The sequence below is a fragment of the Pollicipes pollicipes genome, unplaced genomic scaffold (genome assembly GCF_011947565.3).
Source record: "Pollicipes pollicipes isolate AB1234 unplaced genomic scaffold, Ppol_2.1 Scaffold_4219;HRSCAF=4965_pilon_pilon_pilon, whole genome shotgun sequence".
Taxonomy (NCBI): Eukaryota; Metazoa; Arthropoda; class Thecostraca; order Pollicipedomorpha; family Pollicipedidae; genus Pollicipes; species Pollicipes pollicipes.
The window spans coordinates 14,309,033-14,369,980 of record NW_023596448.1 but is presented as its reverse complement, the minus strand read 5'-3'; the positions used below and the strand labels follow the sequence as shown (position 1 = coordinate 14,369,980).

The following is a 60,948-nucleotide window of genomic DNA, read 5'->3' as shown; positions in this document are numbered from 1 at the left end:
GAACTATGCATGTTGTTCTTCGAGCTGGCCAATGCCTGACTTGGTGGTGATATAGACACCATACCTCGAGGGGTTACGATCCGGCCATATATCCACCTGTGGTCCTGCTAGCTGATCGCTTTTTTGCGTTCTAATTTTAGAAGTGATCCGCGACCGAGTGAACATCATTACACAAAACTGAATCAGCTCCTTGGCATTGCTGGGATTCGAACCCGGGTCCGCCAGACGCCGCGCCGTCGCGGGCCGCGCCGGCAGACGAGCGTTAACAATCCACTACCACGTGACAGTCCGCCACAGCCTCTGGCCGGCACAAACCGACTGTCGGTACCTGCCACAGATCATCAGGGCTGTTGCCGTGCTGAGGCCCGCGGTCAGGGCCGGTGGAACGCTCGTCCCTTCCCTAGACCGTATGATCCTGTCAACCGCTACGATACATATGGACCTAAGCTGTTTATGCGGCGGCGCGCTGAAGTTATAGCAATGGGTCACGGGTTTCCCAGTGGCCAAGTTTGGTTGCTAACTAGCGATTCATGGAGATTCAGCGCGTGAAGTTTATGCAACGTTGGCAGGCGTTGATTGGGTGTAAACTAAGCGAGATGCTTTCTCATTGGTTGGGAACGATCGGCTTCAGCAGTCATACCGGCCATTCAAACGCCGTTTAAAGTAGCAATTTAGTACGTCAATGTTTTGGTTAGTTTGCTTTTTGTTCATAAGTGCCGCTGGCAGAACGAACACGAGGACTAATGAAAGGTAGGCAAAGTGGAAAACTAAAAATGCAAAGAATGGCAACTCACATGGAAGTGTATACCTCCTGCGATGAAGCTAAGGGCGGTTTCAAGGAAACGGGCCGCTTTTCAATGGGCTGCTCCACATTTGTGTCGGGTAGCTGAGATGCGCATTTTCAAGACGTAGTTCATAATAATGTCCTTGTAATAATGTAATAATGTCCTCCAACATCAAATACTTCCGTTTCTGAGCTAGTCGCACGCGAACATGCGCGGACTTTTCTTGCCGCTTATGTTGAAGCCGCAAGAGATACATGACGCCAAAGAAACGGGACTCAGATTATACCTCTTCAATAGCCGAAAGACCGAGAAAGATGTAACCATGGACGTCTTCGTCCCTGGAATACGTCAGTTCGAATGGTCGCATCAACAGACAGCAGTCGACTTTCAACACACTTAAATACAAGTTTCGAACACGAACCGCGTTTTGTGACACATCATACAGGCATTTTACCAGCTATATTGGCTATGCCAGAAATGAGGCTGGGAATCGAATAACTTCAGAAAAGCGCCGTAACCGAATGCAAATACATAGACCGCCTTCACGGACAATATACAAAAACACCATAACAAAGGACTAAAACACGCGCACATGACAATTATGAGTTAAGTTCACACGCATGAATTGCTAAGCTACTTTGCGGCGAGTTAAAGCGATAAAACTTAGTCCTTCCGCTGCAGTGGCAATTCTAACACGACCAGTCTGGCAAAGACCCTCGCGTCATAAAACTGTACTATGATGTTTTACTGAAAAGTGAGATTGTATTGTCTAGACAAGTCTTTTGCCTTCGGGAGCTGACCAACAGTTACAAGTGAGCCTTTCCAACATATTTGATGAATGTCCCAGTATCTTCAAATGCGTGACAGAATCTTTTAAGGGAATCGTTGAGGGTGGGTATGGTCGCGAACAGCTTTTTGAGTACAAAAACTGCCAATCCCATCTCAAAACCCCACACATACGTGAAGCATTTTCTCTAAACTTTGTTTTCCTATAACCTCATTCCCTTTCAAACATTCCCTCTGAGCTGAGACATCTCATCCGGTTGCGGTATCGACGGTGGCCATTGTCCTCGCATGAGTAAGACGGGCGGGAATTCAGAGCATCGCCGCCGCAGCGCGACTTCATCCAGTGACAGCCAGCTCGCCAGCGGCTCGCCAGCGCGACGCCCGCCCCTCTGTCACGGGTCGACCAGGCACCTGGCCCGGTCACAGAGTCCTCCCGGCGGGACGCATCTCACATGGAATCTGTGAGCAACGACGCCGGCCGAATCAGATGAAGCCATGGAGACGGCCGCGGCGCCTTCAAAGCCGCCGCCACCGCGGCTGCCGGTCGGGGTTGAAGGTCAGCGCGCGGCACCGCCGGCGGTCAGGGGTCAGCGGCATGGTCGCGTCGACCCGATCACCGATCGACTCTGGGCGCGGCCGCAGCGCGCTCGGCGGCGTTGCATAACGTTGTCTGCCGGCAGCGACCGGGCGGGGGCGTGGGGTCGGCCCGAAATAGCGCCGCCGCCGTCGCCGTCGGCCGTGACGCGTTTGGACGGAACTGGAGCGTCACGGCGGACGTCCGGAAATTCCGGCTCAGCCCGCACGCGGCCGCGTTTCGGCGGACCGGTCCCGCCGCTGCCGGTAAACGGCCGTCGCTTGGTCGCGCCCGCAGAACCGGCGGTGACGCACGCGCCGGCCCGGCCGCCTCCCGACCGCTGCACCGCCCGCGCGCCCCCCGTGCGCCGGCTGACCGTCGGTGGCGCCCGGAGCCCCCCCCCCCCCCCCCCCTCTTGCCTGCCGCGACTCGTCGACGGAGGCGCGGCCGCGGTCACGTGACGATAATAGCCAGCCGGGCGGCGCCCGCCGCGAAATGGCACGGGTGACGTCACGCCCGCGATTGGCTGGCGCAGGTCAGGGCTTGTTGGCGGCCCGGAGCGGGCCAGGTAGGGGAGAGGGGCCGCGTGGAGCAAACCGGCGAGGGAGACCGGGATTCGACTGACGTCACCAGTCATGTAGGAAAGGCTGCGACCCGAAACGGTCGACACCCTCCAGGGTGTTGATAACGCAAACGTTCCAATTTTGACAACTGACTTTGTCAGCAGCCCGAGTGGCCGAGTAGCCGGCCCGGCCCCCGGCGCCGAGGCGTGTGTAGCTGTCTGCGCGGCTGCCCGGCGGCGGTGCGGTGCGGACTGTGTTGTGTTCAGTCACGATCGGCGCCGCGCGCCCGGCGAAAGCGATTGCTACAACAGAGAGAGCACCCATTTGTCGAACGGGGGCTGCACGCGGCCCGGCCAATCTCGGCGGCCCCGGCCCGCCGCGTGAGCTATCACGGACCACGGCACCGGTATTCATCTGATCCCCGGGAGGGAGGGGGGGGGGGAGAACTCTGCGGCCTCCGACCACCCAGCCGGGTAACTGTCAGGCCAGGGCAGACAGCGAAGCGGCCCACGCAGAGCACTCGCCCAATATGGAGCTCAGCAGCGAGTGCGCCGATCGAATAGCAGGGAAACCTCCGACAAGGACGACCGCTCACCGGTTATCGGCATTCACCATTTATGGCGGACGCTATACCAACATACACGCGCGATGCATGCTGTTGCTCTTTCATCGAAACACGCACAGGCCAAAGATGATTTGTGCGGCTCCTTCCTGAAGTACATGCTCTGAATATGATACGGAATCCGGAAGAGCTTTGTGAAGCGAAAACACGAGACCGTGCATGTTGAAATATCATCGTATAGATATTGGGACCAGAAATAAACCAGTTTTACTAAAGCTTTGAGAAGCATCATGTGACGTCAACAATCCACGCTCCCCTACACAAGCAGCAATAAAAGCTTTGAAGATGTACATGGTAATGCGCGGATATGATGCGCAAGCGAAATGTATGACGCTGCACACACGGAATGGAAAGTATGAGCTTGAATACCCGTCTCCCGCCCAAACTTACCCGCTAGCCATGAGCCCATGGCACCGCCCCTGCAGGTGGTGATGTGGCTCTGGCTTACGGTACAACATAAATTGCAAAGTTGCGTGGCATGACCAAGACCTGCACGCCAATGTTTCGCGTTATTCAATAGTGCATATTACATCTAAGTCGGCCCAATACTTACGCATATCACACCTAAGTCAACTCAATCTCTGGCTAACTGTTCTGCCCCAGCGTCGCCTCGCGCACCAGAGGCCGCTGAGCAATCACATGGTGGCGCAACCACCTCCACATGCACCTTGTCATCGGCCAAGGAGAAACGGGCCGTCGACCAAACATGTTACGAATCGCACACATGTCCCGGAAGTGTGTACGGACCAGGATGTGGCAACAGGATGTGCCGGACGGGAGTACCGACTGGCTGATTCACGAGAGGCGCCGGATTACAGCTGTCATGAAGACAGCGGCTCTCGAGCTGTGCTCGAGAGCCGCATGAGCACAGCGTGCTTGTGGCGTCCGCAGCTTCTTCTGAAGGGTCGGGGATGTTCCGTCCCTGGTTAGGTTACATGGAGTAAGGAAGATTGCGGGAGTGTAGAAGCTAACGGAACCAGCACACAGTGCTGACGTCACATGCATGGCATGTTGTTGAGGTGAGGGTTAAGGGATGGAGACATGTTTACGATGTGCGTACTACCCGTAGGTTCGGTTACTTTCGAGCTATGGAACCCCACCCCCTTCCCATATGCCCCAGGAGATTTCAAGGGCCCAAGTCTACAGCAGCCAGCCCCACGCACCAGCCCTACATCATTACCAACGGCACACATTCAGACATGCATCGCTGTTCTTAAGCGCTCAAGGCTCCACTCACGAAAAGTCGTCTGCATTTTCTGACATGTGGTCTCCGACACAGGCCTCCGCTGCTTTCATCCGGTCAGCCAGGCTCCGCATGTCAGAGACTGTCCCAGTGTGATCGATGACGGACATGTGTACTGTATTCAGCAGCGCGGGGCGGCGCGTGCACTCCTCCCCACGGCGGCACTGTCACTGAAGTCCGGGTCGATCACAGCTGAGCGGAGCGCTAGTGGGGGCGGGGCTTCCGTCGCTACTCGACGCTGATTGGTGTACCAATTACGGAAGCTCGTGCAGTCGAAAGTGCGTGGAAATTGCTCGTGCACGAATCCCGGAGAACGATTTGAGCTGAAGATGCGTTTTTGAGGCTCGGGGTCAGGGGATCATTCGTTAAGCATATCTAGCCACGGCCGGAGGTCCTGAGCCGGGGCGAAGACCCCTCGATGACGTCAGGTCAAGCGCACGCGTGATACGTGTGGCGTCGGGCTCTTCGTGTGGATAATGCAAGGTTTCGTCAGAGCAAGTGGTGACGCAGGGAAACGGCGGCCCAGAGTCCCGTAGCTTCCAGAAACGATGGAATTCTGCAGTCGCCAATCAGCCCGTATGCATCAATTCGAGACATGAAGTCATCTTCCGCCATCAAACAATACCGTTACTTCTTGCGGCGTAAATGGCAGCTGCAGTTGACGCGCGCTTGGGACTTCGCAACTAACCTGCCTCCTGAGTCGTCAGCTCAGGGATAGAGTTCTGGTAGCCCGGCTATCCCTTCGGCACCGTCTCCGTGTGGACCGTTCCCGTAGTTCCAATGGTCAGAGAGAAACACCGGGATTACGCTTACCATATGCCTTGGGCCGGTAACATTATGATCCCCAGCTCGGGCGAAGCCCATGTATTGGGCTGTAAAGCGCACTGCTCTGATGCGCGCATCACGTGGTCAGGCTGCAGCTCCGGTACGTCAGAAACTAACGATGATAGATGAAACCGGAGGGCGGGCATGACGTGAGGCATGGGAGCTGTGACATGAGACATTGGAGTTAATGTTACCGGCACAGAGAGCGTCTTTATCCATTGCACACCATTGGTCAGAATGAGACCAAAAGATACAACTGGATGGACATCCAAGGCTGTTAAGACGTTTCCTTCCTTGCATCACCTTTTGGCATATGATATTCAGCGAGGGTAAGGAAACTTGTTCTTCCCTTTTCCGATCATGACAGAGTTTGTGCACGTTGGCCCTGATCGTGACAGAGTTTGCGTGCGTCGACCCTGATCGTGACAGAGTTTGTGTACCCTGGCCTTAAACATAGGTGAGCGCTCTTTAATGCAACAACTAACCAAAAGCCAGTCAATATGCATTCAGCTAGCTGAGCATCTGAGCAGTGTTGTGGGCAGTATCTATTTGAAGGAACTGTAAATGTGTCATAAGAAGACGAGTTAGTGCTAGAAGCAGGTAGATTAAGGTGGCTCTAGTCCAAACTTAGCAAAACGCTCCTAATGACTGCATTCGTATACATAATAGCCCAAAACAAGCGATAAACGCGCACTTTAAAGCGTGTTTTCTGCAGAACTACTTGATAAAATCGTAGTTAGAACTTCGCGTGGTCAAAACATCGACCAGGATGGAGCCAAATCGGGGCCTAGGAAGACCTCCAGAGGTTCAGCGAAGTGGGCTCCGCTTCGTCGTTGTTGGTCCTGTTTTGGACGCGGAAACCTTTTAACGGTTGTGATCCCATTAAAATGTCTCGAGAGCCCGTTTTGGATGTTTTAGAAGCCGCAGGATCGTCTAAAACTGTCAAAAAGCGCTGTTGCCCTCGGTCCCAGGGATCCCTGCCATTTCCAGTGGAGGGGGAGGGGGGCATTGCCCCAAAATCCTTCCTTGCCCACGACACTGGATCGAGTGAAGTTCATTTTTGAGATATCGATACAGGCTGTTAATTTGTGAATTTAACGTGTAAGAACAAGTTTTGCGACAGTAAAAACGTCTATCGTTATAACACCAGACCGTTAGATACATGGAAAATGTAAGTTGCTCTTACGTTGATGATGAAGTTGCCTCGTAGTTAAGTATTAGACAAGATTGGTTAAACTTTAATTAATAAACGAGCTAAAAATAAGAACATACAAAAAAATGGCTTGGGTGTTGATTAAGTACTAATTTTTGCAAGTATTGAAATGAATAGCGACACGAATTACAAACTGTCTTCCTTTTAACATTGATTCTTATTAAGATAGTGGATTTTATGATCGGTTCTGCACTAGTGCGCTGGCCTATTTGAAAATGAACTAAGTGCAGAGGACTGATTTTTTCAAGAGGGAAGCCTAAATAATCCCTTGAACCACGATCGAAACATTCGAAACCATCGATTGTTCATGCAAACATAAATCACACCTATCATTACGACAACGTTGCACCATGAAAACACCTTGAATGGATCTATTCATTCCTGATCCTGAAACAGCGGACATGGCCCATGCTTTGATCCCTCGGTGCGATCCAGGTCAGGGCTGAAATCGTCTGAGCGCTAAGTGTCGTTAGGTGCCCGTCAGCTGAGCACTTCTTCTCTGACCCTTACCTCACGCGGGCAGCGAACTACCACATTATATTTTATGACAAGTGGGGTACGTCTCATTCCTGCGCCCCCCCCCCCCCGCCACCCCCTCCGCAACCAACATTCTGGAGCGTTTCGCGCTTCGCCGGTGGCATTTCGGTCACGTGACCTGGCGGGAAGGCTATCTGCGATGGTCGGGGGTCAGCCTATCTGCGAGATCACGGGGTGTCCATCGAAGCCCACCCAGCGTGGAATCCATTACGGGAGGCTGCGGGTCGCAGCGGCTTTTTGCGTCCGCTTCGGTAAAAACGATATCCGCCTAATCGGATTTCATCCATTACAGCTCAATGCCACCACTTTGTCCGGAACCGCCAGCCTCCCCCCCCCCCCCCCCAGCAACGGCGGGTGTAGGCGGGGCTGTCGGCGAACGCTGTCCGACTTTTCTTCATCGAAACCCAAGATCGTCTTATTTATATTTCGCTCCATCTCTCCGGGCCTTGTTTCTTCACAGGGGAAACCTGACCTGGACATACGCATGGTTCACATGCAATAATTTAAAAATAAATGTAAGGTTAGTCAAAAATAAATATAAGATTAGTCAAAAATAAATATAAGAAGAGTCAAACAACATTCCGATCTTGACAATGTCAAGTCTCCCTCCTTCCTGTCCCCCCCCCCTCCCACATTCCCTCCAACACTTTAGTCGCCGCTCCTGGCACCGCCTCTGCCGCCGTGCTGGCTCCGCTCCACTACCGGCTGGTGGGGGATAGGGGGAGGGGCGCATTCCGGGCGGGCGCCGTGTCGCCACGACCACCGGGCCGGCCTACCCCACTCAGCCCAGCCCAGCCGGCCGACGCCAGCCACACACGGAGCTCCCAGCGCGCGGCGCGGCCTGTCCAGAGGTACGCGCCGCGCCTCGTCCAGAGCTCATCCTTATGGAGCGGCAGCGACTGTGGTGGTCATGGTGGTACTCAGGCGTCGTGGTGCAACTGGGATCCAGCGCCGGGAGAGGCGGAGAATGGGGGGGGGGGGGGAGCGAACCACGGCCACGGAGAACCGGGAGAAGCGGCTGCGCCAGCAGGACTCCTGGCGCAGCAGCAGCAGTTGTGCCGTGCAGCTTGTGCCGTGTCAGCCCTCCTCCTCCTCTCTCACCTGCAGGCTTCCCACCACGGCCGGACATCGCGCAGCCCATTTTCATTGCATCTTGAAGGCCTCAAAGAGCATTGTGGGTCACTACACTTTCCAAATACTACATTGCCCATGACAGCAGACTGTGACACTATACCTGCAAATAAATGTAACCGCAGGCACAGCGCCGTGCAGTGTCCTAGAATTGCCGACTTTGGGTGTAAAGCAACACCATATGAGGAGGAATTTTTCACTCCTTTTCCCCATATTTTATGTGAATTTTTCACCCCTGCCTGATATTGTATAATCGCACATGCCAAACATGCCTTTCACTTTTTGAGGTTTTCAGATGTCATCCAAAACCGAGCTCACTTGAAACCACCAAGTATAAACGAGGCTCCACAGAACCTGGACACCTATGGCTATGTCCTGCCTCACCTACATCGGAATCATGTCTATGTATGCACAGAACAAGGACGCCAGGTACCTCCAAGCCCAAGAACCCCAGCAACCCCAGCCGCTTGCACGCATTAAGTTTGGTTTGTTTACAAAACGCATCACAATCTGCAGCTGTGCGCCAAATGCAAGGTTTTCACGCATCCCTATTTTTTTGGTCTCACCACCACACCACGAAAGCAGAGCCTGGTGCGAACACCAGCAAGGCCTGGCAGCGAATTTTACTCTACGTATTTCTTTTTTCCCGAGGAAGCTTGACCACTAAATTGCATCACTCCTGAAATGCATGAGTGAAAAGTTCAAGAAGTGCCTTCTAAATTAAACTTACAAGATGAATATCAACATTTGAGCATTTGTATTAATAGATTTTAGGTCATATCAGCTGATCACAAAATTTTGCGAGAAAAGTACCAGTCTTCATATTTATTTAGCTACTTTTGTTTTTCTCGGTATCATATCAGTGTGATACCACTTTATTCTTCCTTCCTTTTCGATTGTCTTTAGAGGTACGATCTGCTGCTTAAAATGTTGACCAATTTCTCTGCAAGATGCTCCAACTTCAAATTTGTACGTATTTCGTACATAAATTGGATTAATTTGCCAGCCGCCCAAACATCTTTGATATGCACCCAAGCGTGAACAATTCACAGGGAATGAAGGAGACAATTTGAAGCACGGAACTTATTTTTAACACCATTTTTGCCCTGTCAAACCTTCGGTTAACCGTTTTCTTGGTTCATGGCGGTGTTCAATAATGATAAATCTACCATAGTTACCAATGTTAGCCAAGTCTACAATAAACCAGAGTTAGCCATTTTCTGTTTTAATCCATCGGGTTTTGACAAGTTATGATGCCACAAGGCATGCAATGGGCTTATTTTGTTCCATATTCTTGGCTATTTACCCCAAACTCCTTGAAGTGGTCCCTCATGGCTGCTTTAACCAGATGTTTTCTATAGTTGTCATGGTTTGCTGACCGGCAAATGACTGTACTGTATATATGCACTATATTTTTAACACAGGGACACTCTAAGCTGCATAGCAATTATAATATGAGTTAAATATTGGTATGTAACAAATAGTCAGACCACCCCATTTAAAATGTGAGGCCAACATCTCAAACTTTGTCATTAAATATGAATAAACAAGCCCAAATGGATGCATTTGCTGCAGCTGAAAAGGCAGCCAGCAATACTGGCATGGTCATCTAAAAGTTATGTTTTTTTTGGAGGAGAGAGATTGTTTTGTGGAGCATATCCATTATTGCCCTTGACATAGGTTAACCATGACAATCAAAACAAGTTGTTCAACGTGATTTAAAGTGTTTTGATTTGTGTGTTGTCAAAATAAAAATGCAAGTCGAAACCAGCCAAAAACTAGCTTTAGATATCATTTTTTTATCACAAGTGCTGCTGTCAACAGGTAGGTGGGTTGAGATGATGTTCATCATATGGGCTACTCTAAGTTAGGTTAAGTTGGTTAAGTGCATGGCAAGTGGCAGTAGGAATTGTGCAAGAATCAGTAACTCACAACTGCTGCTGTGATACAAAAAGGTTATACAGGATGAGATGATGTAAGGCCTCTTTAGGTTAGGCATTGGCTACTTTCATGGAAATAAGCATTGGTATTTTGTAAGAAACAGTGACAAAATCCTTGTTTTGCATGACCTCATCTTAACAGAAGCCAGAAGTATGTCTATTGTGTTTGACTTGGTGATGGGCTGATGTGTAGGAGTTCAATATTTTTTTTTGGGTGTTTTATGCGTGTTGAATTTCTGTTGTTATTTTTTATTGAATTCCTTTGCTTTGTTTTGTTTTAAAAGTGCTGTGGAAGGGAATTGAAAAGTGCAGTATCAAATTATTGGTGTTATAATTTGTTACGCTCATAATGCTGTCATGAAATTGCTATGCTTTAGCTCACGCCCGGTTGGCCGGCTAGATACCCTTCGCTCTGGTGGGGGGTCAATTTGCCCCCCCCCACTCTGAGACCTCGAGAACTAAGAAAGATAGAGACACCACATTTACAGAGTGTCTTGACCTATACGTGAACTCCCTTAGGTTACGGTTTCAGCTTCCAAGGTCATGACCTTCAGGTCGAATAAGGTCAAACAAGGTCAAATTCCAGATTGGTCTCCAAAGCGCCCCCAGAACGTAGGTAACTGTCTCTAAGCAAAAGGTCACAAGCCCATTTGAGGTCATTGACCTTGTTTGACCCCTTGAAGGTCATGGTGACTAAAATGATACAAGACTGCTCTGCGTTTTGCATTTGAATAAGCGACGACGATTACGCTAGGCAGTATGTTTCTAAAACAAAACGTTTCGACCCGGTTCATCTTAGGTTAGTGGCCTGTTCTGACCAATAAGAAGTCAACTGAAGATGTATAATGCGGTTCCTTCTGTCAATAAATTCGAAATAAGCACCAGAAACTATCCCATACAGCAAGCCCTAGAGTAATAAATCAGGTTGGTTTCGACCTTGGTCTGATCATCATGCCTGACCTTAGGTCAACGTAATTGGCCAATTCAATATTTTTAGTGTCTAAGAAAGCATCTCAGAGATGTATGTCTCGTCAAACACTCCGTTGTTGTATCAGATTAAACGATTCCCTAGAAATTGCCTTCGCTGAAACCATGGGCTGACTTTGACCTGTCAGAGGTCAGCGACCTTACAAGATACATCTAAAATTTGTATGTCAAACGACCCTCTATGCAATTTTCTACAGCTATGCAAAATTTGGGGCGGCTACGCCGCGCCGTTCAGCAACCATTCGGGAAAAGCCCTCGGGGGAGGGGTTTCAATTTGCCCCCCCACCCCCACCCGAGCGCGTGTTAATGTATTCTCTTTCACTTTAATGGTCTAAGACGTTAAAAAACGAAGAAATTTTGTTAGGTTCCTGATATTACGTCCATGCCAACTTGAAATAGACATCTTTGTTTGCTTAAACATCAGTCACGAGCTCATAAGTTCCATCTTTTGTGAACTCGTTTTTTCACTCCCGCACGGTCTTTTTGCGATGGAATTTTCCACTCCCACCCTGGTTCAAAAGCGATTCTAGCTCCCTGGTGCCGTGCCTAATTTAGACACGGCGTGCCTGGACCGGTGCCTATGTTCAGGCAGTCGCGCCTGTGCCGTTCCCTCAAAAAAGCGACCGTCACTTCCATTCTGCGCTAAAACTATTGCTACAATGAAGCTCTCATCCGTGGATTATCTTTCGCAGCCTTAGTTTTATCAGCATACGTTAGTGTGTGGTGGGTACACCCTTCAGTAGTTAACTTGTGTAGATAATGACACAAAACACCGCAGTGTGTAGCTGCCATCGGACCGGAGAACACAGAGGGGCATCCAGAGCTGACCAACGGACCGGAGAATACAGAAGGGCATCCAGAGCTGATGCAGTTTTCTGTTATGTATTCAGATAATAATCCAACTCTCTCTATTCTGAGCAAATTGCTCTGCTTTTTCTGTCGGCTGCCACCTGGAATGAACCGCAGTGGTCCATGTCAGGTGTACTGATCATGTTTCTGACGCTGATAGTTGAAAGGCAGGCACATAGATATCATTGTTTTTCGCTGTGCTGCAGACCCAGACAGAACTTGGCATCTGATAGCTGAAATCAGTCTGCAAACATGTCAAACCATGGCCACATTCATTGAGCGGGGTTGGAACATAAAATGCAAGTTTATGGCAGCATTCTGAAAATTCTCACCGGAAATTCCTGACTTACGGCAGATTGTGCTATCTTGGTGAAACTCGTGCTAAGTCGGACCTAAATGGTCTAAATCTGGTCAGAAGGCATTTTGTGGGGTACCCAAAGCTGCTGGAAATACACAGCTTGCTGCCCCATTTGAGGCCGCACTTGAGTCGATCGGAAATCGCATTTTACCTTCAATGAAGAACTGCAGTGTTTGATATCTGTATTTCTTTCTACTAAGTTGAAATGTATAATTAGTTGCTCATCTTATGGAAGTGTATGTCGACGATGTCACTGAAATTATAACTTCTGGAATATTAGGGGAAGAATAATAGTAGCGGAGGACACTCAGAGAGTGAGAGAAGGATAAGCAGATATCGATAAGCAAGGAGACGAGAGATGCAAGCGATAGAGAAAAAAGAGCAAGCGAGAGCCGATCGAGACAGATCGAGAGCGAGAGAGAGTAGACGAGAGATAGCGAGAGCGAAGCTGATGAGCGGACAGATCGAGAGCGAAGCATAGCGAGATAGGAAGGAGACACGGGAGCTGAGAGCGAGTAGAGAGGAGCGAGAGAGAGACGTACGGAAGAGGAGAGAGATAGTAGAGAGGGAGGCTAAGAGCGAAGAGAGCGAGAGGAGAGGAGAGAGGAGAGCTAGAAGGAGATCTGAAAGGATAGAGAGAAAGAGGGGTAGAGATATATATCTCGCTCTCGGGCGCGAGCTCGAGATAGGAACGAGAGAGCGAGGGCCGCGACAGAGAGAGCTATGAGCGAGAGAGAAGATCTATCACTGCGAGTCTTGAGAGATTACGAGCGGAGAGAGAGAGATTAGCGGATCTTTTCGAGGCTCGCGGCTATCGATTGGCCGAGGACTGTATAATTATATACGCTAGCGCTCATATACGAGCGCGCTAGTGCGCATATAGTAAGATAGCTCGAGGCTTCGCGAGAGCGCGAGTATAGATCTAGAGAGCGTGCGAGAGGGCGCGCTAGCGGAGATCTAAGATAGCCGAGCCTACTCTCGATCTATATGCTAGATCTAGCTATCTATACCTCTATACTATATAGAGAGCTCAGCGCGGCTCTCCTCTGAGGCATATTCTTCTCTCTCTCTCTCTCTCTCTATCTCTCCTCTCTCTCTCTCTCTCTCTCCTCTCTCTCCTCTCTCTCTCTCTCTCTCTCTCTCTCTCCTCTCTCTCTCTCTCTCCTCTATCTATCTCTCTCTCTATCCCTCTCATCTCTCTCTCTCTCTCTTCTCTCTCTCTATATATTATATAATCTATCTATCTATCTATCTATCTATACATATATACACTAAAGGGCTATGATTTCATTGTCATTAAGAACGTGATAGCAGGATTCAATATGCGTGGAACGGCTAGGGTTATCGACTGGTATTTCATGTTGAGATCCCCGACATCTGCGTGTTGGTTTGGCCCCAAAGTTAGCCTGGCATCTCCTTTGTTTTTTTGCTGGAATATCACAAAACTGTCAAAAAGTAATGCATCAGATTAAGTTTGCTTTCTTTGAGTTTTTCATGGGCACTACTACTAAGCTACCCCAATAAGAGACTTGTTGAAAACCTGATCAAAAGATAAAAAAGAATCACCACCGCTCGTCAAATTAGGTTGCATTGAATTTTGTTAAGATCATGCGCATTTGGTGTTATGTGTTGGGTTCTCAGCTCGGCACCCAACTCCTCACTTTGCTGAGTTGAGGATCGCACTAATTCATCTTCAGTGATTGCGCAGCCATTCCGTGCCTACGTTCCCAAGCGCAAACTTCAAATTGTGCTAAGAAAATGTCATGAAAGAGTGCTTTAGGCACGTTTTCTCAGAAGACGACGACTCGCATCCACAACGATTCTTTCGAAGCATTCTTTCAAGATGGAATTTATTTTAACTTTATCATTTTTATTTTTATTTTTATAAGTAACAAAATTTATTTTAACACGCGCCCGAGTAGCCGGCTAGATGCCCTTCGCTCGGGTGAAGGATCAATTTGACCCCCATAAAATCTCAGGAACTAGATGAGATAGAGACACCAAACATACAGTGTGTTGACCTGTACGTGAACTCACTTAGGTCAAATTTTGAGGCTCCTAGGTCATGACCTTCGGGTCAAATAAGGTCAAACAAGGTCAAATGTCAGGTTGGTCTCTAAGGGGCCTCAGAACCTAGCTAACTGTTTCTAAGCAAAAGGTCACAAGCTCAGTTAAGGTCAGTGACCTTGTTTGACCTTTTGAAGGTCATGGTGACCAAAATCATACCAGACTGCTCTGAGTTTTGTATTTGAATAAGCGACAAATATTACGCTAGGCTGGTATGTCTAAAAATGGCATGCTGACCTGAGTCATTTGAGGTCAATGGCCTATTATGACCCATAAGAAGCCCATGGAAGATGTATAATGCGGTTCCTGCCATCAATAGGTTGGAAATGAGCACCAGAGACTACCCCATATAGCAAGCCCGAGAGCACTAAAACAGGTTGGTTTTGGCCTTGGTCTTGCCTTCATACCTGACCTTAGGTCAACGTTATTTGCTCATTCAATATTGGTGTTGCCTAAGAAAGCATCTCAGAGATGTTTGGCGTCGTATAAAACGCCGTTGTTTCATCAGATTGAACGATTCCCTAGAAATTGACTTCGCTGAAACCATGGGCTGACTTTGACCTGGTAAAGATCAGCGACCGTACAAGGTGCACCTAAATTGTTGTTACCAAACGATCTGCTATTGAATTGTCTACAGCTATGCAAAATTTGGTGCGGCTACGCCTTGCCGTTCGGAAACCATTCTGGAAAACCTCCGGGGGGGGGGGTCAATTTGACTCCCACCCGAGCGCGTGTTAATGGTCACCACCTGATGTCTCGTAAGTGATTGGTCGCATTGACAAACCTATTCTGCAGACAGTTGCACTTCTAACCAATAGAAGCGAGTAACGGCCAAGCGCACCGTGTTTCTTATGAATCACACCTTTGCGGTGCGAGTTCGCGCCATGCTCGTACCGTAATAAAACAGTGATTTGGGATTAAAAACAGTGATCCGCTGGATGGCGTGTCAGGAGATCTACGCCCAGGAGACCTACGGCTACAAGACCTTCGCCCAGGAGACCTACGCTTACAGGGCCTACGCCCAGGAGGCCTACGCTTACAAGACCTGCGCCCTAGGAGGCCTATACCCACAAGACCTACACCCAGGAGACCTACGCCTAGGAGTCCTAGGTCCACAAGACTCGGTCCCTCTTTGTTCATAGGCATAGGGAGGGGTCAAAGTCAGCTTTGGGACAGGGATGGGCTGAGGCGCCCCGAAATTATGCAAAGTGACGCCCCCGGTGAGAGCAATTGATGGTCTTCACTCGGAATACCGCAGGGGGCGCATTTCGGTGTTTTACTGTTGCATAAGTTGATGTCCCCGGTGTCACCTACTATCCGCAGGATTTTTGTCCCACATCATGAGTAGTTACCACTTCAATTTGCAATAAATACATACACGTAAACGTGTATGATTTAGCTTAGCTAGTTATTGCCTTTCCAAAACGTCGATGGTGAGGTAATTTTGCCCGCTCACAAATTTCAATTCGTAGCTGCACTCATGCGAACGGTCAAAAGCATGAACTTGATCGGTACTTTACAAATTTCCAAGCACTTCTCATACTTCGAGCATGGAACTAGCACGCCATAGCAAGGCAACGATGGGCAAACACATTGGTAACATATTTTGGAGTTAGATATCTCACCATATGTCATTCAAATCAGTACGTGATCCTCTATAGTCTTCAAACGCCCGCAGTAGTCATCCACCCTCGCCGGTGCTGGACCACCGGTACTGCAGTGATTAAGCTGCGCTTCTGGGAAACAAGAGGTGCGGGGTGCGACTCCGCGGCACCCGCCCTCCCTGCCAGGGCGGGAGGCAGGCGGCACCATTCAGCCTCAGCAGCTGAGAGCGTTATGAAGTCACAATGACAACATCGCCGGCAGTAGCTGCTTCATTGAATGCCTAACATTGCCAGCACGGCCTGCTTCGCTCTCGGCCGTGGTGACGCGGCTGCAGCCATTGGTGAACAGAGCTGGGGGGGGGGGGGGGGGAGGAGCGTCGGCCTGGGCGGGGTGACCAACTGCCACGACACGGCGGCCGTTCTGAGAGCGCTGACTAGGGGATGAGTCCGATGGGTGGTACCGACTGGCCCGAAGGTGGCAGTTGGATTCTGCGACCTTAAGCAGCACGGCTGCTTTAAAAAACGCATGTTTTGAATCGACAGTGAATTAACTGACCTACTCCCTTTGAATTTTTGCCACATCCCCCCCCCCAGACCATGGACAGTGGAAAATGCTATTTATGTTGCTTCATCACCGTTGTGACTAGCTGCACTAAAACGTGCACGGGGGAGGGGCAGGCCCCCGCACAGATCGTATGTTTATTAGTGAGCGCAAATCGCCAGTTTTGTCGATGCACGACAATCAACCGCTACCAACGAGTTGACACCACTTATCGGTGGGACGCATATAAGACACCAGACAGCGAAAAGTAAGCAATGTACGACACATTACGACACATTTTGCCCGGCTGGTTATCTTTGCTCTCACCACTTTCTCTTTGTCTATATCCCACCCATTCCCCTTCCCTTAGCGTACCTCTCCTCGCGTTGGTTTTAGAGGGGAGCCCTAGTCACGGATTTGTTGGGGGAGAGGGGGGGGGGCGGTCTAACAGCTAGCCTATCCGAGCATAACCTCACCTCGAAGTCGGGTTCACGTGTGATTTGTTTCGCATTCAGAGAGGCCCTCATCACTGACCTAGGAGCGCCTCCCAGCCGGCGTCCAGGTACGAGAGGGCCTCGCGGTCGGACGGCGCCGCCGTCTCGCCGAGCCGACACGGCGGTGCGGGGCGCTTGACAGCGGCCGAGACCCTCCGATTAGATCAGCTCGTGAGGCCTCTGGACCATTGTCAAACGAGCGCTAGGGCCGCTCTTACTAATCACCGACCATCGCCGCGGCTGCTCACAGCAGCGCCCGTTCCCATTCAACAGTCACCGATTGGCGACGATTTGCAGGCTTTGTGAGCCATCTGCGGCCGTGGGTTTTTCGGGGTGCTATCAGATGTCCTTCGAAGGCCGACGATGGCTGCCCTTTGCAATGTCACGCGGACATTTTTGCTGGCGGGTGCTGGCAAAGGCCGGGTCTCACGCGCCGGCCGGGCGGCACCGGAGGGGAGGGGGGGGGGGGGGGGCGTCGCGCGGCGCAGGCGCTCCGGTCAGGAGCCGCAGATGATACTGCCTCGGTCGTGGTGGCACTCAAAATTTCACGGGAAGATGCCGGAAATGTCGGGCGGCGGGGTCAAGGACACGCAAGTGTGTGGAGGCCGGGTCATGAATGCTGACCTTTCCGCTCAAGCTCGAATAGAGTAGTTGTAGATAATCAAGAATATGTGAGCTGCTTTGTGCTTTGTGCAATATGGTAAGGGCTACAACGTTGTGGATGACATTCGATCATGAAATGAACAGTTCAGGTCTCCATCAACAGTTGGAAATGGACTGGAATATCTGACCAATATATCTGTAGTTTTCACCGGGCACGCAAAAGCATCGGACAAATGAGAACTCTTTTTTCGAGACTATTCATCCAGGTAACACCATGGCATTAGTGTTTCATCTTCACGGCAAAGCACAGAACGGAATACATACCGCTTCCCGTGCAATGGCCAGAGGTTCGCAAACGTCATCTTCCGCGAACCTGTAAAACGTGAGGATAGCAACGAAAAAACCTTTTCGGTTCTAGCGTCGCATTGTCACCTTGAGATCTCCCGGCATCCTTTCTCTCGTCCTTCAGAACAAAATTATCCTGTGCTTTTATTCAGCGATCCGTCCGGTTCCAAGAAAGCTATTGCCTCTCTCTATTCATGACAAGAGCACCGCTCACGCGATCCCCTATTTGGTGTAGCCACATGTGTGGTCGGCTGAACCGCTCCTGCACCACACGCGTGGTCGGCTGAACCGCTCCTGCACCACATGTGTGGTCGACTGAACCGCTCCCGCACCACATGTGTGGTCGACTGAACCGCTCCCGCACATGTGTGGTCGGCTGAACTGCTCCCGCACCACATGTGTGGTCGGCTGAACCGCTCTTGCACCACATGTGTGGTCGGCTGAACTGCTCCTGCACCACATGTGTGGTCGGCTGAACCGCCCCTGCAGAATTCGCCACACCCAGTGCCGAGATCTCTAACTAAATATCTCTAACTACAGATCTCTAACTTTGCCGGGTCTTCAGGACCTGGCTCGGAGCTATGTCAGCGTCGCTCAGGTAAGCAATGCAATCTAACAGGTCGGTAGAACCAAAAAAGGCGAAGAATAAGAAAATTGGAAGCTGCCCTGAGATAAACAAACGTGCGATCGTGCGAGCAGCCAATGAATGGCTTGGAACATGCTTTCTGGTGACAAATTGGCGTCTAGGTGGAAAGGCAGATTTTACGCACGTTGGTGTAGCGTTGCTGGTCGCCGTCGGCGTATGAAACGAGGTGTGTTACTCAGAGAAAATAGGACAACCATGGGCATAAAGAAAAGGGTCGTTATTGTGGATACCAATGACTGCTAATCTCGACCGAATCGTGCCAAACAGGGCTAGATGTGCTGAGGGACTGCCCCGGCCTGATTAAGTGAGTAGACATGTTATGTGTGCATTTTGTTGACGTTTTCGGATCTTTCTCATTTCGTGCCCCCGGTTCTAATTTGGGAGGAGCAGGAGCAGCGCGGGCGGGGCTTAAGACTTGCCCTATAGAATGCCTTCCTCCCCATTTCTTCCAGCGTCTGTTAGTCGCCTACTAAAAGCAAAGCAGCGTTGGCAGAAAGGCAAACCGCCATAAGAAAGGGGCAACGCTACAAGCGACGCCACGACCTCAATCATCAGACAAGCGGTGCGACCACCTTAGAACAAAAGATAACTGAGATGGCTGCTGCCATGACGTGCTTTTCATGCAGTGACGAGCCAAAAACAGAGCGCTGGAGCGAACAGGAAGCCTGGACTGGGAACGTTCAGCTCCAGATACCATCGGCGCCCCTTCAGCGTGCAGCGCTTCTTAACATCGACGACATTTTTCCGCACACAGTCTATGTCGTTAACATTACTGTACGCTCGCAGCCGCGATGATAAGCTCCGGTGGCTAGTATCTTGATTACAAGAGCATCCTAATGATGGAGCTGGACTTTCATCTTGCCTGGCATTGAACCCCGGCTAAACGTAATGTCACGAGTCTGAGACAGTTCCTCTCAAACGGCTGGCTGTGCCGTGTACGGGGCCGTTCCGTGTAGGGGACCGGAGCTGGCTGTGCTGTGTACGGGACCGTTCCGTGTAGGGGACCGGAGCTGGCTGTGCCGTGTAGGGCACCGTTTCGTGGCACCGGCCAGCGATGGCCGATTTGACAGTGTGGGAGCGCGACCACTGTGCGCGCAAAACCGATGCCCTGGTTTCTATATATATATATATATATATATAACTCTGTGTGTGCGCGCGCGCGTGTGTGTGTGTGTGTGTGTGAGTGTGTGTGTGTGTTTGTGTGTGTGTGTGTGTGTGTGTGTGTGTGTGTGTGTGTGTGTGCGTGTGCGTGTGTGTACGTGTGTGTGTGTACGTGTGTGTGTGTGTGTGTGTGTGTGTGTGTGTGTGTGTGCGTGTGTGTGTGTGTGCGTGTGTGTGTGCGCGCACGCGTGTGTGTGTGTGCGGATGTACGTGTGTGCGTGTGTGTGTGTGTAGGTGCGTATACATTTGTCTGTGTATGGTAGAAGTAAATACTCCACGACAGGACGGTAGTTGCCATCATTTATGTCTCAAGTCAGAGTTCCGATGCGCTTGGGTTTCATCATCAGGACATTCAGGGGTGGCGCAGCACGAGGGACAGAGGGGGCAATAGTATGTTTTTGCCCTCTCCAATTTTTGGAGAGGCCGTTTTTCCAAAGCTAAAGGCATTGTAGCCATCGGAAGATTACCTAAATTCAGATCGAGGAGGCCCCACAGCTGAGCTAGAAAATCATAATTAAGATTCAGAAGACCCTTTTCTACTTCGAGAGGCCCTTTCTGGATGACGTCCCTGCAGACCCTCCATAGCGCAATTTCAACTCTGCGTAGTCTACACTGCAGACTACAGCAACACCTGGGGAGGTTTGACCATTCAGGTACCCTTTTCTCCGAATCAGACCCGTCGCCCATCCGAGAGCATTCATTTGTGTGACACTCGGAACAACATTGAAAGTTGTTCCGCATTGGGAAGACGCAGCAATTCTGTTGATAAAAGGAGTTTACAATCACTTCACATCCGCTAAAAGTGAAATATTATATCATATCATAATTATCAAATAAATATCAATATTACATCATCCTTTGCAAATTATAAGCTAGCCTTTTCCATGCGTATTCTAAAAGATCTTTCGTCTATAATTTTTTCACGCGGACCTGTCTGCGGCAGAGAAGTGACGTGCTCGTGATTGTGCAGCCATAGACATCTAAAACGCCGTGCGAACCATGACCATTAACTTACTTGTCATGAGCGATATAGCCGATATAGCTTAGCGATGCTTGTTAAATGGGACCTTATTATATTGTGCAAGAACGCAATGTTTTGGTCATGATGCTCAAGCCTAATAGAGACTGCTGCCTTAACCATTGCGTTTATATATATATATATATATATATATATATATATATATATATATATATATATATATATATTGGCTAGCTCACGCTTTTGGTCTAGGGCGAAGTTACCTTCCGTGCCGTAGAGGTTCGTGTAGTTGGTGAGCAGCGCTCTTCCTTCACGATCACGATCACGATCACGATCGCGCCTTCACGATCGAGCCTCATTACAAACATTCATAGGCGCACGCAAGGGGATGTGGCACGTGCCTGTGCCGTTCCTTTGGTGGACAGGGGGGCCCGGGTATAAGGTAAAACTTGACATGTAAGTGTCAAGCGCCAGAAGAGCGCCTAATGCCCCACTGCTCCTCACAACATACGAAAACGCAACGTCAAGAGGCCCACAACATACAAAAACGTAATGTCAGGAGACCCAAGAAAAACAGTCATTATGAGGGCGACACCAGTCGCTCGCTGGGTGGGCCCCAGGGAACCAAAATCGGGGTCCTCAGGGTTGAGGTCCCCCCTCAAGAAAATTGCGAACGCGAGGCTGCGGTGTTTGACTGGGTATGCAGCTATAATAAGCGTTGCCGTGCGTTGCGTTCATTCTTCTGCGGTGGGCCACGACGAAGCTTTCGTGTTGCTGGTGTCATCATGTGGAGTTGTCGACTTGATGGGTTTGTTGTGACAGTGCATTCGTCAGCTAGTGCCAAACATTTGCCCATGTCTTACTACAACCCACACCCAATCATCCTGATGATTTGGGATTTTTGGGCGCGCCGACCGCAACTGGTCATGCAGCGCTCGATGCACCCAGCTTGCATCCATACTCACTGCTCACCACTTCTGTGCACACTGCATGGAGGTATGTACTTCCTGTCGGATGCTCGACCGAGGCCGGTATACCACCGTGCTATTGAGGTTTAAGGGGCGCGCCCACCACCAAGTGGTCATTTTGGTGCCACTTGGCAGGTTTAAGGGATACGGCATCTGTCTCGTCTCAACGGCGAGCAAAACACACATCGGATGCTACGTTCATTTTTCAACGTTATTCACATCACACGAACAGCAGAATCAGTAGGACCACGCAACAGATGCTCTCTTTGTATGCGTCGAGAAAGCTGCGGTACTCGTGCTGACCATGCTATTAACTTCCATGCAATGCCACAAAACTCCTTGCAGTTTGGCTTTAAAATGGCCTCCACGGCAGGAAAATCACTGCCCTTCTTGATGTCTGCACCCTTTGGTGGGTCATCAGGCCACAGAGTTGACATTGCAAGTCAAAGTCAAGTGTGCAACAGCAGCAGAATCTCCGTGGCTCTGCAGCCGTCGTGGTTGAACAGCTTGTTTCCGGAACCACATTTCTTCCCCATTCTCGACGAGATGAGACAAGTCTGAAAAACTGCTCGGAACGCTTGAGCCCATCGATCCAGGACGGCTATTCCGTGACTTGTGCACCCTGTTGCCGCAACCTGACCGCTATGCCAACGCGACCTGTGCGGCACGACCACGTGCGCTATGTTACAGACCCCGTCATGGTACCGCCGCCAAGAACAGCAGGAGACCGAGCACGGCAAGACGACCCCTGAGAGCGAGAAGCCCGACGGCACTCGCCAAGAACCTCCGCAGCGAGCAGGACCCATTTCAACCTTTAAAGGACCCATATTAGTCTAATGAGGGCCCATGGCCACCTGAACAGGCCCAGTTCACCTGTAGAGGGCCAATTACTGAATCCAGGGCCCATTCTGGCAGGTAGAGGGGCAGTTCTGGTCTATGAAACCCCATTTTGAACTAACGAGGACCCATTCTGACTTGTAGAGGTCCCATTTTGACCTGTATTGGGTCCACTCTAACCTGTGAAGAGCCCATTTCTGACTGTGCGGGGGAGCCTATAAAGTCCGGCGAATACCCATTCTGGCTTTTACGAGGCCCGTTATCTAATCTCAATGGATCCATTTTGGTCTTTTGGGGTTTGTCCCATCCCCCAACTTGAACCAAGTTTCCGCACCCCTATCCCTAGCCATATGACTCTCGCTGGTTCTGGGAACCAGTCCCTGCGAACTCGTGCAGCTCAAGCCGATACGGCGCGGTGTGACCGCACGGTGCGGCCCGCGGCCCATTCGCCTCTGTCTGTTCACGCTCTAAAATCCGTCGCGCGTCTTTTTGCGTCACATACAAGCCCTCTGAAGCAGCGCCTGCATGGTTAACACGCCAAACTCGGACGTCTTGGTCTGCTGTGTGGGCGTTTGCGCCAACCCGTCTTTAAAGTCCATTTTCCTCCACCCGGCCATTTTTCCATTCGCCGCAAATACCAACCAGCACAGGCCCACACGACACGCACATGGGCAATACCCTGCAGGTTCCAGTGTCTACAACTAGGAGGCGTTACACATCAGCAGCAAACGGGTCGGCACCGAACAGCAAGGTACGTATCTAAAAAGAGCACCACGACGATGGTCCAAAGAAGCCGCGCGCTACACACAGCCGTCCGGGGCACGCCCGGAACCTTACATCTGCCTTCTGCTCATCACGAACACGGAGATCAAGCAGACGGTGAGTGCGGCTGACAAAGCGGGCACGCTGGCGGCCGTCAGAGAAAATGGGCGAAATTTGCTGGAAACGGCCAGAAAGGCAGCTGGTGCAGCTCGGCGCCTCGGTAGCAGCAGCGGCGCCCGGACTGCAATCGCTCCGGTATAGACAACGTAATAAGCAACGTATGTGTACGAATGGGTGGATCCCGACCAAGGCACGGACGCTTAGCGCGCATGCAAATGCGCTCAGCGCCATAGTAATTTGCCAGTCGCACGTGCACGACCCAGGCGCACTTCAAACATGAAACCACGACACATGCAGTGCCCCAGGGTCGGTACGCCTGACACGCTTAGCATGATTAGATCCATCGGGGGAGACTGCCAGAACCCGCCGGCAATGCGCCCATCCGCGCCCAGGCACGCAGACGAGTGTCAGTGGTTCACAACTGTACAACACAAGCCTACGGTTTGTCGCCAGAACTCTCAGCGCAGCCTGGACATGGAAACCGCGGAGGCAGCTCTTAACACTACATCGCTCGTGCCGATCCAGCGATTATTTACAGCTCCGCTCCGGGCCAGACATCGCCGTCGACGGTCCACACGAGGGCGGCAGCAGTCGGCCGCTCACAGCGGTGACACGGCAACCCCCGGGCCGGCACAGTGCCGCCGTGCCGGCCCAACCGTCCCAGCACGGCTCTGCTTTTCTCCGCACACTCCCGCCGCCCCAGATCACTTTGTACTGAAGTCTCACCAACGTGCTGGGGCCCCACGCCGCCCAGTATCACAACTAGTGTTTTCGGTTCGCTCCACGATATGGCAAGACACCACCGCGGCGGCCGGCGCAAGCCGCAGTGTCGCCGCCCTCCGCGAGATGGCACCGCTGCGGCGGCGTGGCCCCGTAGTCTGCCAGCGCCGCCTGACTCCAGCCGCCAACGGCTCGCTGCCCGCGGTCGTTCCGGTGGCCCGTCGGGGGGTGCGGCCTCAGCGGCGCCGTCCGCGCGCGACGGACGGCGCGCTACGCCGCCCTCACCACCGCTCGCCGCTTGTGCTCCACAGCCGGCCGACGTCAACGCCACGCAGCCCCGCACCGGGGCCCGCCGCCGGGTCGCGCGCGCCGCCCTCACCACCGCTCACCGCTTGTGCTCCACAGCCGGCCGACGTCAACGCCACGCAGCCCCGCACCGGGGCCCGCCGCCGGGTCGCGCGCGCCGCCGGCCCACGCCGCCTACATGGTGTGCTTGTACTTGGCCACCTCCTGCATCAGGTGTCTGAGGTACGCCAGCTCGCGCGTGAGGGTGTTGACGCGCTCCTTCAGCTGGCTGTTGCGCGCCTGCAGCACCTCCTGGTCGGTGCAGGCCAACTCCTGCTCCTCCTTCTTCTTCTGACGGTACCTGCAGTGGTCCAGGGATGGCGGAGGGTCACCCACAAGGCTCGTCACGAGCACAGCCAGCCCAGCAGCTATCGGGCCTGCTGTCATAGGTCCACCTACCCCAACTAGCCACAATAGTGCCTCCACATCCAGGCGCGTGAGGGGGGGGGGGCAGTGGCTTAAAAATCAGTCAGAGCATCTATGACATAACAGACTGGATGATCATCAGCACCAACCCACGCCAAAATATCCGTGGCAAAAATTAAGCCCAACCTCCACAAGTCTGGCACTAACCCTCCACACGAACCCCCCCCCCTCCATCAACCCACCCAACTGGTGCATGCAGGAGCCGAGCTCACCGGGTGGCGGCCGTCTTGTTCTGCTCCTTCTTGCGCTCACGCCGCTCCTGCTCGGTGACCTGGCGACGCGTCGGTTTGTCGTAGGGCCGGGGCCGAGCCTGGCGCCGCTTGGCAGGCGGCGCTAGCGTCGGCGGCGACCAATCGGGCCCGGCCGACTGGCCACGCAGCTCCTCACAAGCCACCGGCGGCGAGAACGGGTCGCTCGGCGGTGGAGACAGAGTCGGCACCCAGCCGTCCAGAGACATCTGCCGGCAGCAAGGGAAGGTGCGGTTGACCGGTATCGATTGCACGCTAAGATGGCAGCACTTGCACTCTGGATGATGCAAGACCCGGATAACGCGCGTGGGATTGCCCGGTGGTAAACAGCTTTATTGCAGGGGTCGTTTTTCCTCTTCGCTGTATTGCGCACACAGGATCAAAAGCTCCATCCGATACCAACCAATTGGACACATACAGTTTTGCTATACCGGTGACCACCTCAGCCACAAGGTTAAGGCCTTTAGTTGTCACTGAGGCTTTCGACGCTCTCAGCCGCTGAGGATACGTGGCGTAGCCTACTTCTCATTCTGGCAGGAGGGGCGAGCGCAGCGGGGAATAGGACCCTGTACTCTGGTTTCCCAGACGCGCAGCGGTTAACGCAAACGCGCTAACCACTACACTGTCGCGCACCCTGGTTCAGGCATGCCAGAGACCCGCTCAGCCGCGGATTCAATGTCACCTTAAGACGGTTGTTGTGGTCGACCATCCACTGATAGGGACTCCATCTCCTCTCCGCCGACGCGTGGCCACCGAGCTCACACGCCATGGCGTCTGCGGGCACCTCCCGCGCTCCGGCCGGGTCCACGCGAGTCCTCGGCGCCCGAGTCCTGGCACCGACACCGCACCGCGTGGCGCGCTCCGGCCGCTGCCGCTCCCGCCTCGCTCACGCCTCGCTCCACACCTCTCCGCACTCCCCGCCTCGGCTCGCCGGCCAGCCGCGCACACTGCCGCACGCGCCGTTCACAGCCCAAGCCCGCGTCGAGCCGCGCACCGGTGCCGGGCGCCGCGGCGGCCGTTCGGCGGCGTTGCGTCAGGTGGCGAGGCGCGGGCTGGTGACTGGCGAGCGGCTGGGCGACGCACCGCCGCCCCCCGCGCGCCGCCGCCGCCAGCGCCGCTACACGGACGCCCCGTTGCATCAGACAGGCGGCGCGAACCGAACAGTGTCACGCCCACAGCAGATTAGACCGGCCGCGCGCGCCGGCTGCCGCTCCGGGCGGCGCGGCCCCGTCCCCGGCACGGCGGACCTCTGCCCCCTGAGCTCACCGCCGGCGGCCGCTCCGGGCGGCGCGGCCCCGTCCCCGGCACGGCGGACCTCTGCCCCCTGAGCTCACCGCCGGCGGCCGCTCCGGGCGGCGCGGCCCCGTCCCCGGCACGGCGGACCTCTGCCCCCTGAGCCCACCGCCGGCGGCCGCTCCGGGCGGCGCGGCCCCGTCCCCGGCACGGCGGACCTCTGCCCCCTGAGCTCACCGCCGGCGGCCGTGTGATCCGGGGCGGAGAGCGGCGCGGCCAGCCACAGCCAGACCTTCACGCGGCCGCAGACAGGGCATCAGACCAGACGGGGCATCGGCCGAGCCTGTATCGATCGGGTGTCGCGCTTTCCGGACCGGCCTGGGTGACCTCACCCCCGACTGGGAAGCTGGACGCGAGCCAAGCCTCGGTACTAAATGCGGACAAATCCGCCGCGCCAGACCCCGATGGTGGAATAAAGCCGCAAGGGGCACCGCAGCTCAACACTTCATTCAGTAGTCTGCTGTCCAAGGATGTGATGACATGTACGCCATATGCTAGACGAGGCCAAAATGTAAAACCTGTGTGGTATGATCACTCGGACGCCACAAATAATCAAGATATTTATATATTACTTAGGTAATTAATGATTTTATTTTCTATCTGCATATGCATATACACACAAATAAATGAATATATAAATACATAAATAAGTAAATCAATAAATATATATGATTCAATGGATTTATACTTTGTTAAAGAAAACAAATTTGCTGTCATATATATTACATCCGACCACAATACCGAGGTTGAACGCAAATATCTTAATGGCTGCTTCAAACTCAATATATTTCACGAGGATGGGTTGGAAAGTTGCCGTATCACATGTGCCATTTGACAATAACGGCTGTCAGCGCGCTCTCATTTTTGTTTGTTTTGGTCCACGTCAGACCACGGAAAACATATGCAATCCGAAGTATGACTTGCAGGCACTATATACAAGCAGAGAATCCGCGCGGGTTCCCCTCAGCAGTGCCTCGCAGATCCATGCAGCCAAGCATAGCCGCCAAAAGGTAACAACTACAAATGGCACGTCATCGCAGCGACCATTCGTTCTTTGTAAACGACGCACGTGGCCACGCGGCCCCCGAGCTGGAGCTGGTGCCGTCGGTCAAAGGTCACACTGGCGCCCCCGGCTGTCATGCTTGCCCGGGAGTCGCAGCCCGCCTCGCGCGGGACTTCTACTGCACTGCTTCGTCACTGGTCACTGTCCGCTGCGCTCCTTCGCCCGCCCCTCAGAGAAGCCTGGCCACACCGCGCGTCAGCCACCAGTCCGACCTTCGTCACCGGCGCCGCTCTCTAGCGACAATCCGCCGGTTTCCGGCCGAGCCCGGTCGCCTGCCGTCTCCCCGGCGGCCCAGTCATCCCGTCCGGACCGGGCGCTCGCCGGGCGCGGCGGGAGGACGGCGCCAGCCGGCGGCCGTCACCCCTGCGGCCCAGTCATCCCGCCCGGACCGGGCGCTCGCCGGGCGCGGCGGGAGGAGGGCGCCGGCCGGCGGCCGTCACCCCTGCGGCCCAGTCATCTCGTCCGGATCGGGCGCTCGCCGGGCGCAGCGGGAGGAGGGCGCCGGCCGGCGGCGGTCCGATGGTGTCCGCCCGGGCGGCAGCGGTGACTGGCCCGAGGCACGCCCGCTGGTCAGGTCACGGGCTGAGCCGGGATCACGTGAGAACGGCCGCCGCCGCTGGGGCGCCAGCAGGTGCAACCGCCTGAGTGGCTGGTCTAATGGACTGGACTGGACTGGACTGGATTCCACTTGCCCTCACAACAGGAAGACAAGCCTTTCAGCTACGTGTGGCCTTTGACCGAAAGGCGGGTGTTGGCGCCGTCCGCGTCCCTGACTCAGGACCGCGCGATCCGGGTTCAAACCCGAGCACTGCGAATTTCGCTGACGTCACAGCGAAAGCCGAGTCAGGGGCCGCGAAGCCAGCGACCTCGGCAGAAGTAGTACACAGTGCAAAATATACGCGTGTGCACACTGCGAATAAGTAGTGTGCAGCACAGCGGGTAACGACATTCGACCAAGTCAAGGACAATGCGGAACGGATACGGGCAAAACCTGAGCCAAAGTGGCGTCAGCAGTCGCCACCTCTTTCCATCTGAGGTACCACAAGCACGTGTGCACCTGAGCACGCTAGCTGACGACATGGACGGGTGGGAGATGACCGGATACAATGCCGAACATGCAAGCGAAACCATCCTTTCCACCTTCCAATGCGCTACGACAGCGCCGACAACGACACAACACAAGTTCCCTGCCTTTGACAGCCGACTGCTCCCCACGCAATGCACGCCCGTGGTGTATTCTACATGTTATTACATTACGGCGCACCCCACACAAAACAAAGGAAATTAGCCTATCCGTGAGGCAGCGCCAGTGCTTGGGTGCCAAAAATATCTTATGGGAACATTTTTGGTCCAAAAATTTCAGATATCACAACAAAACCTCAGAATAAACGACATGCTGTCAATTTCCCACCGATTTGCCTAGGTCACGTGACCTTACGGCCTGCCATCACAACGCTGCCTCGATGTATTGGTACCAAACGGCTACAAAGTACGCACCACGCTACAAAGTACACACAGTGCACAACGTGCAAACCTTTGCTGGAACATTGCAGAGTACAAAGCGAGCGGCTGACAACAAACATACTAACGAATGAGAACGGCATGACGCAACTCTCTACTTATGTACTGGAAACTGATTTCTCGGCACATCTCATTCTTTTGCCTTCTCTGTGCTGAGATGCTGAGGCAACAGAAGGCTGTTCTGACTTGGCAAGGCGGAATCAGTCCATACTGATCCGCTCACTGGCTGGAGTACCAGCAACGAAATAAACTGGCCGCAGACGGCGGGGGAGAGAAGCAGTTCACTGACCCGTCGAGGCGGTGGCGACGGTCTGTACTTACCTGCTGGGACAGCAGCGGCAGTCTTTACTGACCCGCTAGGGACAGCGGACGCGTTCTGTACTGACCTGCTGGGACAGCAGCGGCGGTCTGTACTGACCTCCTGGAACAGCAGCGGCAGCAGCGGCGGTCTGTGCTGACCTGATGGGACAGCAGCGGCGGTCTGTAATAGCCTGATGGGACAGCAGCGGCGGTCTGTACTGACCTACTGGGGCGACAGCCGCTGTCTGAGCGGTGGCAGCAGCGGCGGTCTGTACTGACCTGCTGGGACAGCAGCGGCAGCAGCGACGGTCTGTGCTGACCTGATGGGACAGCAGCGGCGGTCTGTACTGACCTGCTGGGACAGCAGCGGCAGCAGCGGCGGTCTGTGCTGACCTGATGGGACAGCAGGGGCGGTCTGTAATGACCTGATGGGACAGCAGCGGTGGTCTGTACTGACCTGCTGAAACAGCAGCGGCGGTCTGCAGTGACCTGCTGGGACAGCAGCGGCGGTCTGTACTGACCTGATGGGACAGCAGCGGCGGTCTGTACTGACCTGCTGGGGCAGCAGCGGGTCCGGCGAGAGGGCCGGCGGCGGCAGCAGGTCCATAATTTCGGGCGGGCAGGCCGGACTGCCGGCGTCCGATGACGAGAGGGGCGACAGCGGCGAGAGCGTGCCGAACACGGCCGGGCTCGACGGGCCCGACAGCAGGTCATCCAGCAGCGAGTCAGCGTCGCCGCCGGGCAGCGACGGCCCGCTCACCGACGGACCGTCCAGGAACAGGTCCTGCCGGCCGGCGCGGCGCACGTTCAGGTCACCCGCCCTCCAGTCAGCACGGCTGGCGCCACCCTCGCGGACGAAGGCGACCACTCGTGACCCGCGTACGAACATGACCGGTCCGAAACGTGCGCTGTCCCAAGAACACAATGAAGACGAGTCGGTAATTGCCGTACCAACACCGACGTCAACAGCCGCGTGCATAAAAGCACGGGTGAGCTAAATTCACCAGCGAGCATGCTGATTGGCTGAGCTGGCCCGGCTGGGCGCTGATTGGTTGCGCGGCTGGCCTCACCTGCAGGTCGTCCGGGATGAGGCCCTCCGCACCTGGCTGCGGGTCCAAAGGTGGCGCCACGTCGTCGAGTATAGGTGGCGCCATCATCGGATACTCCCAGCACTCCGGGGACGCCTTCTGCTCCATCCATCCCGAGAGCGGGTCTGCCGGAGGGACGCGTGAGTCAGCGGCGGAGCCCGTCACAGTCCTGGCGGTGCACGCCGTGACGTCATAAGGAACGACATTCAGAGCTTGCGCAAGCGCGGGCAAGGTCCGCCGGCTTCATTTAATTATTGGGAGAATCGTTTGGCAACTGAAAATTCAAACAATGGACGCAGAGGAGCAAAACGTTTTTAAGGACGCATTGGGGCGTTAATTTTTGGAGAAGCCACCTTCGCGATACCTTTCTGCTTACCGACTTCCCAGTTTCGGATGCACAAAAGACGCGGCGGTATTTAAGCCCAATCCGAGTGGATTATCCACAACCATCCAGATTACCCGAGATATCATGGACAGTGGGAACAAAGCTTCCTTATTTGAGCACCAGCATGCCGAGAACCGTGGGTAGTCCCATGAGATCATCCCATTCCAGCCAGCGACCCGATGGTCTTTAAATGCCACCGTAAAGAAAAAAAGGCAATCACAATTCAAAGAAGCCGCCGGACACCAATCCTACGTAAGGTAAGGCAAGCGCTAGCTAAGCATCTTCCTTGTCTTTGTTGCAGATATTCGGACCAGCACCCGGAAAAACGAGAAACACAGGGTAATCACAGTCAGCGGCGCAGGGCAACCGCAGACAGGGGCACAGGGTACCCACAGACGGAACACAGGGTAGCCACAGAACCGTGAACCCAAAACCCGCACCAGTCGTCCAGCACATTCAGTGGGCGGCGTCACAACTCCCCCAGCCCATCCGTGAAGCGCGGACCACGTGACGCGCCGATACGGCGGCGGTATCAGACGCCGCGAACCTTGACCGGCGCCCGCAGCTGGCGGCCCCGCCCGGACCGGCCGGGGCGGGGCGGGGCGGCAGACGGCGGCGCCACCGAGCGGCGGCCACACCACGCCCCGGCCAGAGGGGAGGTCCGACGCCGCCCCCTGCGGGGGCGCGCGGCCGCCGCGGGCAGCACGCCGCCGCAGCAGCGCGGTCACACACATCCACCTCGCCGTCGCCGCCGCCACGCCGGTGGGCCTGGCTAGACGTCGGAACACGACCAGACCCCTCCGGGCCCAGTCGTCCGTTAGCACAGGCTAAGCCGAGGAACGACTGAGAGACGACCAGACGCGCTGCCGTCACGGCCGGCTCGATGTCAGTGACGGCACGCGCACGTCATGGCAACGGACGCTGACGGCGCCAGGCTCGGGTCTGGTGTCAGGCTCAGCGAAGAGCGCGGAGAATGACGCCTGGCCGTCGGTTAACGACAGCTAAAAATGACGTCCAACCATCGGCTAACGATAGCTGAGAATAGCATCTCACCATCGGCTAACGACAGCTGAGAATGAGATCCCACCATCGGGTACCGATAGCTGAGAAGAGCATCTCACCATCGGCTAACGACAGCTGAGAATGACATCCCACCAGCGGCTAACGATAGCTGAGAAGAGCATCTCACCATCGGCTAACGATAGCTGAGAATGAGATCCCACCATCGGCTAACGACAGCTGAGAAGAGCATCTCACCATCGGCTAACGACAGCTGAGAATGAGATCCCACCATCGGCTAACGATAGCTGAGAAGAGCATCTCACCATCGGCTAACGACAGCTGAGAATGAGACCCCACCATCGGCTAACGATAGCTGAGAATGAAATCCCACCATCGGCTAACGATAGCTGAGAAGGAAACCTCGTCATCCGTTAGTCACAGCACAGACTGACACCTCGCCATCGGCTAGCAACAACTGCTGAGTCCATAGCAGAGAGGTCACAATGGACACATCCCATTACTTCGGTCTTCGGCACCGCCTGCGCCGGCCCCGTGCCGTGACAGGGCTCGTGCGTCGCCCTTGCGTGGCCGGGGGGAAGCCGCCCCCTGGTTGGAAGCCGTCCTCTCCCGCTCCGCGGAGACCGGCCACCCCCACCCGCTCAGAACTCCGCGGCGAAACAAACTTTGCACGGCCGCTGCGAACACGGCCGGCCTTTCCGGCTGCACGCCGGCCCGAACTGGCGTAAGGTCCCGCGAAGATGGCCAAGAGTTACATCAGACGTCTGGTCAGGGCTGTCCTGCCCTGCGCGCCTCCCTTGGGCGGCGGACTACGTCACCCAGCAGATGGCATGTGCTGTGGCAAAGACGGGACGGCCAGGAAGCTGGGTCTACACGCCACGGCACCACGGCGGCAGGTCAGATGCCCTGCACGTGCAGCGCGGCGGATTCTAGACACTGTGAGGCACCTACGCTCGACAAAACAGCATGCAAGGCTCCCGGTCATTCGGCATATCTCTCTCTGTCTCTCTCTCTCTCTCTCTACTCTCTCTCTCTCTCTCAGTCTCTCTATCTCTCTCTATCTAGCTCTCTCTCTCTCATCTCTCTATCTCTCTCTCTCTCTCTCTCTCTATCTCTATCTCTCTCTTCTCTCTTCTCTCTTCTCTTCTCTCTCTTCTCTCCCTCTACTCTCCTCTCCTCTACTCTCCTCTCCTCTCCTCTCCTCTCCTCTCCCCTCCCCTCCCCTCGCCTCGCATCGGCTGCCCTCGCCCGCCTCGCCTCGCCTGGCCTCGCTCGCTGCCTCGGCATCGCTCGCCCTCCTCTCCTCTCCTCTCCTTCCTCTCCTCCCATTCTCCTCTCCTCTCCTCTCTTCTCTTCATCCTCTCCTCTCCTCTCATCTCCCTACTCTCCGCTCACCTCTATCCGCTCCCTCTCTCTCTCTACTCTCCTCTCTCCCCACTCTCCTCTCCCTCCACTCTCCTCTCTCTTCTCTCCACTCTCCTCTCTCGTCTCTCCTCTCTCCACTCTCATCTCTCTGCTCTCCACTCTCATCCCCTTTCCTCTCCTCTCCTCTCCTCTCTCCTCTGCTTCCTCCCCCTCTTTCTTCTTCTCCCTTCCTCTCTCCTCTTTTCAGCGACCGCGGAAGTCTGGAAGCCGGGAGACCGTACGCCACGTCAGCCCTGTGACGCCTCCCCCCGCGCCGTGAGGTAACAGGTGACCGCGGACGTTACGTCACCCCCGGGCGGGAGGGGTGAGGGGCGGAGGGAGGGGGGGGGGGGCGCCGTTACCGCGGACTGCACGGGCTGGACGGCCAGCTCAGTCGGCCTTCAGAAAGAGCACACGCCACCCGCAGGGAAGCCCAGGCTCAGCTGACCGGGGAGGGGGGGGGGGGGACGGGGCTGACTGTCGCCACCCGGCCACGTCAGCTCTCCTAGTCAGGTGAGACATTCCGGAAGATCTACAGCACAAGGAAATAGCCATCCGATATCAAATCATCGGTTGTAACCACAGGAGTCATACAACTCATGCAGACGCCTGAAATCCATACAGTACAGCAGATTTAGGCTGGGTGTCACTTTCATTATTTGGAGGCCCGGCCCCACCAACAGTCCTGGACGCTATCGCTGAGCAGTTCCTTTCGAAGACGACGCCGTTTTGAGGGGTGACGTCTGCTGGTGAAGAGCGTCCCCCGCGCGGCGACGGCGGAGAGAGCCCAGTACCACCGCACCCCACCGGGCCGCCGCGCGACCACGCGCGGCAGCTCGGCCCGTCTCCACGACCACGCGCAGCAGTTCGGCCAGTCTCCACGACCACGCGCGGCAGCTCGGCCAGTCTCCGCGACCACGCGCGGCAGCTCGGCCAGTCTCCACGACCACGCGCAGCAGCTCGGCCAGTCTCCACGACCACGCGCAGCAGCTCGGCCTGTCTCCACGACCACGCGCGGCAGCTCGGCCAGTCTCCACGACCACGCGCAGCAGCTCGGCCTGTCTCCACGACCACGCGCAGCAGCTCGGCCAGTCCCCACGACCACGCGCAGCAGCTCGGCCTGTCTCCACGACCACGCGCAGCAGCTCGGCCAGTCTCCACGACCACGCGCAGCAACTCGGCCTGTCTCCGCGGTCACACAGCCCCCGTATCACTGCACCCCACCAGGCCGCCGCGAGACCACACGTAGCAGCAGCTCTGCCAGTCTCCGCGACCACGCGCAGCAACTCGGCCTGCCTCCATGGTCTCACAGCTGGTGACCCGCGACGAGACCCTGAATCACACTGGGAGCGTCATAAACCATACGGCGCATGATTTGCCGTCGCTTAAAACGCCAAGTACAAGCCCTCACGACATGATAAATGGGTGGGTGAGATTGCAAGGGACCATACGGACATGGAAACATAAAATGCCGCCGAGCTCACTACAATCACGCCCAAAATACTCCACCCTTGTACGATCAATACAGAACCAATCACCGCACTCATCAGTCGTCCTCGAAACCTGGAATTCAATGGTCTGACAATTCCCTCGTCGTGCTTTTCCCGCGTCACTGCGCACCAGTCCGTTCCGCAATTAATTATGGCTGCAAGTTGGAGCATAACGGAGGACGCAGCGTTCATTACACGCCGTCGCCACTCACGCCGCACAAACATTGTGAAAAAACACACCAAACCTTCGGGCCCATTTCGTTCAAAACACAGACCCGGCTCTGCTGTCAGCCTACCCGGGGACTGGGCGGCCCCGGCCGCTGTGTTCTGCAGGGGCGTGCTCAAGACGGGGTACAGCCAAGAGTGGCTGGGCGGGGGGTGGGGCTTCCAAGACCGGTGGTTATTGTTTGATACCACAGGTTGCTCCAGACAGAAAAATGCAAATTGGCGCGACGCGTAATGACAGCTTCACCGCCGCCTCATCATGAGAATACCCTGGCTGCGCCCCTGCGCCCCGGCACATGTCTGGGGCGCGCGTCTCCGCCGCCCGCCGCCAGGGGACGCCGCTCTCCCGGCCGTCAGCCGGCCGGCCGGGCGCGCTGTGTCACGCCGTGGCCTGCCATGAACGCGCTCCTGGCGCCTGACCCCGGCCTCGGCGCCACGCCCGCCGGCTATATCTGGCGTGACGGCGACCGGCGCGGTCTGTCTGCCCGCCGCCGGTGCCTGGCGGGCCGGGGGCGCGCCGCGGTCGCCGCCGAAAAAGCGCCCTCGCTGGCCCGCCGCACGGCGGAGGCGAGTCTGTAGCGATACGGCGCCGCCCGACTAACACCAGACGCCAGAATAAGTGAGTCGGTGGGCGGGGGTCCCGCTCCAGGAGCACCAGGCACAGAAGTGCATGGCCGGCCGCTCCGCCAGCTCACCCCAGCGCCACCCAGACGAGCCGGACCCGCTGCGACGCTTCCGCCGCAGCGCCTCGGCTCGGTATTTGCACTCAGCCGTCCACCGGTATTACAATAAGCTTACATTGGGTCCCTCGTGCTCGAACCCACCGCCTAATCCGCCAGCGGACCATCAGACCTCCGCAGAAGGGGGGGGGGGGGGAGGGGAGGTCCGGCGGTCTGACGGGTCGGCCTATCTGTCCGGGGGCGGCCGGCCGCGGCCCAGGCCACGGCCGATATACCCGGATATCGGTCGAGTTGCGGTGCCGGCGCCCGGTCAGCCGCCGCAGACATGGCCGCCGCCCCGGCGCCGGCAGTCCCGCGCCGCCGCCGCCGCCCATGGGCGGCATGTGAGGACGCCCAGCACTAGCACCAGCCCAGGCCATGGACATCCCGTGACGCGGGCACAGCGTGACATCCCGACATCACCCAACACTCGAGAGGACTGCGTCCCCATCACCGGGTTCAGACGGGGTCAGTTGATAAGGTGGGAGGACAGCAGTGGCTGCCCTTTCCACGCCCCCCCCCCCCCCTGAACAACATCTACAGAACTCCATTATGACGGTGTGTGGAAAAACATGAAGAGCCCCTCCCCCCCCCCCCCCCCCACGACAGCTTTGTCCCCGCGTAGATTTATCCGCCACTGAGCCCAGACCACGCCAAGGTCTCAATTATCCATCCCAAGAACACAAAGCAGATGATCTTAATTACATTCCAGCCGTCAGTTTGCTTAGATCCGTTTCAAAGCCTCCAGCCACGCACGCGCGCCTCGGCGGCCCGGTCCAGCCCAGACAGGTCACGTGACGGCGGGCGCACCAGCTGACTGCTGTTGCCGGGCCCAGGCGGCGCCGGCGTGCGCGCCGGACCCGTTCGGGGCGGGAGGGGGGCGGGGGCCCGACGGCCGGCTCCACCAGCCGGGTCAGGAGGGCGTGGAGGAGGGACGGGCAGTCTGTGGACACCGCCCTCAGCCTCCCGGGCCGGATTCGGATCATTTTCAGGCGAATCGAATCGATTTTGACTGGACACAGCTGGGCGTCGAACTCCCACCCGAGTCAAACGGGCCTTCGGAGAAGTGAATCGATTTGAACCTGAATCTCATTTGGGCGACGGGCATGGTCGCGCCGTCTTCCTCTCCTAGATGCATCCCTAATAGGCGCTGCATACCAGAACACCGCATGCACTCGTGGCACCGTGCTGTCCAGCAGCTGGGGGAGAGCAAAGGCTCTGCCATCAGAGACGTGACACAGCTCCTTAAAGAACACTGGTACTTTGCCACATCTCACAGGCACTCCTTGACATGAAATGGCACCGTATGCGTCATCGCACTTCGATACACGCATTGAGTATGGGTGCATCCACAACGGCGATTTCGATTATTTACGTGCGCATTCAAGGCGGCTACTTACGCCTCCCAAAAAATCAGTCCCGCACGTAGCACGAACATCGATTTATCAATGCACACGTACAGGCGTGCATAGACACACACATACATATATATATATATATATATATATATATATATATATATATATATATATATATATATATATGCAAGCATGAATAGCGCATACGTGACACAAATGTCCCCAGTACCTGATCCATGGGTCGTATTTTTTCCTGCCGTTTCCTTCATAACGCTGCGATATTCCTGCAGCGTTTTAACACTTCTTCGTTGTGAAAGGCCGGTGTACCATACGAGTGCGTACGAGCATCGCAACATCGTCTTAATTTTGGTCTCACATCCCACTACGGGGCTGTGCCCCGAACCAAGGGCAAACATGAAACATTCCCGCTGTTTTGGGTTTGGTCCGGCTTTAAAAAACCCTTTCTAGGCGAACGAATGATCTGTCCTCGCAAAAACTCAGTTGATTACCCTGTGGTGCGGCCCAATCCACAAGCACTGACGTGTCAGTAAATATTACAGTACCTCCCCACTGTGCCTGAAAAGTGCAATCCTTGCAGCAACAGCTGTGGTTCATCGTTTGTCTTTAGAAACAAATGATGAACCACAAAACCTCTGAACCGTGCTTCAATACAAAGTTCGTTTTTGCACAATAACATGAACTGGACTTTTTGTGTTTTGCACAAGATATGCACCGCAGAGCTCTTTTTGTTGAAATTGGGTCAGCAAACGATGGACATGGTACGGGAACATCAGAATTAAGTGCCTAATGCTAACATTGTCATACCGAGGTCGAGTTATTCTGAAATATGTCTCGTTTACAAATTACTTACACCATATTTCACTGTACTCTTCACTGGACACCTAACTATTCCACGTCTCCACTTACGCAACATCCATTACAAGCTAAAAGCACACGACAGTGTGCTTTGGCCCTCAGAGTGCTTGACCGCCATCTGAAATTACTGAGCTACGACCACCCAAGGACTCCGGAATCGTCTGAAGGAAGCCGTAGGCTCTAACGTAGAGGGAATACTCACTCATAGCCATGCCTTTCAATACAAGGGGGCCTGCAAATAAACGTGTTCCACTGGGGGTCTGCTGTGCTAATGAGGGGTGACGACCTCAGAAGGTGACGGATAGTGCCGGTTTTGGCGGCACCGAGACCGTCCAGCTCGGGCGGTACCAGGTGGTGCCGGTTTTGGCGGCAACGAGACCGTCCAGCTCGGGCGGTACCTGGTGGTGCCGGTTTTGGCGGCACCGAGACCGTCCAGCTCGGGCGGTAACAGGTCGTGCCGGTCTCGGCGGCGTCGCAACCGTCCAGCTCGGGCAGCAGCAGGTGGTACTGGTTTCGGTGGCGCTGGGACCGTCCAGCTCGGGCGGTAATTGGTGGTCCCGGTTTCGGTGGCGCCGGGACCGTCCAGCTCGGGCGGTAATTGGTGGTCCCGGTTTCGGTGGCGCCGGGACCGTCCAGCTCGGGCGGCAATTGGTGGTCCCGGTTTCGGTGGCGCCGGGACCGTCCACCTCGGACGGTGACAGGTGGTACCAGCTTTGGCAACCCCGCGGAGCCCCGAAACCGGCACCACCTGTCACCTCCCGAGCTCGGCAACCCCGCCCCCCCCCCCCCCCCCCAGCGCGGCCGTTCAGCCGTGCGCCGGTTACCAGCTTCTCTGTGAAGTTACGCAATGCTCCCGTTCCTCGGCACAAAGATGGCTTTGCACTCGTTCACGGCGCGTTGCGCGTAATCCCGGAACAATCCGCTTAGTTGGACAAAGGCCCTTCCGAAGCTCGGGAACTCCGGTGTTAAACAGGATGTTTCATCTTGGCTGGAATTTAACAATGCAAAAAATATGACTGATCAGTGTACGCTGACAGTAGTGCTGCTCCTCGTTTCAGCCGGATTGTGGGGGAGTAGCAAAAACTCCACGTAGAAAAGTGACACCATACCGTCAGATCGTGGATGCAAGGAATCAATCACTAAGATGAAGTCACACTTCCTGCCAACGCCCCGCGCACCTGAGAATAAATTGTGGTGTGGTTGACGCATTTTCGACACAGTATCTTTAACAAAGCAAAGCATTTGCGCCCATTTTCTTGCCCAAATCCAGCCTGGATTACTGCTCTGGACGGCATGGTGTTAACGTTTGTACTGCCTATGCTAATGATGTTATGCTTAAGCTTAAGCGCAACAGCCTGCACTTGTATACGCTAATGATGTCATACTTAAGCTTAAGCGCGATAAGCTGTACTTTGGACCACATCAGAACACAGGTGGAACTGTATCGAAATAATTGAGGGCAAACGGCGCCCATAGGCGCCATTTTTAAGCCGAGAAAGTGCGACCTCCAGAAAACGGGGGCCGACGTCTAACCCCCTGTAGGCCGCTGTTTCACCAATCCTGAGCAGGCGCTTCCGGTGCCATGTCTGAGCAGCGGCGCCCTTGACTGCGCGTTTCAGTACCTCTAGCGGCCCTTCCATGAAACTGGAATGAGGTTCAGACGGCCGTCACGACAGAGAACACGGCGCTTTAGAACAAAGCGCCGTTTCGTCGAATCAGCTTAGATATGAATCCGCAAATCGAACGCCAGGGCACAGCGTGGCCGGCGGCGTGCAACTGTAAGCCGGCGCCTGCTCCCAGCTGCGGCATTGGCCAGAAGGTCGGCATCAAGGACATGATCGTCGCAGGTGTGCCGACAGCACAGCCACAAACACGGCCGCCGATAGGCGCCCAAGCCGCCCGACTGATACGTGCCCGGGAGCCAACCCTCCTCGTGATCGCGCGCGCCGCCGGCCTGACCCGGGCGGGGAGAGCCGCCGTCTCGAGCCGTCTGCGGCCCGGTGAGGAGAAGTGAAGGCCGCGGCAGCAGCGTCACGTGGCGTACTGTTGAAGGTGCTTAGCACTTAAAAGCCCCAAGGCGATGCATTGAGATCACGGCCGTAACAACTCCAGCCTACCGTGCTGGCGCGACGCGATCACGTCTGGAAATGGCGGCCCCGGTCACAGCAGAACCGGGGCCGGGTCGCGCGCCGAGGCAGCTCCAGCATGGCCCAGCAGGGTACAGAGCTCAAGGCGCCGGCAGCGAGGGGGCAGAGCTCCCCGCTCGGTATGCTCGGGTTAAGAAATCGAGAACATGACGCTGCTGATGAGAACACACCGCCAGGCGCGGCAGTGCACGGTCGACAATGTCGTAAGACGTGCTTGGACGACATTTTCTACTGCTTGATACTATTAGGCGTTCTAACAACCGTCGGAATACTTAGCGGCACGGGTGGTTTAAGTGGTCATTGGCGTCGTAGTTTCCAGCCCAAAGTGTCGGGACAGAATGTGTACGCGACGGGACGCCCACCAAAGACCGTACCACCGGTGCGTCAAAACACCAAATAGAAGGCGCGCTTCAAAATCGCGCCATTTCCAAGATTCCGTTGCTGCCATGAGGTCAATGCGTTCCGAAAAGAATAACAATCACAATGTGCACAGAGGGCGGGCAGTGACAACGTTTACGGACAACATTCCGATCAAAGGTCAGCTGGCTCACCAGCGTGACAAGATCGACAGATTCCGCAAAACGTCAGCAAAAGCGACAGGACAGCTTCTGCAAAAGATGCATCCGCCCATCTGCAGACACGCTGGCTTACGGTACCCCACAGGACGCAAACAGTGCCCGCTGGCTCCAGTCGGCGTCACGTGATGACATTTACCGGCCAGCACCGGTACCTGGCGACCGACTGACCGCTATCTCGGTCGCGGCCGTGGCGGAGCGCGCGCCGCCCCTGACACGTGCCGCGCAGAGCACCGCGACAGCCGCCATCAGTTCCCGACGGCCCGCGAACCCCACGGTCACATGACCCGGCCCGGGGAGGTCGCGTGACGCGGCCCGGGGGCAGGTCTGGCGACCCTGGCTGTACAGCCACATCAGACCCGCCCGCGTACCAAGCCGGAGACGCGGTGCGCATGCCACGCAGTCATGCCACCCGCCAACCAATGCGCCTCTTTGTGGGCGCCTGCCACGAGTGCAGGCACTAAATTATGCTTCCTCTCCCACAGAATACCCTTGACACGTAAAGTGCGAGACAAGGGCTATGTTCTCGTTCTGTTCTGGAAAGTTCTGGTTCGGACGACTGACCCCCAGGCACTTACCAACAGTGGGGCACCTTCAACTGCGAAGGGCGGAGCCCCCTGCACGAGAAACCGGAAATTCCATTCACTTAGCAACGTAGCACTAACAGAATACTGAAGCTGGCGGTGCGCTGGCGCCAGGTACGCAGTGTTTCACTTTGAACAAGACGTGGGCAAGCATACTCTGACTCCGCCGAACGATGGGAAACAATAGCAGGTCTGTATTATCAAGTTGAACGTCTTCAAGACATTGCTACCCGATGAGTGTCCCAGCCACGCGAAGCTTGTCACAAGGGCTGGCTTCACCACTTAAGTGCAACCATGCCAGTTTAGCGGTCAAACAGCTGCTGGCGAGCGCCCCGCCCGCGCCGTGCAGTGTCAAGACACGGCCGCCCTGTGTCAGCCTGGCACGGCGGCTGGTCGTCGACTGATGCCTGCGGGACAGCCAGGTAAGCGCAATTTATGGGAAGCTAACGCGCCTCTGGCATGCGTTCGCAGCCACTTCATTATACATATTGACGCTCCATCAGTTGTATCAGGGGTATCCGCCTTTTTGTGCTTTTTTATTGTTATATCAGACGCGTGCAATTTGATCAGCAATGCCAGTTTTATCCGAGTCCTTCTAAACAGCCCAGCATTTCGATCTGAAACAGCCGACCCTTCGGGATAAATGTCACTTGACCCCATGCTCACCAGACAGTACTGCTTTCCATTCGCCTCGCTTTTTCCAACGTGTGTGTGCCCTGTAATGTTTGCAGCACTGTTTATACAAAAAAGAAATTCGCGAACGTGAAGCTTTTATCTCGCGAATTCAACAAAACGGTATATTGTTTCTGATTTCTCCCCTCTGACATTTTTAACACAACAGCTCTTTGCGACGCGCACACCAGCTCTGGGAATAGGAGTATCACATGACCCAGGTGACGCACTGGTCCAAACTTCAACCAACCAACTTCTCGGTAACGGACCGTTGCCTGCTGGGCCAATCACAGGCGTTCTTTTGTTTGCACCAGTAGAGATGTGCGCGCTCAGTCGTCGTTATGGCGACGGTAGTCGCGAACGCAGGCAGGAGGAGTGCCACGCGTTGACAGCGTAATTTGGACCCGAAAATAATAAAAAATTATTTCCTTGTTATGTCTCACGGTGCCGCAGTGTAACTATCCGGTGCTTTCTTACATGTGACTAGTCATGAAGTTTCATAGTACCCTTTTGAAAAATGACCCAAAGGTCGGACACTCCCCATGGGGAACAGTTAAGTGCAGAAAAAAAGCAGTACAAAAGGGGCCTGAAGCCTTACCAAAATGAGCGTAAACTAATTTGGCGCTGTGCGGAGGTGTTGCGGATGCCTCAACGGGATGTAACTTTGGCCGCTAACTCTTCAAAGGAGAGTGTGCGGGTTTTCCAACCTAATCCCTGCCAGATCGCATTATCTTAGCAGGTTCACCTTGCTACTTTCAGACGTAGTATGGACATCTGGTGCGCTTTAAGGGATAAAGCACATATCAAATAAATATAATTAAGTTGCAATGACAATTAGAGCATTTGGGTGCGCTGAAAGGAAAGATGATAATGCTAGTTTGTGCCACACGTCTAGTAGAGAAGTCACGTTACACAGCATTCATCCTTTTGCCAACCGTTCACCGTAACGCCGCATCACTTTTGCTAAGTTTTGGCGTTGACATGTATACTACGAAGATCCTGCGAGCTGGAGTGACACCCGCACGCCATCAGAAATTTTGAAGGCGGTGTTACGGTCAATGGACGGAGGCAAGAAGTCAAAAGTGAACAGCCACGCTGCTCCGAATTTGCGCTTCAAAACCCGCCCCTTGGAATCACGATTTTCCTCCCTTCTGAAAAAGCCGCAGGAATTGTGTGCCCCGCCAGATGCATTTCAGGATTACATGCGCCTCACCAGAATGACAGCCTGTCGGCCTCTCCCCAAATTCTTCGATGGCAGCCAGGAATATAGACAGCCGGCGGTTTCATCCCTCGCTAGCTATAACATTCCACCGTGGTTTACGGTAATTAAGATGGATCGCATGACGTCTCAATATTTGGAAAACGGTCCGCAGGCTTTCGACCCCATACACCCGTAAATGCGCGATAAGGTCATTACAGATCCCTTGTGAGTCACACCGCCCTGCCGTGGTAGCCCGTCGCAACATGTTTTCATACAACTATCCAGACTCAATTAGCTGAACTCCCAGACCCCTCGGCCCAACTCGCCAGGGGCCAATCATCGGTCTTGAATATTCCGCAAAATCTCGTGGAAAGAGCCAATTATCAGTTTTGAATCTCGCTGAATCTCGTGGAGGGGTCAATCACCAGTCTTGCATCTCGCAGAATCTCGTGGAAAGGGCCAATCCTCAGTCTTCACTATTGCAGAAGCTCGTGGAAATGGCCAACCGTCAGTCCTGCATCACGCAGATGCTCGTGGAAAGCTACCGACATCAGCAGCCTGCACACGGCCGCCCCCCCCCCCCCCCCCTCCCCGCCCCGCCTATCTGCATCATTACCGGCCGGCGATACCGGCTCGCAAACAGATGCCGGTGGCGAACATGGCAGGGCCGGGGCCGCGGCGTACAAGGGGCCGCGAGCGCCGGCGCCGTCCGTCGCCAGCCGAGCTGCACACCCGCTGCAGACTGGCCACCAAACAAACAGCAGCAGCGCCGGCCGGGCGGCCACAACGTCCGTGTCAACGGCGGCCGGGGGCGCCTCGCCACCGGGACGATTCCTTTAAAAGATGCATCAGTTGAAGAGTCCGGTGGTGCTTTTGCTCAGCGATAACGGCGGTAATGGCGTCAGTGGTAATGACGCACGCATGGTCCTCAGTGTCACGTGGTGTTGCCAACGTGGCAGTCTCGTCAAGGCCACGCTGACCTTGCCGCGTACCAAGGTCACGTTCCGAATTCTGAAGAACATGAACGAGATTTAAGGGGAGCGTGTGGCTCAACTACGAGCTATCCAAATGTTCTACGCACCTTCGCGCAAGCAGCGAAGCTAGAAGTTAATGCAATAGGATGAGAAATGGCGGCCAGTCACGGTGTGTGGCAGTCCCTCGTATACAAAACCCGCAAATACCAACGTCAGTCGCGGTTCTGAATGGCAGTTGGAAGGGTGTAATGGAAGCTGGTGAAAACATTTACAAACTAATCAACATAACATTCATGTTGATCGTCTGTCACTGGTTTGGCTCTGGTCCCTTTGAACATCGTTTATGCTTCTATAGTAATGTCTTATAGGTTTTTCCTTTCTCCGGCTATCTTCCATGGCAATGTCTTCGTGGGTTTTTTTTTCTTTCTCCGTTGCACGTTTTAAACCTTTTCCATCCTCATCCATCGACAGCATAGATACAGATAGTCCACTTTGCGATGGCCTTGCGCCGCCTTTATGGTACATTCTCCAATTGCATTATATTCATCAGTATAGTTCATGTTTTGCTCACAAATATCTGAGGCTGAGCAAATCAACATCAGGGACGGTACACTGAGAATTCGTCCATCGTTCTAATCCGACAATGTGACTGTCGCGTGGCACTTTGGGAGGGCAGGAACTCCGCGGTTAGTTCCCACGTAGCGGCCCAACCCAGTCACATGCTGCAGTCGGCTTTTTAGCGTCTGTAATCGGCCGAACGGGAGAAAGGCCTGGATCCGGTAAATCACAGCGGAACCTCACGTCATTCATTCATTCGTGCCTCATTCGCGCTTCATCCTTCATCTCCGCAGCAGCCCGCCTGTCGTGGGCAAACTGCATGCACCTGCCATGAGCGGACTTAAGTGCCCCCTGGCGGACGCCCCGTCCGAGCGCCCCACATACCCCGGTCATAGGGTCCCGTGCAAACTAAGGATCGGGGCAGGACGCTCGGGTACATGTGGTTTTCCCTCACCTTCGCCGACCATCTTTCATCCCACAGCCCAGGAATGGTCACTGATGGTCGAAGGGGCTCTAATCCAAACCAAACCACACGAAGGTCCACGCCATCCATCAAGATAGCGCTCAGCGACACCAATTAAAAACTCTGGCCAGCCGCCAAGCTCACAGATTAGAGCTCGCCTCGGGGTTAAGGGATAAACATTCAAAATCGTGCGGCACCGCCATTCCAAGCCAGCTACAGGCGAGATTATAACATGCGCGCTGAGATGGTCCTCCCCAAATCGGAGGCAGGTGGCTCGCATTTACGTTCGTCTGCAACAAATCACCAGTTCGTGCAGTCAGGTCCTGTTCACGTCTCCGCCCCAGCACGATTGAAATGAATCACCTCTCCGTTTCCCTGTTGTTAACGACGATCCGTACCATAACCAACCCCATCTCCTTCCGTATGAGTTGCGCCCCAGTGTCTGCCTTTCGACTCCCCAACACGTGCGCCTGGCTCCGCCACTGTTCCCCTCGTGCGGGGGGAGGGGGCGTCCCGTGTGACCAGAATGGAAATGACCACAGAGGCCACAGGGCCTCTCGCAATGTCGCCGGACTACCGCACCGCCGGATTAGCGTTCAATTATCAGCTGACCACTCTGACGTCACGGAGAACGGAGCCAGCCACATCCCGAGTCCCCGACTCCTTCGTAGCTCTTAGTAAGTAGCTCCTTCGGACCCCGGGCGCAACACCGCGCGGACAGGGCGCTGCTGGCGAACAGTGTGTCACACGCCTACCTCAGCCGTGTATATTGTGGCGACCAGCGCGTACGCCCGAGCATGGTTGACGGCGTCACCCGCAGTTGACGAGTGGAACGCGTCCCGACCATTACTACCGTCTGCCATCAATCAGTGGTGGTGTGGACTACCACCAACCAGTGATAGACCACACCATTTGTTCAGGGCACAGGCGAATCACGGGCCATGAGTCAGGATCAATTCAAGCCTAGTGAAAATGGGCTGACATTTCGATCTGACCGTTTCTTCTTGCCGCAATGTTTGGCAGCCCGCCTGCATTCCACGGCACAGAGCCCGGCTGGGCGCTTGCACCCCGTGGCCGCGTGCACCTCGACCGGCGGGGAGGAAGAGGGGAAACTGAGCCCGATACCGCAACAGGCAATCAGCGACTGGCAGCACCCTTTCTGCTATTACGACGTAACTAATCGCCATGATCACTCGGCGTCGCAGTCCCAGCGCCGCAAGAGCGCCACGCTCGCCCGCTCCCGGACAGATGGCTCTACTCCGCCACATCGCGATCTCCGTGACGTTACGGTGACGAGAGCGTCGCTCCGCCGCAGCCCCCCCCCCCCCCCCCCCATTGACACCAGCCGCCGCCTGTGACGCGCGGCGGCCGGCCCGGTGCGACCCCGACCGCCGGCCCCCGCCCCTGCGCAAAGGTCGACGCCGCCGGCCGTGGCGTGCCGCGCCCGCGGCGCACCTGATCAAACGCTGCCGCGAGGAAAACGCGCCGCCCTGACCTTCGAAGGGAACGCTCGGCCGTCGGCGTTCAGCGCTCACGTGAAGTTCGGAACGGCGAGTTCGGTGAGCGCCTGTGCCGGGAAAACAACGCTACCGATCATGCTTCGCTGGTAATTCTCTTGCTTCTAGCCTTCAAATACATAGCACCCAACAAGAAGACGGGCAATTATGTCTACCAACACGGGCAACACTGTGACCATAATCCCCTGGCATCAACGTCCGCTCTCAGCTCTCTCATCTCCCGGTTTCTGTGACAAAGCCCGCCACACTGGACGGGCGGGTGGAGGGACGGGTCGGGGCGCGAAGGGTGAAGCCGAAGTCACCGCCGGCACGCTCTGTGTGCGCACTACGGTAACGGGCCCGTAACCGGGCCACTCGATCGCGTGTCCGGTCCGACGCTAAGCCCCGGCCGGGCCGGGCCGCACCTCGGTCACGGAGGCGACCATCTGGCGCAGGGCGCGCCGCCCGACGCCGCGTCGGACGGCTCGCAGCGCGCACGACGAGCTCCAGGCAGCACGCGGCTCCCATTTGTTTTTAATACCACCACTCCGCGCCGACGCGCAGCTCGGTGACTGGCCGCGGCGAGCCAGGCTGTCGTGGTCTGGCATTTTTTCCTGGAATTCCGAGAGGCCGAGCCGGTCTGCCTGCCGAGCCCAGCATTCGCCGGTGCCAAGGGCGCGCCCACATAACATGGGCCGGATGGCCGGGTTGGTGCGGTTACGGACGGGGATTCAGCTACGCCAGGATTGCGCCCAAACAACATCCAAGTGGCACTGGGCGCGCCACTAACCGCCACGACATCGACAACAGGTGGGGCACGATGACGCCGCCTGTGGCTTACGGCTCCATTTGACCATGTGTTTCGCGGACCAACAGATTGGGTATTGTACATTTTCTGACGCTGAAATACGTTAAGTGGGGTCAAAAAATTTAGACAGATTGAGTAAGTATTGTCGTATGTACCTTCCGACGTTGAAGTAAGTTAAAGAAGGCCCAAAACTTGTCGATGGGTTCCACCAGCAGTTTGGGTCTGGGTCTTGCTAACACGCGCGGAACTGCATGCCTCGTGTTCCATATTTGGCGCCGCCGAAGTCTGCCAAGCATCACTTGTCTTATCCCGTCGTCCGACTAATGGGTCTTAACAATGCATCTAATGAAGGCCAGAGCGTGGCCAGGTGCTGATTGGCTATTCTTAAAAGAGAGGTGTGAGTGAGCCAACAGCTCCACCACGTGCCACAGATGCCGCGCAAGCCAAGCGACACCCCCGTCCCTGCTTGCAGCCTCGCGCCTGGCACAAAGCCGCGATGGGCGCGAGTGTGTGACGCCACTGATGTCACCCTTACCAGTCGTTCAGAGTTAAAACCACTGAGCAGAAGTGACATCGGGCGACTCAGGGGAGGACGCATTGTGTAGTCGTGCGGCGCTGGACTTACAGCACGCACTAAAAACCGCATGCTGCCAAAGCACATGCTCCGGTTGGTACTTCACCCTCACGAAGCGCGAGACGAATATGTCCCGGGCCGGGACAGAAAAGACGGGGGTGTACGTTTCCAATGTGACTGTTCGCCTGGTGTTTACGAAAAAAGGATCGCGCCTTTCATTACCGGCACCGGACCCGGTTCTTTCCCGCCATTCGCCAGTTGTGCGAGAGGCCGCATACCAAACGGGAACAACTCCATGTTACATGTCACGGAACGGTCCAGCGGAGAGAGCCCCCCGCTGGGTCGGAAATAACACCGGCCATCGAGCTATCCTGATGTCGGACCCGCCCCGTCTGCAAGACCAACCCCGCCAGGGGACCAGCCCCGCCTGAGGACCGCTTCCAGGAGGCTGACGTGTACCACCTTGGCGCTTTGTTGACGCGTGGCGTGGCGCCCCCGGCCGTGTGGACCCTGCCCGCGGCGGCCGGCCGGGTGCCGACCGGGAGGGGTCGACGGCGCCCTCGTTGTGTGGACCCTGCCCGCGGCGGCCGGCCGGGTGCTGACCGAGAGGGGTCGACGGCGCCCTCGTTGTGTGGACCCTGCCCGCGGCGGCCGGCCGGGTGCTGACCAGGGAGGGCTCGACGGCGCGGGCCAAGATCCGCTGCCATGGTAGCCGCGCGTCCGCGGCCAGCCGACGGCCCGTGTCGTCGCCCGCCCGTCAAGTGACCGGGGCGGAATGGCGACTCAGCAGCGGCTGCGACCGGGTCGCTGGGGCCGTCAGGTCCGGCCCGACAGGCCCACCTCCTGGCGCCGCGGGAGCTTCACCTGCGCTCCACATGATCCGCACGGACGTCTGCTGCCTTTGGCGGCCGCACCTGATGGCGACCAGGCGCAGATCCTTACATCGCTCGGTCCACTCCACTCCACTCCACCACACGAAAACTCCGCCCTGGCAGACTGGAGACCGAGACCGATGCACGGGTGACCGCACGTTGCTTTGTGAGAGATATAGCTGCAGTGGAACCAACAGTGTGAGCCGCGAATGACGCAGCTGGGAACTGTCCAGCACATCATCTCTTGTCTAGCCCGCTTCAATGATTTTACCCACCGCAGTTGTGTCGAACAAAGTGCAAGAAGTTGTCAGCAGCGGAATCATCGAAATGGCAGAAAATTAGCGACCGATACAAGTTCTTCTTGCGGCACGCAAGGTTCACAGAAAACCATCCGACTACGTGCGTAATTATCATTCTTGTTTTCCAAACGGACACTCCACTTAATCAGCGTGTCACGTGTCCTCTTCTGATAAATTCACCATCAACTTGAAGGCAATAAACAAGTCAATCACCGACGACTACGTACAACACTGCAAGCGGACAACCCAGTCATGGCCTTAAACTCTTGCATCATCAGCCTGCAGGACATACTATGTCCTGCAACGGCGCGTCGTGGTTTTAAACAGGGCGCGACCATGTGGGGGCAATCAGTCAGTGCCACCGCCATCAGCATATTGCGCCGACAAATTTGTGCAACCACTGGAGACCTTTGTTTGTCATGGCTCAGTATGAGCTGGGTCATGACCATCCGGTACTGCATTAATTTTATGTGATAATAGAGGCAGCAGCCTACACAGGATACGTTTCTAGTAACTGGCTTCCTGTGATATCTCACAGGGATGGCCGCTTCCAGCCACGCCACTCGCATGGATCAACACTGAGATCATGACGCAGTGGCGCGAGAACCGGCCGCGGGGGAGGGGAAGGGGATTAGACCCCATTTTGTTGGGTGATGAGCTTGCACTGCATTTCCTTTTCCTTTCTCCGCAAGTGCTGTGCTCTGAGCGTGACAGTAAAGCGAACAAAAGACGTACTGAACAGGGATAATACTTCACAAAACCCTCAAAATAAAGAGGCCGAATTCCGCTTGCAGGTTGGATTACGGTATAAGGCAGGTTGTTTTCTCACTCTCTCCCCCTCTCATGCCACCCACCATTTCAGGATAGATCTACCGTCTTTACCACGAAGACAACTTCGTCACCTAGCCCGTAGTTCCAGCTAAACTACGCTTGCAGCCAACGTCCACCAGTTAATGATCCGACCGATGGAGCACTGCAGGACGTCTGGACGATGGAGCACTGCAGGACTCCCACCGATGGAGCACTGCAGGACGTCTGGGCGATGGAGCACTGCAGGACTCCCACCGGTGGAGTACTGCAGGACGTCTGGGCGATGGAGCACTGCAGGACTCCCACCGGTGGAGCACTGCAGGACGTCTGGGCGATGGAGCACTGCAGGACTCCCACCGGTGGAGCACTGCAGGACGTCCGGGCGATGGAGCACTGCAGGACTCCCACCGGTGGAGCACTGCAGGACGTCTGGGCGATGGAGCACTGCAGGACTCCCACCGGTGGAGCACTGCAGGACGTCCGGGCGACACAAGAGCCACGCCACCGTCCCTTCGGTCGTTGTCATCCGGACTTAACGACGCATTCGGCGGTATGCCGTCACCCGCTTCTCACCCCGACGCATTCAGGCGGTATGCCGTCACCCGCTTCTCACCCCGGCGCCCGGGAGGGCGGTCACCGCCGAGAATGGAACCCCGGACGCCCGGTTTCCCACACGCGCAGCTTAACCATTATCATACTGCCAGTGCCCACTCCCCGTCCCTCCAACGTTCTTTTAAATGCAAATTCACGACATTCATATGCATTTTTGATACTATGCGTTTAAGTACTTCCACAAAGTGGATTTTTTAGCATCCATGTCTATGTGCATACAATCCACAAGGGGTAAAATGCATCGCAAAAGCAAAGCATAAAGGCGGCCGACTGAAAAAAAAATGCAAGCGAAACGTGAACCCTGCACAGGTTCCAAGTTCGTAAAGTTGCTGCTAAAGCACGTACAGTGACCGGAAAGCACGGAGCCTACTGTCCGCACCCAGCAGCCCTCCTTCGTTTCCGCCTTTCAAGATAGGTGGACCGTACGACAATCCTCAGAGCCGTGACAGAGGGATGTCGGTGGCGCAGTCGGTAACGCGCTGAGCTGGTCATCGTTAGATGCTAGTTCCATCACCGTAAGGCGCGAGCTTTATTGGCCGGTCTCGAGAGCCATCACGGGCTAAATACTGCGAAGCTTACGGCTATGACAGCTGCAGATCGTCAAATAATCGCCAAAGTACAATGAAGACACCGTGCCCTTGCATTGCCCATCACAAAGTATTATTGTAATACCCCCATCTTAGCAGCTTTGCTCACGGCTGGATAACACTGTAACCGCCATTTTAATGTTCAATTAAAGCCAGTCTTCAGCTACCATGGTGCGTTCTTCTGGTGCTAGGTGCGAGAAAATCGGGTCGCTGTCAATGGGAAATACTTGGCTAAAACTCAGTGAAAAATTCATTCGGTTCATGGGTGGTGATAATGCGGCAGATTGTAATGCTTTCAGTTATCTGTCCGTGCTTGAATAAAACCTTCCTGAACGCTTGGGATACAGAGAACAATCACGCTCATGCACACTAAAAAGGTTTGATCCCATACGCTGATCAGGCTCACATGTCCATAAGCAAGATTGCAGGTACCCAGTGGTAGTACCGATTCCCAATCAACAGTAACTCCGAGGATACATTCCGGAAATGTGAAAAACGACGACACAAAGTCATCACATTATTGTACGAACGATTTTACAGAGCACGCGTCATGGCAAAGCATGTTGAGTTGCTGTCATCGTCTATCCAAAAGCGAGACAATGGTGCCAGGAAATCTAACGCAACGCAAATATTGATACCACTGCTGGCTTATCTGGCGGAGTTATGACGAAGCGAGCGCAAGACGGCATGGATTAATTCCTTGGGGGATCCGTCACTGACATCACACCTCCACCGCAACGGCAAATGACTCAGCACCCTTTCGTCCAGAGCCTATCCCGGCAGGTTTTACGTGATCTTTATTGTCGTACCTGCAGCGGAGATCGCACTAGCAGTGCATGCCATCAAAACCCGTTTTGCGGTAAGTTCTACGACGTGACACTGTCAAGGTTGACGTACAGCTGCTGGGTACTCTCGAGATTCAGCAGTCCTGGCTTTGGACCAAAATTTCCTACAACAATGTAACACAATCCGCGTTAGATTGTTTTTTTCCGTAGCCACCATGCAATTAGCACCAGCAATGAAATTACGACACAAGTTATAAGAACGCTGGAACCAAATAGGTCCAATATTAAATAGGAGACTATCGCAAATATGCACCAAATGTGCGTTGCAACTACGGCACGGAACGTCATTGTAAACTTCGGAGCCGTCTCACGATGGCGGCTGTCGCATGGGTGATGCACACGCCTGAGCACGTATGAAGCTGCGCGCGTAGCTGCGCATCTTGGCAGCAGCAGGGCGCTCCTGTCAGACTAACACCAAGGGGCGCCCGTCACGCAGTCACCGAGAGCAGACAACGCAAGTCGCACCAGTGGTTCAGCATTCGGTTCCTTGCGGGGGGGGGGGTCAATATTGTGTTCATGCTATCACACCCCGGCTTGGGTTCATTGCCTGTTCCTCCACCCCTGCTCAAAATCGGCGAATCGGCATCGAACCGGGCGGTCGTCAACACAGCACCTGGGCGGGCTTTGGCAAGTCTGCCTGGCAGGTCAGATGGCAGGGTCCGGGGTCAAAGGACAACCACTGGATGCATTTTGAAACCCGGCCCACGCGCTCTCGGCCTCCTGAGACTTTTCCCGGAGGGGCTAAGCCGTACCATCGCCTGTCTCTCGCGGTCACCGTCGTGAGTGAATCAAGCTCAAAATGGCGGCATGGCACGGCTGGCGCAGCAGGCATTTTTCGAAGAAAAATTGCTAAAATGGCGTTTCTCTTGCGGGAAGCAGTGAGGCTGCAGTCCCGCCCATCATGCTGCCTTCTCCAATGGTGAACGGTGAGCTCGGACAGCCTGACTCGTGAGGCGATAGTACGCAGCAAAGCGAAGCTTTCGGCAAGACTTGGCCGCACCGTTCCAGCTGTACCCAGTGACCCCGGCGCTCATGAACTGCCGCGAGGAGCACCCGGCTTACACTGTCAGGGCGCGCCGGCCCGCAGCCACATTCCAAGCCTAATCACGGAATCTTCAGTTTCATTAAAGTGACCATGATGGATTGCAGCAGATCAATCTGCTTCATAGACAAATGTATCTTGTCATGAGCCGCACGGCACCTTAATTATCTTGTGACTATAAAATATTTAATTAATGTCACGCCAAAACTCTGCGCAGTTTTTTCAGAAGTTCGTGCGACGGATACACATTGACGGGAAGCATTTCACGGCTGCTCGGGTGTGGGAGCTGCATCGGCAGTCCACTGACTACTCAACGACCGCCGCAGCACGCGGACGGAGCGACTTAAAATGGAGATGCAACTTTTAGACTCCACGCTTCTCCTGCAGACGTACGTGAGTCCCGGTGATGCATGAAGGGCTGCCTCTGACAGCCTCGGCATGGCTTGACAGCATAAACGGGTGGCCGCGGCCACGGCCGATAGGAAATGCATATAAATCCCTGCATGCATAATTGAACGACGTGAACATTCCGTAAGTCCGACTCGTTCGTTTCATTATCACGGATCGCATCGTCCCGTAATGTATCAAATCAACTGAAAAGGGGCAGAACTTCGATTAATATAACAAATATATATTCGAAATGGTACGCGCTAAGAGTGTAAGGCCAGAGATCACCTTTGGCCAGCTGGAAAATTGACAAGCGGCCTCTGCACCTCCAAGCCAAGGTTATAATCCGGTTTGGCGCCGTACACGCCACCACGACCGGAGTCCAGCTAAGCGGGCCACGTCGGGGGTGGCGGGCCGACCGCGACAGCGCAGCCTCGGCCCGCATCTGAGCGGCGGCGAGACTCCGCGAGCCGCCTAGCGCTGTCGGAGGCCCGGCACGCGGCCGGCGCCACCCGACGCCGTGTCGCGGCCGGCCGAATAAGGCCGGCGTCGCGGCCCCAGCAGCCCGCTCCGGCCCAGTGCCGACCGAACTCGCCACAGCGTATACAGACGATGTCAAGCAAAGCTTGCAGAGCGGCGCGCAGCCCGCCGATTCCGCCAGCTAACGGTCGCGGCGCCCACATGCACCCCCCGCGGTAAACACACACCACTGAGAGCGATATTCGTCAAAGAGCCGGATCTCCGCGGCGCTTAGCGCAAACACAGCCTGCCTCATCCCGTCGGCTGCGTGGCACTTCCGCATATAACGCGTATGTAAGGTGCAGCTTATCATTTCAGTGTCCACGTGTCATCACACGTCACACTTCAAAGCTGACTTCGTGTACGTGCTCCGTGCGGATGGTGGGTGACTGATTTTCCGTTTGATCGGGTGCCACGCCACACCCGTTTGTTGTGGTGACTTGATGTGGCCATTAAAAAGCCTGGACACGCTAGACGATATAGCTGAAATATACGATTACGAATACGTTTGCAGGACTCAGGAACTCCAGGACAGGCTCACGATGATACAATCCTGCAGCCAAGAGATGTGGGTTCGAGGCGACCTAGCGACTGTATTTTTCCAATTCAATCCGCGAAAGACATAGCGATACTTATGGCCCATCAGTCTGACTACTGTCTGCAACTCAAAGAAGTCATGCGTCATCGAGAACGTTCAGAGACCAAACATCAGAACGCATCAGAGCGATGCTGCATTTTGGTAAGTAATCTGAGCAGGAGGCGCGCCCTCCTCGCGCGCCCTTTACGCGCGCCCTCCTCGTAATGGCAGTCCACAAAACACTGTCGCCTGGCGAGGTACGCCCCCAACCGGTCATGACATATGACGACCGGCTGTCCGCCGGGAAGTGGGGGCTGGGGGGTGGTTGAGCAGGAGTGGATTTCAAGCACGGTTCTAAACGTGATAGATGCGAACAGAAGAGACGTGAACAGAAGCGCAATCAAATGAAAAGTAGACCCTAACCAACATTCTGCAACAAAGCTGAGGAAAGATAAGAAATGAGTATTTGTCAGAAAAAGCATAGGCATCTTTTTCTCTTACTAAAATTATCGGTAGCTATGGGACAAGGGTCCTTGCTACGCAAAGCTTGTTGCAAATACCTTGACCCTTCCACTCCAGGAGAGCAGTTTCGGTGTAGCCGTTAATTTTGGCCCAAACATTTGGATGCGCCGTACAATGACACGACACGGCGGCCCGTCCAAGCAGAATCGCCCCATAGGATCTCAAAAGATAGGCGCCAGCCTCTCACCTGCCAGTCGGCCGTCGCAGACGATCCCAATTATCGAGCGTGTTTTTTTTTGGGGGGGGGGGGCCGCACCCACATAGTCTGCCCTCTAGCGGTCAGGTGCGCACGGGTCCACCGGCTGCGTTACTGGGGGCCGCTAAGCAAGAGGGCTCAGTCGGCCCGCCTTGGATGGACAAAGGTACAAACACGGAAGAGTAGCTGGTGGGGCTTCCCTTCCCTCTCCCCTTCCCTCCGGGAGAAGGAAGGGAATCCCCACCAGCTACCGCCAAAGTAACCTTAAACAGCGAAAATCCCCCAGCGACGGTAAAACTGTTGCCACGCAACGCGCATGCCCGACCAGGTTTTGGACAGCTCGGGCACTGTAGTGAGCAAACGTCTGGGGGAGACAACTACTCGAAGACGAAAAGAGAAAATGAACACGCGCTTGTTTTCCATAACGGGCAGGTTTCACATTCTGCCAGCTGAAGTCTGATTGGCGTAGATGAGTGCAAAGATCATGGTAGCAGGTCATGAAACATGGCCTCCGCACCTTCACTGCCCGTGTCTCTGTTAAACAGACTACACTGTTCTAACGGAGTGCTTTTCGCAGTCGTGCACGGACGCGTAGTTTCATGACGTGTCAATATTTCAGCGCCGCCTTTGAAATGAGAGAATCCACAAAAAAATGTTCGCAAAAGAAGTCCGAATCTTTTGAAAGATGCATTTTATGTCACGCAATTTTCGCTGCTAAGAGCGTTTCTGCAGTTGCCATGATCATTCTGCTTTTTCTTTTGCTTGTTTTTTTCCCTTCAAGCCAATACTTTTGGGCTAATACTTCACCTCTCCACCCTAATCAAGGGGCCGTCCATACATTACGTTTCGCATGGAGGGGGGAAGAGTGTTAGGTTGGTGAGAAAGCAAAGCAAGCCAAGAGGAAGCGGAGATGGTTGGACAGGGTAATATTACCCTTGGGCATTGTTGCAAATCATGCTCCAGTTTCTTTAATAATGTAAGACTTTAAAGCTGTATGACGTCGGCCTTCTCTCACGACAAGCAGCACGCCCGTCTTTGTTTTCCGCCTCCAACCCAAAAAGGGGAGACATGGCGTCATGCTTTACACCGATTTACCAGGTGGAAGGGGTTCCGCCCAGCTGGCCAGTGCTTAATCTGGCAAAGGTGGGCTTTAGAAAACCATAAGTGAGGAGCATTAATTAAGGCAGGCCCCTCAAAGTTCCTCCGGATGTGTGACCTAATTACTGGAGGTTACTTCCCTCCCGTGCAACATAACTTCAACGCATCGACCAATATGTTTCACTCGAGAATGTCTAAGCTAAACGAAGCATCCATCGCCTTGGCATCGACTGTGATTTACTGGATAATATCTCAAATACTTTAATTACGCTGGCCAGTGGCCCCCACATGATAAAAATGAGTGCATAATTCCAGAGTCTCCTAAAAATAGAACCTGTCAAGACTTTCTGTGATTGGCATTGCTTTTGTGAGCTTTCCATTTTCATTAAAAATCATAAGGGATCCACTGAGTGCATTACGGAGGCTGTTGCCATGCGTCCAAGGATGGCAGCGGCGTCCCTTCAAAAACACCCTGACAGCATGGCTCCCTATCGCCGCGAACCTTTCTAAACGAGCGTGGCGGGGCCGGTACAGAGCTCTCCCCAGACCGCGGCACGACCACGTAACGGAGACCCTGGTCACGATTGGCACCCGGCCAAGAATATGCCGCCCCTGCGGCAATCAGCGCGATAAATATCGACGCTAAATGGCCCCAGATGTCGGCCGTGTCATTCAACCCCACCAGCTATTACGAGGGGAAGGCGGTGTATGGCAAACAGCCTTTTACGGAGCGATGGTGAATGCGGAATCGCCTAGCACCCAGGCGCCTGGTACAACCGGGACTCCCCCATCCCCACATGGAAGCCAAAAGCGCTAACCACTCGGCCAGCATCACGCCATGGGTGCATGATCCCCGAGCTCCTATCTTCGGATCGGCAGTCCAGCGCGCTCTGCCTGGCGTTTGGCCTCTCCAAGCTGTCCCCCCCCCCCCCCCGGTGACGTCGCACGCCCCAATACGTCGGCTGCTACACGCACGGCTCGGTCGGCCGGCGCAGCGGGGCGCCCCGGTTTCACCTCCGTCTTCATCCCGGACCGCGTCTCCTGACGACGCCCCCAGCGCGACCAGAGCTGGGTACGGTCACACAGCGCCGAACATCCCATCATTAGAATAAACGCCGCGAATGAAGGTGGGCACGAGCATGTCTGTGCCCCGCGGCGCTCCACCACACTCCGCGCCTGGTACCGCTCATGGCACCTACAGAGCTCACGACTTTGCCAAACGCGCTACTCATTCTAGTGCCTCATCCACTTACCGATGCTGGTGCTGATAACATCGATCAAGTTGAACTTGCACATCTTGACGGAATCAGTAGTCTTCCTGACACAAAATCAGAGAAAGCCGCGGTCAATCGCTTCGTATCCAACCTCACACGGCGGTCCTCTAGCGCTCGACTGCCAACGTGACGTCACGAAATATGGCTGCCGGGCAGCGCCGGACTAACCGGTGCCGTCGGCAGGGGCCTGGTCAGGACCGCGTTAGGCGCTAAGCGCGCATAACAGGGGGTAGCTCTCCCCCCGGCTCCTTCCATCCCACTGTTGCAAGCCCCTGAAGCACCCACAGCTGACGCACGAGAAGCACACCCACAGCAATGTTTGAATAATTTCCCTCGTTGGTAATTGTACGTCCATTCACTCGTTGGAATACAAACCGCTGACGTCTGCGAACGCGAGCATGTTGAGCCCCCCCCCCCCCCCTCTCGCATCGCTTCTGGCGCCTGGTTCAACCAGTGGCGGCATGTTCTAGTTGGAAATGGACACGTGACCGGGGAACTTATCTTGCTTCGGCTTACAGCGCCTTGGCTGGTGGGTGGGGTAATTCTGCTGGAGTGGAATGCGACCGTGAATCCTCAGACGAGGGTATCGCTGGCTCGTGCGCGATCGGGACCGGGTATGGTGTGCTCACACGAAATCAGCGTTTCAGGTTGGCCCGTCGAACAAGTGATTTGTGCGCTGCAGCGAGTAAAGCCCTACCTGCCAGACTGGCTGAGCTAAACAAAACAAAAAACAGCTTTTGCTGCATCCGTACACGTGACCGCCACTGAGGTCTACGAGGTCCGGATCGCGGTGATATTTCCATGACTGTGGCCGTTGGACGGGCTGTGCTTGCCAGCGCGGCAGGCTACCGCTTGTTGACCAGTTGTACCGATATGTCGTTTTCCGGCAGTTTGGACGTAAGATGCCCGTTCCTTAATGTTTTAGAAGCCTTATAACCGTCTAGAACTTCCAAAACATAAAAGGTTCGAATGGCCCAGGGGGTCCCAAGCCTCTATGGGGAGGGCATGCCACCCCTCCCCCCCAGCCAAGCCACTGGCTAACTATACGCTGCTTAAACACATTCCTAGGTTGTACTGCACTGAGTTGCTGGCCATTTTCTTCCCTTACCATGCAGCCTCGTGTTTGCCGCTGGGTAAAATCAAAATCGACTAGAAAACAAAAGCAGTTGCTATGCTGCACAGATGCAACCGATTATCAAAGTGTTTTCTGCTGATAAATTTCGGTGAATGAGGGAAGTCGAAGTTATGTTTTTTGTGGTTACTGGAATTATTGATGAGCCCATTCATATATATATATATATATATATATATATATATATATATACTATATATTATATATATATATATATATTTCTCTCTCCTCTCTCTCTCTCTCTCGCTCTCTCTCTCTCTCTTCTATCTCTCTCTCTCTCTCTTCTCTCTCTCTCTCTCTTCCTCTCTCTCTCCCTCTCTCCTCTCTCCTCTCTCTCTCTCTCTCTCTCTTCTCTCTCTCTCCTCTTCTCTCTCTCTCTCTTCTCTCCCTCTCTCTCTCTCTCTTCTCTCTCTCTCTCTATCTCTCTCTCTCTCTTCACTCTCTCTTCTCTCCTCCTCCTCTCTCTCTCTCTCTCCTCTCTCTCTCTCTCTCTCTCTCTCTCTCTCCCTCTCTCTCTCCTCTCTCTCTCCTCTCTCTCTCTCTCTTCTCTCTTCTCTCTCTCTCTCTCTCTCTCTCTTCCTCCTCTCTCTCTCTCTCTCCTCCTCTCTCTCCTCTCTCTCTCTCTCTCTCTCTCTCTCTCTCTCTCTCTCTCTCTCTCTCTCTTCTCTCTCTCTCTCTCTCTCTCTCTCTCTCTCTCTCTCTCTATATATCTATCTATCTATCCATATATCTATCTATCTATCTATCATCTATCTATCTATCTATCTATCTATCTATCTATCTATTCTATCTATCTATTATCTATCTATCTATCTATCTATCTATCTATCTATCTATCTATCTATCTATCTATATATCTATCTATCTATCTATCTAGTATCTATCTATCTATCTATTATCTATCTATCGATCTATCTCATCTATCTATTATCTATCTATCTATATCTACTATCTATCTATATATCTATCATCTATCTATCTATCTATCTATCATCTATCTATCTATCTATTATCTATCATCTATAATATATATATATATATATATATATATATATATATATATATATATATTCTCTTCTGGCTTTTTTAACTTCTGGCTTATTCTCTTCTGGCTTACAAATTCAGCAATATATATAATGATAAATTTCGGTAAATGTATAATATATATAATGTAATATGAATGAATATATATATATATATATATATATATATATATATATATATATATATACATATATATATACACACACAGATATATATATATACATATATATATATATAGATATAGATATCTATCTGTGTGTGTGTGTGTGTGTGTGTGTGTGTGTGTGTGTGTGTGTGTGTGTGTGTGTGTGTGTGTGTGTGTGTGTGTGTGTGTGTGTGTGTGTGTGTGTGTGTGTGTGTATGTGTGTGTGTGTATTAGCGTCAAGTGTCATTCCGTAAACTAAGGATAGTATAAACGGCATGGTCACTTTGAATGATGGATAAAAAGGGTAGAATAGACATGATCGCGACATTTCCAGCAATATTAGACAGTTAACTGATATATGCCCCGCCATAGAAACCCAATAATTTCATTTGTGGAAAGCACGCAAACTACTTTGGAAACTTTTCATACTGTTCAAAGTGCGCTCGCTGTTCAAAGTAGCTGTAGCTGTTTGCTGTTCTCTGCTTCATTTTGGGCTTAAGTGTATCATAAAGCGGCTGCTGTATTGCGAACAACTGTAACGAAAAATCAGCGCTCGATGCTGGAATTAAGCCGCAGATACTGGAGCTGGAATCGGAGTTCGCGCACATTTGCGGTTTGCTGCTTGGATTCGGAAGTGGAATGGGCCCTGTAAACCGTGAATGGGAGTTCACACACATTCAGCGGAAGCGGAGTTGAGGACGAGCTTTCCCCATGCCGAGTTACAATCCTCCCCTAGACACAATCCTCCCCTAGTCACAATCCTCCCCTAGACACAATCCTCCCCTAGTCACATCCCCCCCTAGACACAGTCCAGCTCCGCACGTGACAGATCGCAGCGGGTGGGTTTAATTTTCCAAACTGATTTTGCTCGGCATCAGCCATCGTCTTGGGACCGGTAGAGGGAGACAGGGCTG

General features: G+C 54.5%; 1 protein-coding gene across 1 annotated transcript; it reads right to left on the bottom strand.

Annotated features, from left to right (window-relative positions):
- Window positions 1–23,256: 23,256 nt before the first annotated feature.
- LOC119095868 (activating transcription factor of chaperone) lies at window positions 23,257–57,820 on the bottom strand. Its single transcript, XM_037218730.1, has 5 exons — window positions 57,693–57,820; window positions 30,527–30,669; window positions 30,010–30,240; window positions 25,244–25,488; window positions 23,257–24,906 (listed from the first exon to the last, which is right to left on the bottom strand). The coding sequence occupies exons 1-5, from the start codon at window positions 57,733–57,735 to the stop codon at window positions 24,741–24,743; spliced, it is 828 nt and encodes a 275-aa protein (XP_037074625.1). The 5' UTR covers window positions 57,736–57,820; the 3' UTR covers window positions 23,257–24,740.
- Window positions 57,821–60,948: the final 3,128 nt, after the last annotated feature.

Bases quoted from the DNA above. Each gene is read 5' to 3' on its own strand.
- LOC119095868 (XM_037218730.1), bottom strand. From the start codon at position 57,735: ATGTGCAAGTTCAACTTGATCGATGTTATCAGCACCAGCATCG. The intron at 30,670-57,692 runs GTAAGTGGATGA...TCCCTCCGGCAG, and splicing joins TGTTATCAGCACCAGCATCG to ACCCGCTCTCGGGATGGATG. The intron at 30,241-30,526 runs GTGAGGCCAGCC...GCCGGCCGGCAG, and splicing joins TCATCCCGGACGACCTGCAG to GACCTGTTCCTGGACGGTCC.